General features: G+C 34.2%; 2 protein-coding genes across 10 annotated transcripts; both read right to left on the reverse strand.

Moving 5' to 3' along the window:
• Positions 1-5,349: 5,349 nt before the first annotated feature.
• LOC127789781 (uncharacterized) lies at positions 5,350-28,809 on the reverse strand. 9 transcript variants are annotated; one of them, XR_008020656.1, is made up of 8 exons: positions 28,628-28,809; positions 28,470-28,520; positions 28,102-28,153; positions 26,734-26,792; positions 13,190-13,235; positions 10,245-12,141; positions 6,302-6,352; positions 5,381-5,906 (listed from the first exon to the last, which is right to left on the reverse strand). XR_008020656.1 is itself a non-coding variant. In XM_052318769.1 (6 exons), the coding sequence occupies exons 1-6, from the start codon at positions 28,703-28,705 to the stop codon at positions 12,011-12,013; spliced, it is 417 nt and encodes a 138-aa protein (XP_052174729.1). In that variant the 5' UTR covers positions 28,706-28,809; the 3' UTR covers positions 5,350-12,010. The 9 variants fall into 9 exon arrangements, 2 of the variants coding, with proteins under 2 accessions (XP_052174729.1, XP_052174730.1); XR_008020651.1 differs by having other exon boundaries at positions 5,381-6,162; XR_008020652.1 differs by having other exon boundaries at positions 5,381-6,165.
• A 944-nt stretch (positions 28,810-29,753) lies between these two features.
• Positions 29,754-42,058, reverse strand: LOC127790284 (conserved oligomeric Golgi complex subunit 1). Its single transcript, XM_052319694.1, is given in 7 exon segments — positions 29,754-30,422; positions 31,996-32,173; positions 32,438-32,617; positions 33,714-33,994; positions 35,445-35,639; positions 39,488-41,421; positions 41,424-42,058. Coding segments are annotated over 7 exon segments (3,261 nt in total). The 5' UTR covers positions 41,743-42,058; the 3' UTR covers positions 29,754-30,248.
• Between the last annotated feature and the right edge of the window lie 13,140 nt (positions 42,059-55,198).

Consider the following 55,198-nt stretch of genomic DNA (forward strand, 5'->3'; position numbering starts at 1 on the left):
GGAAGACAAGCTACTGATCGACAACTCGCTTCCTATGTCATCGGCCCAGATTTGCTCGCCTACTCTAAGCTGCTGTTATCGACGGCCTCCTGACCCCAATCAATGTCATAGCTAACTACCAGCATGAAGAAGGCAACTACCGACTGGCCTCTCGCCTTATACGCTGTTTGCGACCACTGACAGAGAGCGAGAGAAATGCAGCAACCATCGATGGAGGAAGAGAAAACTAGGGGTTGGTCGACGACCAAAAAAAAAAGACTAAGGTCGATCAGTGGCGAAGAAGACGAAATGTCATGCGGATGGCGAGAAGTCATCAATAACAAGGAGGACTGGGAATAAGGAAGAAAAAAATTATGGTGTTGCACGCACCTCAATCGAGTGTGTAACTCACGCGTTGACCCATATGTCTAATATAGGTTCAAAATTAAAAGTTGATGGGGCCAATAGGTCTCCCTCAAGTTTAAGGGGCAAAATGGTTAAACGGGGAAAGTTGAGGGGGTTGGGTGTGACTTTATCCACTATTATATGATTTATATCCCATGTCATGGATCCACATATTTTATTATCCCTTCTCATATCTTTCTCACAAATGAGAATTTCGCTACCACATAGCCTTCTTTGAACTATTTTTATAAAAGTATATATAGAAATAAAATTATACATACACACACATGTAAAACATGAATCAATTACTAACATTGCAAGATGACGACGTTGAGGCTATTTTGTATCAAGTAGGTATCACTGTATCAACCTGCTACAAAAATTTTGAAAAAATTAGTCTCGGACAAGTACACAAACAGAATAGAAAAAACCATATCAAAAGTCAAAATAATTGAAAAATTAAAACCTTAACCTAATTGAAACTCACTTCTGTAGGTTGCTAAAGGGTTGGTCCAGAGTCACAGGTCAGAGAAGGGAAAGACAATCAATGAGGCGAAGGCCAACACTGAAAGAAACGAAAAGGATGAAATATGAGATGGGGACAACGATTGGTTGTCGAAGGAACAAGGAAGAAACAAGGATGGTCAACTGGCATAAAAGAGGCCAAAAGCCTAAAGGTGACTAGCAAAAGAGGATGACAACCATCGGTCGACAATGAAAGGGACAAGAACAAATGAGACGAAGACCAACGATGAAGGGGACGAAGGGTTGACGAGGACGATGACTAGTCTTTGAAGGAACAAAGGAAGTTGAGTGGCGTGGAAATGGCTGAACAGAAAAGGCCCGTACGCAACGAGCAAAATAAAGCAATGGTTGTTAGTTGACAGCAAAAGGGAAGGCAAACGGTTAAAGCCGACGACAAAGGCGATTTTCGACAGTTAAGGTTTCGATTCAAGCTTATAGGTTTCGAACTCTCTTAGTCTCTCTAGTCTCTTCTTCTTTCTTCCTTTCTTCCTTTCTTCTTTTTTTCTTTTTTTCTTCTGCATTTGCATGCGACCAGTCAAAAAACAATGTTATTTTATAACCATAAAAATGACGTCATTTTAAAGTTTGGTCAGTTCGGTTAATTTGGTTATTCCGACCAAAAAAATCGAACACTCAAATTTCTTGAAAAAATTAACTAAACCAAACCAACGGAAAAATTTTTTTATCTAAATTGACAAGTTCGGTCGATTCAGTTCGATTAATTCAGGTAAACAAAATTTTTGTTCTCTCCTAATCACATCAGCGAGGGCACACATGCTTGGACAAAATAGTAATAATTAAAATCAATCTTAAAGTATTAGACATAAATTAAAATAATTCTCAAGATATGATAAAAGAAAAATGTTATTGGTGCATCATTGTGTATATCTTGGACTACACAATGATGTACCAATGTTTAAAATACCCTCACCCAAGGTAGTGAAGCGCAATGAGATGAGCGATATTTATGTTATTTATGTATCTTATATAGCTTAAAATATATATAAATGATGTACAAATAACATAACTCATGATAAAATTAAAAAATAGCCCAACATTAAGAATAAATCAACCTATTCACCCTTTCTTTTGTTAAGATTGTCTGCACGTGCGCATGTTTCTTTTTTTAAGTTGTTGTATGTCTTGGTATAATTTATTGATTAAAAAATAGCTCCAAATTTAATTAAAAAATATTTTATACTGCTTTAAAATTTATTTAGTATTTTGGGTATTTTCTCATTAAATTTAAATTTAGTATTAAGAATATGTATATTTTAAAACATAAGAAATACTATACATTTTATTCCATAACTAAATAATGTTAATTAATATTATATCTATTATGCAAACATCAGATTTGATGTTACAATCAGTTAAATTTTTTATTTTATTTGAAAAAACAGAACCAAGAAAGCTGTTTGTAAATTGTAACAGTGAAGCCACGAACATGTGAGTGGGGCAATTTACCCCTCAATTTTATAGAAATTACACAGATGGTATGGCATTTGATTTTGTTTTTCAAGATTGCCCATTCTCAAATACATACATAATATGTGGGTCAATTTTTGAAAAGAAAAAAATAAAATCATAAATAACTAAGAGAAGAAAAATAGTACATTATTATGTAATATTTAAATATTTAGTAAAAATGGAATGCATTCTGTAATTATTAAAAAATAAAAGATATAAATAGATGTTTTTAGTAATTTTTAAAATCTTGTTCAATTAAATTTTCTTTTAGTTGATCTAAGTACTGCAAAAATGTGGTTTTTGTGAGCTATTCTGCTTAGAGCTACCAGAAGAAGACAAATATGAGAAGAATAGTGATTAAAAATTACTCAACAATTGTGTGGCAACTTTATTTCTATTAGATAGCAAAGAAAAAACTCTACCTTTAGTCATTTTTATATTATAATTAACCTTTATTTTTTTAAATTAATAATTTATATTAGTTATAATTCATTGTTAATTGGTTGGTCTTTGAATTACTCTAACAAATGCATAATGTACCAATATACCATGTTAAAAGGATTATTGCTCACACTAAATCTCAAGTCCAGATCGCCACACCTTTAGGACATAAGTCAGCAATTGAATGAGCAATGTAGTGGCATCAATCCAATGAGTTACAAATTCGATCATCGTCATGTATAAGGATCAAAAGCCTAATCTATAATTTACTTTCTCTAACGTAATCAAGAACACGAGTATCGAAAATTGTGTAAAACCGATTATCCCAAGTCCCAAATTGGCACAAGTTGTTGTTTCTACACTTGTGATTTCTATCAGGCATCAATGGCAACATCATTTATTACTCCTCAAATCCAAAAAATAATGGTGATGGGTTACCCTAACTTCTTCAATGGAGACAACATTATTAAGGTTAGAAAACTCAAATCCAAGATCTCCTCCCCTCACTAAGGGCACTTTCAGCCACTGGACCACCACCTCAGTGGTGCCTGACCAAGCTATTACATTAATTGTACCTAATTTTTTTATTTGTATTTTAATAAAATGTAACTAAAAAGTATTATTATCAAAAAAAATTATAAATGAATTATAATTAATGTCAAACATGACCGTGCTATTTGATGATTTATAAATTTTTATTTTTAAATGAACTTTGAAAATCTACAACTATGTGTATCATTAATGATCCATTATCATTTAAGGAACTTTAAATAAATTCGTTTAAAAGAGTAGTATCGTTGGTTCAAATAAAGAGTGCGTGGTCATTTAATTCTTCTTTTTGCATCCATGGACAAAGGGCAAGCACAGAAAACAAAAGAAAAGAAAAGAAAACTATTCATTTGATTTCATCGACCAATATCAAACCATAGGTGATTTGCTTGCATGCATGCATCCATTCCGGGAGCTTATAATGTATCTAAAATCAGTATCCCAGTAAGTTACATGACGTGACTCATGACCAGCTCGGCCTCAGCTGGACATTCATGTGCAGTGACGATCATTATTCATGGCTGGCTCAATCTGAGTGGATACACGCGCGCTCACATATATATATATATATATATATGATAAAAATAGAAAAAAAAAAAGATATAATAGATTATATTAATTTAGTGCAACTTAATTATGATGGTGACTCTTCTGCTGCTAGTCCTGGTTGTATTAAGCTGTAAAGATGGTGTGCATGCTAGGGCTAATCAAGGATCGTTGTATTTGGTTAGGTGGACACTGTACAGCGTACACAGCTAAGCTAAGCTAAGATTAGGATTGGAGGGGAAAGAGAATATAATAATAATAGAACATATACCAAAACGACACGTCCAACTCTCTTTTATCATTCATTATTGTATATATTCAAAATCCTCACGCTGCCTCTCCCTCTCCCCTGTTTCTTCCACTCAGCTCCCTAAGAAACAAAAGTTTATCCATCCAACACCATTTCTCTGAAAACATCCATTCTCTTTTGAGCAAAATTGGACCTAATTGCAATTTGGCTGCTGTGCTGTGCTTGTCCCTCCCACTTCTAAACAGTGTTCACGGCTTAGGTGGCGAATGGTCCACTGCCCACGCCACCTTCTATGGCGGCAGCGACGCTTCTGCTACAATGGGTGGGTAAGAAAGTCTCCTTGTTAGCAACAATAATGATTGTTTTTTTCTTCTAAAATTAGGGGGCGAATCCTTCCGCATGCCGACGAGTTGCGAGAATGACCATTTTGCCTCCTGCATGCGGGGTTCCACCCCTTTCTCCGAAAACTATTATCACCGTCCTATTACCAATTCATTGTTCATCCAAATAAATGGATTACTGCCGCCGCTGCTGCTGTAGGAGGAGCTTGTGGGTATGGATACCCGTACAGGCAAAGCTATGGAACAAGCACAGATGCATTGAGCACCGCTCTATTCAAAAATGGCCTCAGCTGCGGGGCTTGCTTCGAAATCAAATGCGTCAACGATGCCAAATGGTGTGAGAATGGAGGATCATCAATCATCGTCACTGCCACAAACTTCTGCCCCCCCGAATAATGGACTCCCCGCCAACGCTGGAGGGTGGTGCAACCCTCCCTTGAGGCACTTCGATCTTTCTCAGCCAGCTTTCCAACGCATTGCTCACTACAAAGCAGGGATTGTTCCTGTTCAGTACAGAAGGTAGATACTTAATTCAACCTAATTGTTTGTTATCCAACTTAAAACATCTAGATTAACTTCGCATCCTAAGGAGGAAACCAAAAGCCACACTTGTCCCTGTTCCTTCTATGTGATAAGCCCCTTTTTTCCCTTCTAAGCGATGTACTATCAATGAGAAACCACGACCATATTACCCTTTTGTGCACGCATTGGAGACCTGTAAATAGACTACAAGTCCCATGTACCGAGTACACATGGTATACAGAAATGCCAGTTAGCCCCAAGGAAATTTGAACCAGGGAAGAATAAAACCATATTTCAAGAAAAAAAAATAGACTAATCAAATGCAGATAAATTTAACTGGATATGACTATGGTAGCCTCAGAAAATCATCTCCCCTTGGGCTGCCTAAATTCTCAGTATAGTAGCAGCATTGTCGTCATTCAGGGTAATAACACGAAAAGCAAAGAGAAACTAAAAATTGTGTTTGGGATGTGTTTTTCAGGGTTACATGCAGGAGGAGGAGGGATCAGATTTACAATTAATGGGCATTCGTATTTCAACCTAGTGCTGATAACCAATCTTCGTGGGGCTGGAGACGTGGTTTCTGCCTCCGTCAAAGGCTCTAAAACAACCGGCTGGCAACCAATGTCCCGCAACTGGGGCCAAAACTGGCAGAGCAACTCTTACCTAAACGGCCAAGCCCTCTCTTTCCGGGTCACCACCAGTGACGGTCGCTCTCTCACCTCCCATCAACGTTGCTCCTCTGAACTGGGCTTTTGGCCAAACCTTCACTGGCAGCCAGTTCTGATTCCCTCTTAACTCTTAACCATCACTTGATTCATTCTCCCCATCCCAGTTCAGCTTCAGTAGGTAGCAGCACTTGTCATGACGTTTTAGAACTGCAGTATAGCAATGATCTCATCAAGATGGGCCTTTTTATCCACATAGACCTGATTGACTGGTTTGTACTTTAAATAGCATTGTCATTCGGCTCTGTATTAACAGCCACCTTTGCTCACACCTCACGCCATCAAATGGTTGCTGGTGTGGAGGTCTCGGCCAGAGCTCTAGCAAACTTGGGCAATAATCCAGTATTGTTTGCCATGTGTCGTTTCTCAGGGAGATTGTTAAGGAAGCTTCAGCATTGTAAACTTTCTTCTAATTTACAACAAAAGATTATGTCTCAACTTGCTAAAATGCATATAATAGAAATAAGTCGTCAAAATAACTTAGTCATATAACAATTTAAGATTGAAAGAAAAGCTTCAATATCTCAACAGTCAGGAAGGCTTACAGAAAAATGATCCAGCTTTGGTAAGAGAGATTCAGTCATTCCACGCACAAACTACAGATTCATGAGCAAGGAACGAATTCAATAAATTTCCAAAATCTCATCGCCATCAGTTAATAATCCAATAGAATAACACTACAGCTCTTTGGACCAATACAAAGAAATGCGGGTAGCTCAAGGTAGAATTTGGTATCTGAAACTCAGACGAAGTGAAATTAAAGATAAGATGGATCTACCTGTTAAAAAATCCAGTTTCTACTTGAAAGTTTGACAGGGCTGATTCCTTATGATGTCAAGCTCACCCTAATTTGGGGGCAGTCACTCAATTCAGTCATTGTCAAGCATAGCATTAGAATTAACACCTAACACCACCTGACAATTGCATTTTGAGCCATCCTATCAACTTAGAAATGTTATTTAGATAATGTTTTATATTTTTATATTTTAGGCAAGACAACCTTTCCATTTTTATTTTGGTTAGATGATCATTGTTATTACAAGATCATAATCATGTTATAGTTATGATAAGACTCGTACATAGGCACATTATATATTCAGAAAATTCACATTTCTGATTATTGAATACAAATGATATTTCTTTCCTGATTATTCTCTCTGTGGGCTTTGCTTCTCAAGCTTCTCCTTCTCTTTCTTCCCTACTTTCTTCTCTTTCTTCTTCAAATTCTAGTATTGTTCCACATCAAATTTAATAATGGAAAAAAAAAAAATTGAATACTTCATATCAAATTGGTATTAGAGCAAAATTTAATTCTGAGTTTTCTATCAACCCCAGCATCCATAAGTTCTCACATTTTGAGGCACTCTTACAGCAAATTCAGTTCATATTGGGTTTTTGTGGATTGCAAAAATTGATCCATAGTAAACCTTATCACAACATTCATCTTTGTCATCATCCTCAATATGACATGATAAGGTTTATCATGAATTTGCAGTAACAGGTAAAAACTAATGGATGGTCTGGATGATGAAAGAACTCACAATTGAATTTTTCCTCGATACCAATTTGATGTGGAACAATCAAAAAGATTACTCTAATATTAAATCTAATGTGAAATAAGTAGAGAGATTTGAAGAAAGTAGGAGAGGAAGAAGAGAAGGAGAAGCATGAGAAAAAGAAGAAAAAGTAAAGCAGAGAGAGAGAGACAGTATCACATATATTCAATCATCAAAGCATGTATTTTCTAAATACATCATGAGCCTATTCATAGGCAAAATCTAATCCTAACTATAAAATGATTAAAAAATCCTATCAAAACTATAATCATCTAATGAAAATAAAAATGGAAACATAAACTTGCCCACAAAATATAAATGATAAGATAACAAGATAAAATCTATTCTAAATGTAATCTCTAAAATCAAACTGAAACTCTCAGTCAGAACAGGTCTCATTTTTTAACTCAACCCCTAATGTGGTCTAGAGATGGTGAATATTCCACACCTTAAAGCAAAATCACAACAGTTTATACGGTTTAGGCATAAACACTGCCAAGCTGATGTTTGGATTAAAGCAGAAATTGCCTTTGTAGTTTCTTTTTAAAACCACATTAGCAATTATGTCCCTTTTGACTAAAACCATATCTTTCTAACATTTTATTGCTGTTTTAAAGAATGGAACGTGATTGATATGATGGAGCTATGTTTGATAATAACTTTGGTCACAATTGTAATTTGCAATTTTTTTTGTAAATAAGCCTAAAATTTGAAAAAACTACCTGTCTGGTACAATTGAGTTGATATTCCATTATCACTTGAAACTGAAAATCTTTGATAAACCATCAAAGCATCCACCTTCATCTATTCTAAGCATAGTTTCTTAAAGTTCCCAATTTACTCAGCTGTAATTTACAGACGTTGAAATAGTTCAACCAGCAATTCTCTGTAACCATTGGTTCAAAAAGAAATTTTGCATTCAACAGTAACACTTAAAAAATTCTAAATGTTCCCTACAAACACTCCATTTATAAATCCAACACTTGGAATTTTTTAAATGACAAGTACTTAAATTCTTAAATGAGTACAATTTAAGAAGGTCCTTCTTATTTATAGGCATTAGCCCCTTGTTAAAGCTTATAAAACTTTGGTGTGGGAGAAATTGCAAGTGGCTTTCAAAAAGGTCAAGATTTGTCCCATGAAAAAATTTTGCTAGCATTTACAATAGGCCAATGCCTATGAATAAAAAACCCACATCCCAATTGTATTTATTCAAAAATTTAAACAATTGTTACCTAACAAATTTTAAGTGCTACATTTTGCAAGTAACTTAAGAGTGTAACACCTTTTAACTGTTGAGTGTTAGATGCTTAGAATTTTGCAACTCCCCAACACAAAACTTGTGGCTTTGTAGAACTATTGGTTAACAGCTCATCCAAGGTTTCCAAAGTCAACATAGAACAAGCAATTCTATGTTGAATCTAGCCTCACTGGAAGGTAGCAAGGTGTTAGATAAATAAATGACAATGATATTTATCATGTAAAGGCAAGTCAAATTCATTGGTTGAGTGGTCAAAACTGCCTAAAATACCCCTACTTTGATTTTAACAATCAATGTAATCGTTAAAACCAAAACAGGGCTATTTTAGAGAATTTGCCCAGTCAACCTATGAAATTAGATTGCCATTTTGTTAAAAATATCATTATTCATCAATAAATATCTTTGTTATAATAATAATTTCATAGGTGAAATAGGCCGCAAATGAGTTGGATGAGACATTGAAAAGTTTCCCTTACCCATGCATGGAATTCTAAGCCATGCCAATCCCATGCATGGCTCAAAATCCAATGCATGGACAAAAGAGATTCTAATGCCTCAACCCACTAATTCAATCTCCCATTTCAATAAAAGTATCATTGTTCTTTTAGTTTGGATAATATTTTAGTACTTATTTGAGTTTTCACATCAAATGCCCTTAGGGCACAAGAGATTTTTCTATATTGTGCCCTAAGAGCATAGGGTAAGGTGCATCTATTATGATAAATAAATACAGCTTATCTTGAGAGCAACTCCAAGGGGGAGAGTAATCCAGGGTGTCAACTCCATAACTGCCGAAATGGTACCCCAAATTCAAAATTTTTCACTCCAATGAGAGTGGCATCTAGGGTTGCAAAATGGCATCTAGGGTTGCAAAAAGTTCTATAAATATAACTTTTTGGTTGAAATAGAGCCGTTGAATTGTAACCGTTGAAATAGTAGAATCAAAAAAATGACAAAACAGTTCAATGGCACCTCTCCCTTTTCTCTCTCCAGAGTTAGAAAAATTGGCACCCCAAGAACATTGCTTCCATTTTGTAACCCTGGATGCCACCTCCGTTGGAGTCAAAAATTTTAAATTTAGGGTGTTATTTCAGCAGTTATCGATAGTTATGGAGCTAGCACCCCAAATGACACTCCCCCTTGGAGTTGCTCTAATAAATATACCTTATCATGTACCCCTAAGCAACATGATAGAAAGCCGACTGTTTAGCAAATAATACTGTTTTCAGTATTAAAAAAAAAAAAAAAAAGCCATAGCCTCATACCAAGGTTGTTAAAAGTTGGCTAGGCTCTTCTAGTGGGTAACCATCAAGACATTTTGTTAAAGACAGAAGTTCTCAAACTATCACTTTACTAACAAGAAGAAAGATGCTTACAAGGGAGGAGAGGGTTTTAATCCACCTCCTCAACTAACAACCGAGATCAAAACGATCCAACAACGTACAAAACATGACTCTTAGTCCTTCATATACTTGATTCTTTGTACTATAAGAACTTTTGCATTGTCAAACCCTAGAGTCCAAATTATGGATTTCAACTCTATCCTGATTGAATATTACACTAACTGTGGTTCCTACAAAATATGGCAGATGCAAGTATTACAACATTTCACATATCCAATATAAAGGCAATAGTAATGAGGATTCGTAGAAGTCAATGTGAGAGTCTGACCTCAGCTCAACGCATAGCTCAATCAACTCATTGCGGGATTTGCCAAATTGAACTAGCACCTGATTCCGGCAAAATGGTTACTGACTCAAAAAAATGTAGCGATTCACCATTACGCAGAAGATAGGAGCGTACTGTGGTTCAGAGTTCAGGCAGCAAAGATTCATACTTTCAGTTTAAATCATTGAGCATAAACACATTCACAAGTGATAACTAAGAATATTAGTTAAACAATAATTAAAAAAGTTAATATAGGATAAAAAAGAAAAAAAAAAAAAAAAGCTATCAGAACGATGAAATAAACAATATAATAAACATGAATATAATCTGAATAGACTGAATTGTTTGGGAAGCCCGCGCGGCCATCATCGTCCCCTTGGCTAAAAGATAACAAGGCGTGGACTCCGACAGCGGGCTGTCTTCATCGCATTGCTTTTCTGCGAGATCGGGTCGGGTTAGAGTTGGGGGGGTGAAGAGGCAGGCAGCAGAGCGCCGCCAGCGGCCCGTAAGGCCGGGTAACTGCTCCGCCGCCGCTCCTCGGCCACCGCCGCGGACCCTTCTTCCCCGAAACCCCAGAAAAGCGACGCTCTGATAAGATCAAGTAATGTGTGCCCTAAACCTATTCTTCCCTCGCCTTTTATAGCGAAACAACAGCTCGGTTTGTTTGGTTATAGGGTTGTGTTTTCCTTTATGTTGTTCTAAAATCTAAATTTACGGAAAGAAATATGTTTATAATTTTTTAAATTGAGACAAAATATTATTTTGTTGTTCTTAAAACTGATATTCTCCAACACTTAAATATGCTGTTCTTATCTTTAAACTGATTTACTGAAATAATTAAAAAAAAAAGAAAGAAAATTCCAAAACTAGTACCACAAATGCAGCTCTTAAGTGAATATTTTTAATTGCCACATATTCTATGCAAAAAAAAAATATCATTTTACATCCTTAAACCATTTGACAAATTCCTTTCAATCATTCAACATTTACAATCAATTAAATTACTCTCTTAAAATTATCACTCTTACGTAATTCTTCACCGTTCATGTTCTCAATTTCAATAGAAGAGATAAATTACAAAAGTGCATTTGACCCTTGTCTAAGTCAAGTATTGAATTGGTGACTTACTAATACTAACTCAATATATAACTTATCTGCCAATTAACCTATGCCTGTGAGTCAGTTAAATCACTGTCTTAGTTATTATAAAGGAGTTTTTCTTTATATTTCAAATGATATTTGCAAGAACATTTTCAAGGTATTTTACAAAATTCTTAAATATATCCCTCAAAACAATTATTTTGCAAAAATTCAAGACACCGCGCGCGGCGTTGAGCCAAATTGGTGAGGAGAATGGGACATGTGAGTATTAGTACAGAGGTAGGGCAAGGGTAGGAGGTAGTTTTAGAATGGACTTATCACTGATTTTCTCCTCCTGTCCGGCCCTAACAACGGTCTAACTGAATAGAACTTCATCGGATCGGGAAGGTGGAAGTCAAAATAGAGAAATGATCAAAATTTCTGCATCAAAAAAGAATAAACAATGTTCATCAACAAGATATATACGTGTACGTGTGGGTGTGGGTGTCTATATGTAGCATTCGAAAGAAGAATTCCCCACTCCGTGGCCTACAATAAAAGCCTTGCCTCTGAAGCCAGCAAAGCCATGCATTTCTAAGGCAACTTCTGGAAGCAATCAACACACGCACACAACCACAACCACAACCATAGTAACATTGCCAAAAAGTGCTCTTGCTGAGAGCAAGAAATTACAGTGCTGAGGAAGTTCTGGACTCGTGAATTTGGTCATCCTGCGAGGATGGTGATGGCAATGATTGACGTGAAGCTGCCGCATGATACGATGAAGAAGCAAGTTGAGCAAGCGCTGGAACAGCACCACCTGACACATCCCAAATCCATGTACAGGCGCGTTAGGCTCGGCAAATTTTACCTCATGAAAGAATGAGAATCATTCCTACATAATATACCGAGTTGTGAACAGAGTCGATTTAAAGATATATCATGTGTTAAAAATCATTCCTAACCGCAGCAGATAATTCCATGATGAACCAATAAGAATTAAGAATGTGAGCCGTTAAAATCAACAAGAATTTTCTGTATCCCCCATAGCTTTTGCCCCATAAAGTCCACGGTGAACTTTCATAGATTCTTCCTTTCTTTTTAAATCTGAATTTTGTTTTTACTATTAACTTTTATTTTTAATCTTTATTTATTATACATATATAAGGGGGAACTTCACTACATACATCCTAAAAACATTTTAGAAGCAGCTCTAACGGTATCAACTATCAACCATATGTACATTAGAGCAGAAACCAAAAAGGGAAAAACAAGCCATTAATGTGCATTTACAACATACATGAAATTAATATTTGCCTGAGTCCATGAAGGAGATAAATCACAGCCAGTTTACTATTTCTCAGTGGCATCTCATTTTCTAGGAAATCATTGTTGTCTATCAACAAATATAATAAAGAAAAATCAAACTGTTATTCACATCTATGCATACAGAGCAAGAGACAAATATTGTTGGACTGGAATATATGTGACACTTCCTCTGCCTACATATAAACATATATGTTACAGGAGAGTATATCATATACATCTTACAAATGCAACTGAGATGCAGATTCTAACAAGCTCGAGGAAACAAATGATGCTGCAGTAAAGTTTATTATCTTGATGCTCGGAAATAGATAGTTTTGCCATTATGAGATGTAACTAGCTATGGGTTTAAACCGTGAGAACTTCATCGAGCTCGTTCTGACTAATGTAATTGTAATTCAGGTGGCACTCATTTCTACATGGGTTCTCCAACAATATTAAATGTAAGAAAAGACTTATCAAAAATGTAAATGGAAGAAAATAGTTCAAGCAACTGCACAGATATACAAGTGAAGACATTTGCCTGAATAGAATATTCTAACCTGCCAAGCCTGCACAAGCTGAAGAGAAGACTATTACAGGTGGAGTCTGCAACCAGACACAGTATTCGGTTATTATTTATTAAAGTCGACAAGAAGAAAAAGAAAGTAAAAAATAAATAAATATTTAGTAGTGGCACAAAATTCCTGAATCCACAGCTACAGTGGCTCTACCCAAATAGTCTCCTTCATGCATTACAAGACACATAAAAATGAGATGGAGAGCTTTGAACATAGCCATCTAGGTTTCTAGCATTTTCCAATGAGGAAGGAAACTGGTTCCATGTATTCATGAAACATTGCCACATAATGCAAATAACATATGAACCTAAACAAACTTATACCTTAAAAGCAAGAAAGAAGTAAGAGCTTAAGAAACTTCAGATATAGGTTTCATTGATGGCTAAATACCACACTTGTGTGATTGGACTCGTGTATTTAGAGAGTTTGCAAACGGCGACAACTTTCTTGTGTATGATGGCAGGACCAATCAACAACAACAACAACAATCCCAAGCCTTAATCTAACTAGGTTGGGTTGGCTATGTTGATGGCAGGAGCAATCAATGTGCGAAATTTTGGCACCGTTGGAGTGAGGGGGAAAGATTGCAGTTAACAGGATCCTACTAGCAAAGTTAGGTTGGTGGTGAGGAGCTAGAAAGAAGGTGGCTCATGTGGCCACAAGCTCCAGTGGTTCTTGGAGAAATTGCATCAAAATTGAAACCCCCCCACAAAAAAAGTAGAGCTTTTAGATGAAGCCTTAGGAACACAATTTTGTGGAAGGAGTGTTGGTGTCTGTCCAATAGAAGGAGCTGTTTCGCTGAACCAAGGAGAGACATGGGAGCTCCCTGTGTTGCGATGATTCCAGTAAGCATCTTTCTGCTGTGTATGATGAGTCACCAAAACCACCTTAAGAGTACCTTGAGAGTCATTTAATAATACAGTGATCCCCAACAGCCCATTTCTGCAGGAAGCTGGTTTTGATTATTGGCCATAGAGTGTGGTGAAACCCCTTCCATATGACAGGCAGGTTGTTTAATTTCACCTTTCATCCTGTGGCAACCAATGGTTTTTTTCTTTTTTTTTCAGGTGCCTGGTCACTCAGCAGTAGGACTTCTAATTTCTTCCAGAAGCAGCAATAGTGCATGTTTGGCCAATTGTATGTGAAAAAGGGCCAATGGAGTGTAGATCCACAACTTGTATGGCATGAATTCTCTTTGCAGTTTCCACTGAAAGAAGAAGCCAACAGCATCAAGTCAAAGCAATTGAAATTTGATGTCACTTTTGGCTGCCAATGGCTCAACATAACGTCCCTGATGTCAGGCTGGTGGATATCCGAGTCAAAGTTGTTGCTATGGCTTTAACCGTGTGGCTTGTAGCTACATATACAGAGATATCATTCTTGGTGACTTTCTTCAGGTAGATTATGATGGGGTTGCGAGAAATAAACTTTGATGAGCTTGTATACAAATTTAAGATGATAGATCTTCTGCCCCAACAAATCTCTTTCTCTAGGTTGGATAAACGAACTTCAATTTTCCATAACGGCCAGGAGGGCTCAAGTGCTCAATTCAAGGCATCACAAGCCAATCTTTTAGTGAAAAAAAAGCAACAAATTGTAGACATGTGATGTCCTCATGGGTCATGACATCAGAAGTATGGAGTGGGGGGGCTCAAAAGTGCATAGCAACTTTCCATGTGCATTTTCAAAATATGAATCCAGCAATGTTCTAGTGGGGCTACAAGTTTTATGGCTTGCAAGCAGCCAGTGGCTGGCAGCTCAATCTTTTAGTAGGTATCAGCATGGATCACTACAAACAGAAAAACTCCCACTCAACCTAGACCCAGGATGAGTCGTTTTTCTTTCCCTATGAGCCCTTGGCATCTTCAAACTCAAAATCTCTTCTAGGGTTTCAGCCAGGTTTGCTCCTTTTTCAATTGAGCATCTCAATAAGCCCATTCCTTTTTTGATTGGATCAAACGTTAGGATGCAGGGTGGTCTCAGGGCACATTCATTTCTTTCCTTGGCAAAGAAGCCTTGCCTCAACAAGCACAGAGAGAGAGAGAGACTTTACAGTAAGAGAACACCACATGTGGACCATATGAACACTCAAAGCTTGATTCATGACATGCTCAAATAACACTCTTACAACGAGATTTTAACTCTCTATTTTGTCTAAAGGAAATGAGTCACGTCCCCTGTGATGCAATCATTCCATGAAACCCTTTTGGTGCCAAAAAGACCCTATAAAACCTCTTCCATTGGGGTAAAAACAAATAAGATTCTCCTTCCATACTACTGAGGGTTGAACGAAATGCAATGCTAGGAGGTTGTGTCGAAAGATTGAAGTATAGGACACTTGCTTCTTTTCTTTGTGATAGGAAGATCGTGAGTTTGAGTTGTGGAACCAGTTTTGTTGCACACAAAAAAAAAGGGAAGTTTATGTACAAATACAACCCTTTCCCAATCCTCGTAAAGCAAGATACCTCATGCAATAGGGATGCTCTTTTATAGGAGTCTGTGAAATCCTAAAAAAGAAAGGCATCCACCTTATTCTAGAAAGTTGGGGGTAAGGAAGTGAAACAGCAACCTTGTTTCTCATAGAACGATAAATTTCTAAATTTCTCATAACATAATCGGGATTTTTTATTTTTTTTTGTGGTGTTGTGTGTGTGTGTGTTTTTTTTTTTTTGGGGGGGGGGGGGGGGGGGTTGGGTTTGATTTCTCATATCAATTCTTTCTAAATTAGACTGATGATGCACAAACACTTCTGAAAGGTGGTGTCCATGTCACACTGCAATCAATGACCAACACTACTCCACTTGAGATTGAATAACAAGATACAATATAGACCTCCAAAGCACAAAACATCAAAATTTATTCATAAACAAAGCTATCTGGAATTTTTTTTTTTTTTAACTAATACTTCTTTTCCAGTTTAAAGATATGGCTAAGAGGAGAGTTAGAATCCATGTAGGTGACCAGGTGACCATGCCTAGTGGGATTAAAGCTTGTGAACACAAAAACTCCTTTTCTACTTCGATGGGTGCAGAATCATTTTTTATTGTTAAGAACATTTTAAAGAGCTTCCAAGCATTATAACATATAAAAGATTGAATTTAGCATATCATGCATGAATTCAAATATTTGTGCTATTGCAATACCCTATTTTTTTAATTTTGTCCCACATGACAAATAAGTTATTAGAGCTTGATTCATCACTTTTTGGTGCTTTTGATCAAGGAACGGGATAACCAAGCGAAGAGATAGAAAAAGGAAAAGAGTCAGTTTGTATGCGAACCTATAAACCATTTAGGAATGTCCCAAACACATCTTAAATTCCTAGCATTTTTTAGTGACTACCTATCATCTCATCCAAAATCAACTGAAACGGGATTTGAAGTCATCTAAGCAGGACACTTCGCTACCATGGCAAGAAGGACCTCTAAATCCAAAAATATGTATTGCACAAAACTTAGTAAGCTAATCTAACAAAAAAGAGATATGGTACAACTTGGTATCTAAATATTCACCGCGCATGTGAGTGAAACAAGAAATTTATTTGCTTATGATAACAAATAGATTTCTATTTATTAAATGGTAATAAAAAAAATTAACATTCTAAAGTTTATATAACAAGAAAGTTATAATAGAAAGTTTCAATGTGAAAGGCATGTTCAGACAGACTTTCGAGTGTAATGCGGTCACCAATCAAGACTCAGCTCAAAGCCGACCCGACTATGCCAAAATAATATTTTAATAGTTCTTAAAATTTAGAATTCTACTTGATTTAGGATTCAACTTCAAGTTTCTACTTGATTTAGGATTCTACTTCATGTTGGATTAGGATTTTATTTACAAACATTAGATGGATTTGGATTAGCCAAATACGATAAATATGCCTAGAATCTAGAGTTTGTAATCAAGTTTTCCTCAATCAAATTTCAACAACCTATTTGGATTTTCTTAGCAAAACAGTTTTGTTTTTGCGTCTTCTTGAAAGCCAAGTTTCGGCCATTGAAGTTTGTTCTTTCAAGAGTTTATTTTGGTGTATTTTTTTCACACACACACTATGTCAGGTGGTATCAAAGCGGTTAATCAACCAATCAGATGGCTAATCTTGAAGGTAACGATAGCAACCAGCCTTGTGACGGTGATCAGGGGTTGTCCGCAATTTGGAGAGCAATCGAAGAACAGCGGGAAGTAACTCGTACTATCCAGCAGCGATTGGAGCAACTTAGCAACCAATTGGGCACCTTACTACGAGTTGATGATGACAGGAACCTGAATAATAGGGTGAATCAAGCCGGAGCAGAAAGACCACCCATTAATCATGTCCTTGTTAATCCTAGAAGACCAGTGATTGAAGATAGCGATGAAGATGATGATTTTGGTCGAGCAATAGCTAACCCTGGTGGTAGAGGGGTTAGGAGGAATGCGCATCAGCACAACCACTGGGGCAACGATGAGTATAAACTAAAAGCTGATATTCCTACCTTTAGTGGAGATCTTGATATTGAGGGGTTCCTGGGTTGGATCACAGATGTTGACCGTTTTTTCGAATACATAGAGATCCCAGATGAACGACAAGTAAAGTTAGTAGCTTACAGATTGAAAGGCGATACATCTATTTGGTGGGAGCGATTAAGAGAGACGAGATTGAGAGAAGGCCGACAGCCAGTTCAGACATGGAGATGAATGAAGCAGCTGTTAAGAGGTAGGTTTTTACCCCCTGACTATGAACAATATATGTTTGAAGCTTATCAAAGATGTGCACAGGGAATGAAGAGTGTGAATGAATATACCTCTGAGTTTCTGCGATTGACATAGAGAAACCAATTGTTAGAAAGTGACAATCAACAAGCAACTCGTTACTTGAATGGATTGAAGCCTGCTATTCCTGATAAAATTGGGGTTCAGATAGTTCTAAGTGTGCAAAAAGCAAGGAACTTAGCTTTAAAGGCTGAGTTAATGTTAAGTGAGAGAGTTCGTAATGACAACTATCGTAGGTATAGTGGGAATAAAATAAACAAGCAACTTTTGATAAAGGCAAGTCAGTTCAGGGAGCGCAACCCTCCAATCCACCCCATACAGTCAACCCTAATAAGGCTACAATGGGGGGAAACATTTGAGGTACTACTTCTAATCCTCCAAAATCCCCTAATCCTTATGCAAAGCCTATTCTTTTAAAATGTTTCAAGTGCAATGATATTGGGCATTGATCTAGTGATTGCCCAAGGAGGAAAACAGTTAACATTGTAGAAAGGGAAGAGGAAGATGTTGCTAAAGGGGAAGTGTATTGCGGGCCTGATGAGGAGGATGACAAAGAAGATTATGGACATGGGGAATATACCTGTGTAGTGAAGAAGTTAATGCTATCTCAAAAGAATGAAAATACTACTCAACGGCATAAGCTTTTTCGCACGAGGTGTACGATAAAAGGATAAATCTTTGAATTGATTATTGATAGTGAAAGTCAAGAGAACATCATAGGAAGAGACACGGTGGCAAAGATGCAGTTAACTCCCAAAAAACATCCAAGCCCTTACATGATTGGATGGATCAAAGAAGTTGGTGGTATACATGTGGATGAATGCTGCAAGATGCCTTTCTCTATTGGTAAGTACTCCAACGAAATCTATTTTGATATTGTTGATATGGATGCTTGCCATATTTTATTTGGGAGGCCTTGGCAATTTGATGTGGATGCTAAGCACTCAAGTAGGAAGAACACATATCAGCTTGAGAAAGAAGGTGTGCATTATACTTTGTTACCCATAGTGGAAAAGAACCAAACCAAAGCTTCTAAAGTAGCGGGGCGAAATTTTCTTGCTATTACACATAAGCACACTGAGTTTGGGAGGGAGTGTAAGGATACTCGAGAGGTTCACTTATTGGTTATCAAGGGAGAGAGCGTGAGTGAGCCACTGAAGGTGAATCAAATTCCAGTGGAGAGATCCAGGGATTGTTGGAGGAATTTCATGATGTAATTCCTGAGGAGTTGCCTAATGAACTACCTCCTATGAGGGATATTCAACACCACATTGGCTTGGTTCTTAGTGCTAGCTTGCCTAACCTACCACACTACAGGATGAGTCCTAGGGAGAATGAGATTTTGCGTGAGCAGGTAGAGAAATTGTTGAGAAAATGGCACATTCAAACTAGCATGAGTCCATGTGCAGTGCCAGCATTATTGACACCAAAGAAAGATGGGAGTTGGAGGATGTGTGTTGACAATAGAACCATCAACAAAATTACTATTGGGTACAAATTTCTAATTCCTAGGCTAGACGACATGCTCGATCAACTTGATGGGGCTGTGATTTTTACCAAAATTGATCTTAGAAGTGGTTATCATCAAATCAGAATTCGACCTGGAAATGAGTGGAAGACAGCTTTCAAGACAAGAGATGGGTTGTTTGAGTGGTTAGTCATGCCCTTTGGACTAACCAATGCACCAAGCACTTTCATGAGACTAATGAATCAAGTATTACGCCCTTTCATTGGTAAATTTGTTATGGTGTATTTTGATGATATTTTGATATACAGTAAGTCTATTAATGAGCATGAGGGGCATATTCGGGATGTGTTGAGTGTGTTGAGAGAAAACAAACTTTATGCTAATTTGAAGAAGTGTACTTTTATAAGTGAGAGCTTGTTGTTCTTGGGCTTTGTTATAAGCAAAGAGGGCATACAGGTAGATGAAGAAAAAGTACGAGCTATTAGAAAGTGGTCAACCCCTAAAAATATCAGTGATGTGCCAAGTTTCCATGGGTTAGCAACTTTCTATAGGCGGTTTATCAAACACTTCAGTAGTACTGTGGCTCCAATTACTAAGTGTTTAAAAAAAGGAAAGTTCCATTGGGGTGAAGAACAAGAGCGAAGTTTCGCCTTGAGAAAAGAGAAATTATGTACCACTCCTGTCTTAGCTTTGCCAAGCTTTGACAAATTGTTTGAGGTTGAGTGTGATGCGAGTGGAGTGGGTATAGGTGTTGTGTTGTCCTAAGAGAAGAGACTAATTGCATTTTTCAGTGAGAAGTTGTATGAAACCAAAAGAAAGTGCTCTACTTATGATAAGGAGTTTTATGCAGTGGTGAGGGCTCTTAAGACATGGGAACATTACTTGATTGCCAAAGAATTTGTTCTTTACATCACCAAGCTCTTAAGTACTGGAGTAGCCAAAGGCAATTGAGGAGTGATATGCATGCTAGATGGTCTGCTTTTATTGATAAATTTCTATATAAAATTGTGCATAAGTCAGGACAACATAATTGAGTGGCGGACGCTTTGAATAGGCGTGTGGATTTGATCAAGACCCTTAGTGTTGAGATTGTTGGGTTTGAGTGCTTGAAAGAATTATATGCGACAGACGAGAATTTCAAACATGTGTAGAAACAATGCATGTCTCAACAACCATCAGGAGATTTCTATGTGCATAATGGGTTTCTCGTGAAGGGAAAACAGTTGTGCATCCCTTGCACATCCCTTCGTGAGAAAATTATTCGAGATTTGCATGGTGGTGGCTTAGTAGGGCATCTTGGCAGAGACAAGACTATTTAAGATGTTATGGGAAGGTATTATTAGCCAAGAGCAAGGAGAGATGTTTCTATTATTGTGGCGAGGTGTTATATATGTCAAACAGCTAAGAGGCACTCTTCTAAAGCCAGTCTCTACATGCCATTGCCTATTCCCAATGTTATCTGGGAAGATTTGTCTATGGACTTCGTGTTGGGTCTACTGCGAACCCAACGAGATATGGATTCTGTTTTTGTAGTGGTTAACAGGTTTCCCAAGATGGCGCACTTTCTTCAATGCAAGAAGATGGCAGATGCAGTAACTACAGCCAAACTGTTTTTCAAGGAGATTGTTAGACTACATGGAGTCCCTAAAACTATTACTTTGGATCGTGATATAAGATTTTTGAGTCACTTTTGGATTACCTTGTGGAGAATGTTCGATTTATCTTTGAATTTTAGCAACACAGCACAAATTATGAAAAATCGTTTGGGCGTGGGCGTAACCCTTCATAGCGACGCGCTACACTACCCCCGTGTAGTGACAAGTAAGCTAGGGCCGCTGCATCGACGCCCGGATGTAGTGATAAATGAGCAAGGGTTCCCGCATTTGCTTGGACGGATGTGGGTAAAGAAGCTAGTCCAAAATCAAAATCAAAATCAAAACCAAAACCAAAACCAAAATCAAAATCAAAACCAAAACCAAAACCAAAATCAAAATCAAAACCAAAACCAAAATCAAAATCAAAAACAAAATCAAATCCAAAGTCAAGGCCAAAAACAAAATCATAGATTAAGAATTGGGTCATGGAACATAGGAACATTAATAGGCAAAGCTATGGAAGTGGTGGATGTGATGATTAAGAGAAAAATTAATATTATGTGCCTTCAAGAGACGAGATGGGTAGGGAAAAAAGCAAAAACTTTATCAGAAGCTGGATATAAAATATGGTACACAGGAACTGATCGAGCGAAAAATGGAGTGGGGATTATTATGGATAAAAGCTTAATAGATGAGGTAGTGGATGTCAAGAGAATAGGGGATAGGATTATTATGGTGAAGATTAGTCTAGGAAGAATGACTATGAATATCTTTAGTACATATGCACCACAAGCGGGGTTAGGTGATGAGATAAAAGTAAAATTCTGGGAGGACCTAGAGGGACTCATACAAATGATACCAAGAGTAGAGAAAGTGATTATAGGAGGTGACTTAAATGGGCACGTGGGTAGAGACGAAAACGGATATAGAGAGGTACATGGAGGGTATGGATTCGGGGAAATTAATAATGAGGGTAAATCTATTCTAGATTTTGCTATGGCATATGGGCTCATTATAACCAATACTAGGTTCAAAAAATGGGACGAACACTTAATCACATATAAAAATATCACCTCAAGCACCCAAATAGATTACTTCCTCATGAGACAAGAGGATCGGTTATGTTGTAGGGATTGTAAGGTGATACCGGGAGAGTGTTTGACTACTCAACATAGACTTCTAGTACTTGACGTCCAAGTAAGAAATTGGAAGAAAAAAAATCACATAAAACAAAATCCAAGAATCAGGTGGTGGAATTTAAAAGGGGAGAAACAACTTATCTTCAAAGAAAAATTAAGGGGTAGAAGGGAATGGAATGGAGAAAGACAGACAAACCAAATGTGGAAAGAAATGGCTAATGCTCTGAGAAGCACGGCAAAGGTAGTCCTTGGAGAGACAAATGGTAGAGCCCCTAACCTTAAGGAGTCTTGGTGGTGGAATGAAGAGGTACAATTGAAAATTAAAAATAAGAAAACTTGCTATAAGGTGGTATATCAATGCAACAATGAAGAAAATCAAAAAAATTATAAAAAAACAAAAAAGGCAGCAAAAAGAGCTGTTAGTGAAGCAAGGTCAAAAGCATATGAGAATCTATATAAACGACTTGATACAAAAGATGGAGAAAGGGATATATATAAATTAGCTAAAGCAAGAGAAAGAAAAACACGGGATTTAAATCAAGTGAAATGCATAAAAGATGACAATCAAAATGTTTTAGTAAATGAGGGAGCGATTAAAGAGAGATGGAATGAGTATTTCACAAAATTATTCAATGATGGTGGTGACACAAGAGTTAGGTTGGGACATCTTAGTAACTCCGAAGGGAATGTGAGCTACACATTCTATCGACGCATAAGTTCAAATGAAATAAGGCAAGCATTAAAAAAGATGAAAAATCATAAGGCAGTGGGACCAGATAATATACCAATAGAAGCATGGAAATGCATGGGAGAAGAGGGCATCTCCTACCTAACGCAACTATTTAACGCCATCCTTAAATCAAAAAAGATGCCAGATGAGTGGAGGAAGAGTACTTTGGTTCCTATATACAAGAACAAAGGAGATGTTCAAAACTGTGAAAATTATAGAGGAATTAAGTTAATGAGTCATACCATGAAACTCTGGGAGAGAGTAATAGAGCAGAGGCTCAGAAAGGAAACAAAAGTGTCAGAAAATCAGTTTGGTTTCATGCCTGGTAGGTCAACAATGGAAGCTATATATTTACTGAGGCGTCTAATGGAAAGGTATCGAGATCATCAGAAGGACCTACATATGGTGTTTATAGATCTAGAAAAGGCTTATGATAGGGTCCCTAGAGAAGTATTATGGAGGGTTTTAGAGAAGAAAGGAGTCAAAATAGCCTATATACAAGCCCTTAAGGACATGTATCATAGTGTAGAGACAAGGGTCAGAACATGCGGAGGGGATACTGAACCATTTACAACTACAATAGGACTGCATCAAGGTTCTGCACTAAGTCCATACTTATTTGCCCTAGTAATGGATGAACTCACTAAAGATATTCAGACAGATGTGCCATGGTGTATGCTATTTGCAGACGACATAGTGTTGGTGGATGAAACAAAAGAAGGAGTGAACACTAAACTTGAGTTGTGGAGAAACAATTTAGAATCTAAGGAATTTAAATTAAGTAGAAAGAAAACAGAATATATGGAATGCAAATTTAGTAAAAATGCAAGAGTGGATGATGTTATAATAAAATTAGAAGACCAAATCTTACAAAGAAAAGACCATTTTCGATATCTGGGATCAGTGATTCAAAAAGATGGAGAAATCCACGAGGATGTCGCACATAGAATTAAGGCAGGTTGGCTAAAATGGAGAAATGCATCGGGGGTGTTATGTGATGGTAAAATCCCATTAAAATTGAAAGGAAAATTTTATAGGACAGCTATAAGACCAATCTTGCTGTATGGCTCAGAATGTTAGGCAGTCAAATACCAGCATGAGCAAAAGACGAGTGTAGCGGAGATGGGGATGTTAAGATGGATGTGCGGACATACAAGAAAGGATAAAATTAGAAATGAAGTTATTCGTAATAAGGTAGGAGTAATGCCAATCGAGGAGAAGATGAGAGAGACTAGACTAAGATGGTTTGGTCATGTGAGAAGGAGACTAAGAGACGCTCCTGTGAGGAGAGTTAATGAAATGGAACAATTAGTCACAAAAAGAGGTAGAGGTAGACCCAAGAAGACTTTGGGAGAGACATTAAAATTTGATATGAAATATATGGATCTAAATGAGGATATGACAAAAGACAGAAATACATGGAAGTCTAGAATTCATGTAGGCGACCCCACATAGTGGGATAAAGGCTGGATATGTTGTTGTTGTTGTTGTAGCACATCCCCAGACTGATGGACAGACAGAGGTGGTGAATCGTACCTTAGGAAATCTGATTCGCAGTGTTTGCAAAGACAAGCCAAGACAATGGGACCTAATCATAGCTCAAGCGGAATTTGCCTACAACAACGCCGTGCATAGCTCAACAGGAAGATCACAATTCTCTATCGTATACATGAAAGTTCCTAATCATGCATTTGATTTGGTAAAATTGCCAAAGGTACCAGGTTTCAGTGTTGCAGCTAGTGACTTAGCCGAGCACGTTCAAGCAGTTCAGGAAGATGTCAAGCAAAAGTTGCATGAGGCGAATAAGAAGTACAAGATAGCAGCTGACAAGCATAAGAAGCACAACGTATTTGCGGTTGGAGATGAAGTCATGATATTCTTAAAGAAGGAACAGATTCCAGTAGGACAGCAGAACAAACTCAAGCCAAAGAAGTATGGTCCTTACAAGATTACAAAGAAGATCAATGATAATGCTTATGTTGTGGATTTGCCAAATCATATAGGTATTTTCAAAACACTCAATGTTGCTGATCCTTCTTTGTATTTGCTGGACGTTGAGTTGTCATACCCAGATCATAATTCAAGGACGAATTCTTCTCACGTGAAGGTGAATAATGCAGTCACCAATCAAGACCTAGCTCAAAGCCGACCCGACCATGCCGGAACAATATTTTAATAGTTCTTAAAATTTAGAATTCTACTTGATTTAGAATTCAACTTCATGTTTCTACTTGATTTAGGATTCTACTTCATGTTGGATTAGGATTTTATTTACAAACATTAGATGGATTTGAATTAGCCAAATACTATAAATATGCCTAGGATCTAGAGTTTGTAATTAAGTTTTTCTCAATCAAATTTCAGCAACCTATTTAGGTTTTCTTAGCAAAACAGTCTTGTTTTTGCGTCTTCTTGAAAGCCAAACTTCAGCCATTGAAGTTTGTTCTTTCAAAAGTTTATTTTGGTGTGTTTTTTTCACACACGCGCTACACACTGCGTCAGAGTGTTAAAACCCTAAACTCTAAAGGAGGTAAACTATTTGATAGAAATTTTGAATTATTTAATTTTTATATTACAATTTAGATTTTCTTTAAATCTAGTGATTTATATTCAAAAGTTTTTATTTTTTTTAGTAGATTTGTTTGGATATTGTAAATTTGAAATTTTATCTTGTGTGGTTGGATTTTACCCCTTGTTCGGACGGTGGGGATGTGGGAGGGTAAAACCTTACCTTTGTCTAGGAAAGGAATTTGTGAAGGAAGGGAAGGGAACATACCCTCTCTCTTTCCACTTCTTTTTTTCTTAATCCTCAATTTGAGGTGTAGACAAGAAGAAGGAGAATCATTCATTAAAAACTGTTATTACTATTTTGTCCTTATTATTTTTGTAAAAAACCAACATTATCTTGTGTAAAGACTCAAATAATAATAATAAATATAAGTGTAATACAACCATGCTGTATAAAACCCATCCAATGGAAAGGAGTATAAGTGTATGAAATGTGAATGTCCCCTTTCACTTGTAGAAATATTTAATTTTTTACTCTTTTATTTAAATGCTAATATCTATTTAAATTACTGAGGTTTTAAATTCTTTTTTCTTTTGTTTTTTACAACTAGATAACAAGCTACAATGTGTTGTAATTAAATTTATAACTTTTGCACCTCATAATTTATTTTGTACATGAAAGGTATAATTATTATTATTTAGTTTTATTATTTTACCATTCTCTATCCAAATAAAATGAGGCTACATTACTCTCCTTTACATTCCACACTTCCCATACAAGGGGAGAATAACAAGAAAACGAGGCTACGTATACGTTAGTCTTCTTCCCCTCCACAGATTTCTTGTCTCCACTCTCCCCGATCTCTCTCAGATTTTCCCGTCTCTTCTATGCTCCGCACTATGCAATTCTCTTGCCTGTCCCATATCACTATCACTATTACTACGAACAATTTTTTATTTAAAACTTTAACTTCATTTTAACTTTTTCAATGGTATGCCACAATCTTAAAAGCCGCTCATGTGACTGCACAATGTTTGATAAATGATAGCTGAACATTAAATAGGAACTTTCAAAATTAAATGATAAGACAGTTGTACAGTGCTGAGAACATATTGATGCTTGTAACTGTCGGTGCTCAACATTTGCTGGAGGTGTTCGACCCTCCCAAATAAAATTACCAGTGTTTTATATTCACAAATCTAACCAAAAATAAATACTTTAATGCAAGCTAGGTGTCCTGTTTAAGCCATCCAAGGATCAAAATTTAATGAAGATAAAGATTCAATTTCAGGAAAAAGGAGAATCAACACAAAAAGAGTTCTTAGACACTTACACCAATGAGAAAATGCAACCACATAGGTCCTTTGACCCACCTCTGGACAATTGGCATCACTGTACAGGTTAAGTTTTTTTTCTTGTAAGTATCACCATAAGGTTAATTTGATGAAATAAATAACAAAAGGCAAGGAGGGGAAACAACAAACTATGAAGTTGCGGAAGAACTTCATGAACTTGTCAAAAGCTATTTCCTAAGAATTCAATATTACAGAAAATTAACACATGGCACTTCTCGATAAATAACTCCTAGAATATATCAATATATGAAAATAAGAACGGGGGGATAGAGTTACTTCGTAGAAGCGAAAAGCAAAGGATTTTGCTATAACAGCATGTATTGCCACAGTTTCTCTAGTCTGGCAATTATATATGATTAAAAGAAAATGTAACTGTCATCATGTCACGCCATATTAATTTGCTGCCGATATATAATGCCAAGCTCAGATCTTTTCCTTAAACTGAGGATCATTATCACAGAAATTTTGTGGCTACTTTATTGTAATTTAAACCAAGAAGCATAAGGTAAAATATTAAAATTTACATTCCAGAGAAAAAAAAAAAGATACTACAAGTTCCAACTATGCAACTTTGACAAATGGGTCTTTCTTGCAAAGAATTAAGGTCAAATTTTACACATTAAAATTGTGAATACAAAAACACAGATGCTAAATCATCTAATAGATAAACATAGTCAGTTCCAGTCATGGCAAGCCACTGCTTCCAGAGTTTTTTTTTTTTTTTTTTTTTTTTTTGGCACTAAAGAAAAGGCAGAGGTGGGGCAACCAGTATAGCAACCTCCTGGGTGACCATAAGGGCCCTTTGCTGCTAGAAATGTCCAGTTTCAGCCATTGCTCCTGCCAAGAAGGCAGGCCCGTCACCCTAGCCCCACCAATGTGCACAGTGGTGGGCCCCGCACCCCACACTGCGATCAAGGTCTACTTCCCACAAGCATGTTTCATGTTTGAGAATCGATCCCCTGATGAAGACAGCGAGAGAGACCTCCATACCAACTGGGCTACCACCTTGGTGGTCACTACTTCCACAGTTAACCATGCCCTATTCTCAATGAGAAATGAAAAATCGGTCTTTTCAAGATCTTGAATTTCATGGTTCTACCAAATGAAAGCATGCTAAAACCAATGGATTATAAGTATATAACACAAGCAGGGAGTTTCAGGCCATAGTGAGAGAATAATATATGTGTTAAAGAATAAAGAGCATGTCAAGTAACAGCAGTGGAACACAAAGAAATATAAGATGTAGTTCGTGCACAAGTATCCTGACCTAACTGAACATCAAGCTGGGTATCCAAGGGTACGGAACACCAAGAAGAACAGAGATTAAAAATGCCAAAGCTACATACCATGGTTAAATCCATAGAACGCACTAGTTGTTCCACCAACAGCAGACCCAATCTAGCAAAAAGAGAACACGACATTTAGCAGGGCCGCCAGGGGGGAAGGGGGGGGGGGGGAGAGAGAGAGAGAGAGAACGACAATGTAAAATTTCAAGGAAAAAGATAACTAAAGAAAGAACCAGATCCCATGTACAATGACGAAGACAGGAAAGAACATCATAAAAGACTAATTGAATCTCGTGTCAATTACCCAAACAAACAAATCAAACCTAAATTCAAAGAATTTTATCCAGGCAGGCTTCTAATCATACTGAAATTTCATATGCATGATGTAAGAAAAGAGAGAAGGAGTCAATGAGATAAAAACAGCTTACCATAGAAAAGCTATCCCTGATGAGCGGAGGAACCGTCCAATCGCTGGTTTCCTGCGATCAATCAAACAAATACGCCGCAAAATTTCCAAGTTATTTATCTGTGGGAATGAAGAGAAAACAAAGAGTGCGTGCTAAAACTCAGTTAGTAGAGAAATTACAGTCTCCTTTGATAGAGGGCCCGCACAGTGCGGACATCTCAGGTTTCTTCTTCCACTTCTAGGGTTTAGATCGCCCATCACTGCAACCCCCAGGAGACACCAAGCTCACGCACTCAAAATCTCAAATCTATCTCCAGCATACATCTACATGAGATGAAAGAAGAAAATTCAGCTGAAGCTAAATTACGTCGAAACTGATCATGGCTACTTCTTTTTATAAAATTTATTTCTTAAATTTCTTTTATTTTTTATAAAAAAAACACTATCATATAAACATAGTTTTATATCATTATATTTATATGTTACTAAAAATATATAGAAGAGGTTTGTTATCTATTGAAGAATGCTTTTAAAATGTCTCCCAATATTACTAAACATGCATTTAACTTTGAATATTACAAGGAAGTATGAATTTAAGATCCTAGTTCTTGTTTGGTGTTATTAAAAATATTGTTTGAGATATTTTATAAATTAATACTTAATTTTTTTTGGACTTGATTAAAATTTATTTGAATAAATTTTATATCTGAAAATAATATCATATAAAATAAAATATAATGATACATTTGAATTATATTGCTTAAATTATAACAATTTACCTTACTGTTATTTTTTAGTTGATATAAATTTATTATCATTGTTGATATCAAAAGCCATGAAATATATAACTTCTTATAAGAGATTACTTTTAAAGATAAAATGAAATTTAACCCAAAAATATTAATAAAAAAAAACGGAACTTAACCAAAAGTAATTAAGCGTCATTATACGTAATACAAATATATTGAAGATAATAATATTATAATAAATGTTCGACAATATATAAAAACATAAGATAAAAAAATAAGATTACATGAATTAAAATTAAAACGCCACTCACCAAAATAGTAAGATGCAAAATTTACGATTAAGATAGCTTAAGATGTGAGAAAAAAATGAAATAAAACAAATTATAACCAAAACCAAAGAAAAAATTATTGCCACGAATAGATTTACAAAAAAGATCTAAAACTTATGAAATCAACTCTTATCTAATAAAATTAAAAGTTGCAATTGTTGCAACAAACATGTAAAACACGTCGTTTTAACAAAACAAGTGCAGTAGTAATTATAATTGCAGCGAAGATCAGAAGAAAGACTGATATATTTATAATAATGTATGATTGACAAACTTAATACTGGACTCTGCATGCAAAGTGCACACAGACCCTCAAGTTGCTATGACCAGACTAAACATTCCTTGAATTGGCTTTAGTGCCCATTTTTGCATTTGCATTACAGACAAGCTGGGGAAGTTGTGATCGCATGTAATAGCAGTACTCCCCATAAGATACAGACCCACAAAAACGTTGTATTGTTGATTTTGCAGCATCTCTTTTTACATTTTTCCTTGCTGTGACTTTACAGCTGAATTGTTGGAACAAGAAACAAGAACTCCTACCAGCTGAGAACAACAACCTTACTTGCAGACATCTTCAAAACTCAACTCAACCTACCATTTGACTACTTGGAACTTCCCGGCCGCTATATTAATCAGATTAATAATTTTTTGGCTTCAGTTATGGTAGGTACCATGGACCAAGTCTCTTTGAAGAGAGAAAGAAATGCATCCGAGTGGCGATCAAGATTCTGATCTAGATGCTGTGAAGGAAGAAAGGAGGCCTGCAGCTTGAACGGGTAGAATGTCGCCAAATGTTGACATGGCAGCTGCTGAATTGGCCTTGAATCTGCCAACTTGCCCGTCTGTTAGTATGGATCCCAGCTTCAATGTGCTTTCTCCAAATCGGGTGCCAACCTGGCCACATTACAATGGGATCACTTCATTAAATACCAACGGCAGAGAAATAATCATTTAAAAAAAATAAATGCATGCTGATCAATACTGCTTTTCAAGAACGCCCGACAAGCAATGGAGAAAAGGGGCGAGTAGAGGAGAATCCAGACCTTAGTCATCTAAGAAGATAAGAGTAATATAGATACATCTACGAAACATCTAAACCCCTTAAGGTCAGAATATTGAGATAAACATGAGCATAATTATCTCCCCATTTCTCTTGATGCCATTTCTTTTTTTCAAAGCCCAATTAGCAGGGGGGGAAAAAAAAAAACAAGACAAAAGGAAAATAAATACTCTGGTATTTATCGCAATACTCCAATCTTGAGGGAGACGTATACTTTTTTTCTATTTTACATACACACACTTGCAAACATCCCTTCAGTAATCCCAGTGTAACAGAAGGGCTCAAGATAATAACAGCACTACAACCAAAATCAAGGTAGATTATTTAAATTCTAAAACTACTGAAAGCATCCCCAATGTCATGTGATATTCCATCAGTGCAGCACTGATGGAAAAGAGGAGGAATATGGTTGAAAAGCCTGCTGAACTAAGGCAAGAGGAGCAGAAAAAGGTTTAAGGAAGTCACATGGAGAAAAAATGGCAGGAAGATCAGATTGCCTAAGAGATACTTGGAATAGCAAGTTATCCAACCAAAACTAGAATTGCACAAGGATAGAAGATAGCAGTCAACAAGAGCTTAGAGGAAGTAGAGTGGAGCTTCCAGTTTGATTGGTGACTTTCAGAGTCAACTAAGAGCAAGATTCACAGTATGAATAAAAGTGCAAGCCTTGTAATGCTGAGGAAGAGAGCTATGCTTCAGTAGGGTTGTATCTTAGTTGTCAGGCAACAGTTAAGCAAGTTGTTTGAGTGACTCAGTTTTGGAGAGCTATTTTGAACTGTATAAAAAGCCATCAATGTATGGAAATGGATTATGAGAAATTACAATTTCCTCCTCCCTAATTCTTCTCTCATCTAGTCTCTGCTTAATCCTTCCATTCTTTGATAGTCAAGAATCTAAACAAGATCACTGGAGTTGATCACTAAATTTGAAAGTGAGAATGCAGATATCATCATGCTTCAAGTTAGCAGCTTTAATCCATCTCCATATCAGCTAATCCGTCAACAATAAGATGGACGGCTTGTTTCAGTCACAACCTACATAAAGGGTAAATTACAAGTTTACAACCAGACCCCTTATGATTTAGGTCAATTTTATGAACACCCTTTGTAGTTTATTTTTATTTTTTTCAAGTCCTTATGTCAATTTTATGGGAACTTTTTTTTTTTTTTTTTTTTTGGTGGCAAAAGTTCTCACCATTTTTTTAAGACTATGCTACACTCTTTCCAATGTACCCAAAAATGAGAATACATTGCTCTCATCCCTGACAGGTAAAACTACCTGGATTGCAACAATTCTTATTTCAGATAACATTAGCCATACCTAAACTAAAAGATCCGAATGTTCAAGTGCAACTGTAAGACAAGAAAACAGTCCCAAGGAGGTAATAGTCCAGGAAGGAAACTTTACCTGCATGAAAGACTTTAAGAAAGGTGCAGCCACCCCAAAACTTGAGTCATCGTCAATATCAATACTTCGAGAGAGTTCTTCATTTATATGACGTTTCCAGGAGCTTCTTGATGACACGTCATCCATGGAAGTTGAAATAGATGGCTTAGTTGTTCCTCTTGAAGACAATGCGGGAGCACTGGTAACCAATATGACAGTTAATTATACACAAACACACATATATCTCTATATAAAAACTGGGAAGTACATCCATGCATAGAAATTTAGTGAAAGAAAAAATAAAGAAACTGATGTCTTTATCATGTTGAAGAAGTCGCCAAATGTATAATTTGCTCATTCAAGAAGTATGGTGGTCGGTGAGGACAATCAGTGATAAAAAAATGTAAGAACTGTACGAGGATATGGGAAAAGAAAGCCAACTAAAAAGGTATTAAATGTTCACCTGATAGGAAGGTACTTAAAACGAGGAACAGTGGAGCATCGCATTATGTTTGATTCTGAGTTAGCGTGTAACTTCTGTGCAGTATCCGTGTACATTCGATTAAGTTGCACAAAGAACCCAAAGAGGACAGCATGCCGAAGGTACGACTGCCTCTCATTCTCCCACAGATATGGCTGGTACCTGAAGTGTGCATCAATAAAATAAGTAACAAGTCAAATAAAGAAAATATGTTCTATCAGTAAAGAAGTTAAGAGAAAAAAGTCAAGCAGAAATCCCTAAACTAGAGATGACAGGCGTCTAACAGCAAAATATACTCAGCTAAACCACATGGCGGACCTGTTTCAGCTCTAAAAACAAGATTACTTAAGACTTAACAGCTCAATTTTCCATTTCTTCAGATGGGCTTAACATCTGGCTTCCCAACTTAGCATCAAATACACTGAAAATGACTTTAAAAGACACCTATTTGGCTCTTTCTTCTGAAGGGCATAACAAAATTGGCCCTCATTGTCTGGGAAACAGATGAGAGCCACGCAGCTCAATACAAGATTTCATGATTTTAAAATCTTTTTAGATGTTTTCTTGCAAATGGCAAGAAGCTTTAAAACTGAAAAGGAAAAACCTTGAGAATAATTCCAGAACTTCATATTCTTTCCAAATGCAAGTAGGAAATCTAAACTCAGGCCAACTAAAGTCATCAATGATAAAACATGAATATTACTTTACAACTCCACAGATTGAATTTCATCAGGAGAGAGAGAGATTCTATACCGTACATGGATCAAGATGTGGATGGTTCGGTAAGATCTGCTGATCAGTTGAGTTTCTTTATGGTGTAAAGTTCACAATTCACAATCTTATGCAAGTGATTACAACATCTTCTGATCAGTTGAGTTTCTTAATAGTGTAAAGATCACAATTCACAATCTTATGCAAGTGGTTACAACAAAAATCACAAGTCTTAACCCCACTAGGTGGGGTCAATCTTATGTATATGACTAATTGCACAAAATAAAAATAAGAGAACTCAGAATTCCTTCGGGTACATACTGAAAAATAGGAAATTGATACATTCATAACCATGAAATGTATGCAGTTCAGAACCAAAAATATTATCAGAGTGTAAAGGTGATAATTTAAACTTCTATTCAAAGCCAGACATGTTAGCTTTTGTCACTCTGAGAATTGGCACATTTGCTGCTTGCTCAACACAATTAGTTTTAGCCAATGAATAATACAGCATTCTAAGCATATAAGAATGACTAGGAAAGCTTACGTGAGCCAATCAATGGGATCCAGCCTCTGGGAAAGACGATTTACCAAGCCATCAACCTGCCCTCTGATCACTGACTTGGACTGGTTTGCATCCTGCTTTCTTCTGAAAGAAAACTTTGATCTTGCATTTTTGGATGGTTCCTCTATTGTAATGGAATCACCCCCAGAAAGAATGTCTGCCACAAATCTTAAGTCTAATAGAACTTGCAAAACACCTTTATCTGACATTTGAGAATCTTGTGCTTCTGCAGTTGAAAGGAAGTCTGTATATGTACCTATGACCTAGAGGAATAAAACAAAATGCGCAAGCAAGAAGAGTTATGAAAGCTATTAAACCAAAGAAGCATGAAGCTAATTTAATTAAACACAGAGAATAAATAAACAAAAAGAAAACACATGAATAATTAATTAATGACATAAAATGTACTAAAGTAGGCATACCAATAAAATATAGACTGAGGCACTGTATAATAGCTTTCACTTGATTAATTAATTAGTTACGCATGTGTACTTTGTATCATTTTGTCTCTTTAAAACTCATTATGGTTCGGGAACCATCAGTTGCAATAATGAAAACATGATAGAAGTCTTGAAAAGTAGTACAAGCTAGCTTAACAGTCTACGGTATTATCATTTTGAACATAGCTTCAAGGCAAAAACACCAATGCTGATGATATATATATATATATAGAGAGAGAGAGAGAGAGATCTGCCTAAAAATCTTAATGCAAAATCTAATCTTGATGTGTCTCGAGTAAAACTGAAATGAGCAATCATGTGGATTTGATGATATCTATTGCACGATTCATTTGTGGAAAACCATTTTTAAGCATTCTCATAAATGATGTTGGTAATGGTGGTATGCTATGGTCATTCTTCTTTGGAGTTGGCAATACTTGAGAAGCAAATGGGGTAATACAAACTTTCTTTGGAAATTGCTCTACCTATTTATGCAATTCAACATGATCCATATTCTCCATCAATGCTGTTGATACAGATGCAATATCTTTATTTAGTCACCATTGGCAGCAAGCCACCTTTGGAGAGCTAGTGCATCTTTTATCCAACCAATTCATCTAAAATCTCTCCACACTGCATCCTATACAACCATAGCTTCATGGAATTTCACGGCAAAGATAAAGCAAGGGAAGAGAACCTATCCAACATACCAAGTAATACATCCACATCTAGCACTTATCCAACATCAATGGGTATTTGACAGTTTTCACACTTCAAAAAGACCACAGTTGAATTAGGAAACTTGAGATGTCCCATAGGTGAGGAACCAAATATAGGTTTTCAAGCATATCAACACTGCTGGGGATTTCATGTCATACCTGAAACTGAAAAATATACCCAACATTCACCCGTACGCTCTGGAAGAAAATCTTCTTTTATTCCTAAATTGTATCATGCAGTTACAGGTGTTTTAAATGATAACAATGGCAAAAGGACATAAAGCCATCCAATAGGTATGAGCGACTATGAGTCATTTCTCATACTTGAAAACAGTAAAAATGTAAGAACTCATCAATCATATCGAAAATGCACCATATTACATAATTTACATTAATCAAATGGAACCAATGTAACAGTTAGAGGTTTTGATTTTCCCTGAAGATCAAGCTTCCAGTAAGATACTGATACTATTAACAACAATATTTTACAAAAATATCTACACTCATTGAAGATAAAAGTAGAAGGCAGGTACACAGGAAAGTAGCATGCATACCTTGTCCAGTAGTCTCAATGCAAACTTTTGCAAAATGGACTTATCAAGCACATGACCTCCAATCCGATGAATTTCTTTGGAAGCTCGGAATAGAAAGGAGATAATATAAAGAGAAGGCATGGATGGAAGTGATATTTTCATCTCTGATTGGCTCTCATCAGATTGCTCTTGTTTGACTACAGTGTCCTCCCATCCCTGTGTGATGCTTAAAATATGAATATGCTTTGTGTAAATAAACTAAAAAAAACAAATATCTAATGCCCCAGCAGATGTAACACAATAGTTTAGATGTAATTCTATCCATGTAACATGGCAGGAATACAAAAACACATAGAGAAATATATAGACAAGACTGGAGATAGAAATACTCAGTCACCCTACAACTTCCCAGCCCTCTATTATAGACATCATTCTTTTTTCCTATATATATTTCCCATCTCCCTATTGCATATCTCTCAGCAACCTGTAACCTCCTATAAAATGCCTAAGATATGACATTTGATAAACAAGATTCAAGTGTTACACCTTGGTCAGCATCCCAGTCAGAAAAAAGACACAAACTTAACCAAAATATTGGAGCATCGTGCCTCAAAATTTAGAACAAACAGATTACGGATACCTCATTAGCACAATCACTTCCCAAACATGTAAGAGAAAGCCAACGGTGAAAGCTAAAAGTCATGTAGGCCTTTTTGCGCATATGGAGAATTAAAACACTGATGTAAGCAACAGAAAAAATGTAGTGCCACACTATAGTAATATTTCCCCTAAAAAGATTTTGTTCTCCCCTTATGAATTCATTGTAAGAGTTCTTTTATATTTTTACAAGGACTGCAAGCAGTAAAATGCCAACCAGTTGGCATTGCATGTAAGGGAATGATAGACATTTGGTATTTCTCCTCCAGCCAGATAAAAAGCCCATCAAAGCAGCTAATTCCATGCAATTATGAGGGAAATGTTGACATCTAATCACAACAAAATTCTACCTAGTTATAAGGATAAATTCAAGATATCTACAAGGATGGTGCCAATGGTGATTATAAAATAGTAAGGGAGTTGGAGAAAGCTGTGATGTTCCCAGGGTTTTCCAAGATGTAGAATGGAATTATGGAAAAATTTGGGAGTGAGAGAATAGAAAGGAAGGGAGAAAACAGAAGGAGGAGGAGGAATTCAAAAGAATGGCGGGAGAATTAGAAGAATTAAAAGAGAGAGAGAAATAGAAGTCAAATTCATTCAAAAGCCACAATTATCTACTTCTTTGGCCTATTTATAGGCTGTTACATCCCTTCAATTAGTAACTAACTGTAGGTACAACACTATAACAGCCTAAGGTAAAACAATGAAAAATACATGCAATAGAAGAATTACTCCTATGCCCTTGGGGTCGTGACATTTCCCCCCTTCTTGAGAGGTTTCTTGTCCCCAAGAAACTTATTACAACTGCTCCTTCTTCATCACCCAATTCCCGTTGGTTCTTCTTCTTCGTTTTCATCCTTTACTCCTTCCATGTTTAATAATTGTCTTTGGCATCAGTGGTTGGGTCTGAATTTATCTCCCACACTTATAGCATAATCCTAACTTCCTTCTTTGCTCCATAGTAGATGATTTAGCTGCATCAAGGTTTGGATAAACCTTAGAATTCACATTTACTTGATTCCCTTCCAATGGTTGATAGAACAAAGGCTGAATTTCCATTGCGATCATGTACTTACTGAAAATCACGTCCAATGTAAGCTCCTATAGCTTTGCCTTCTGACTTCACAAGCCGGAATTTGCCTTCAAATTCCAAACCTAACTGCTATGAGTTTGTCGGAGTCACAACCAAGGATTAATCAACTCTGATATCAAATGTGGCATTCCTATGGTTTTCCAAGGATGTAGAATGGAATTATGGAAGAATTTGGGAGCGATAGAATAGAAAGGGAGGGAGAAAACAAAAGGAGGGGGGGAATTTAGAAGAATGGAGGGAGAACTAGAAGAAACAAGAGAGAGATACAGAATTCAAATTTAACTGTAGATACAACACTATAACATCCTAAGGTACAACAAAGAAAAATACATGCAATAGGAGAATTACTCCTATGTCCTTGGGGTCATGAAAAAAGCTTGCAAACATCGTTTTAGTTTTAATAAATAAAAGGATGTTTGGAAAAAATGAAATTTAACTCCCAAAAAAACCAAAACATGAAATTTAGTCATGTCAATGGACTTGAGAATTTGATAAATCTAGCACTAATACAATAGTCACGCTCAACATCTATACAACAACAACATATCCAGCCTTTATCCTACTATGTAGGTCGGCTACATGAATTCTAGACTTCCATGTATTTCTGTCTTTTGTCATATCTTCATTTAGATCCATACACTCCATATCAAACTTTAATGTCTCTTTCAAAGTCTTCTTGGGTCTGCCTCTACCTCTTTTTTTGACTAATTGTTCCATTTCATCAGCTCTTCTCACAGGAGCGTCTCTTGATCTCTTTCTCATATGACCAAACCATCTTAGTCTAGTCTCTCTCATCTTCTCCTCGATTGGCACTACTCCTACCTTATTACGAATAACTTCATTTCTAATTTTATCTTTTCTTGTATGGCTCAGAATGTTGGGCAGTCAAATACCAGCATGAGCAAAAGACGAGAGCCGAATCAATTTTAAGTTGGCAGCTATATTGTGGAACAATAGATGTAGAACTAACAGTGCAACAGTGAAGGGGTAAATTTGTGACATAAGGATCATTTGGCACATGATAACACCCATGGTCGTGAAGAGGACAGCAAGTGCCATGGCTATCCATAAATTATAAGCTTCCCAAGCTTTAACTTTACCATTCCAACTAAAAGAAATTATGTGTCGGAACTGTTTGATTTTGACCTTTCGCTTTCAGCTTCTTTGCAAAGCTTAATTTTAAATTGGGTAAATTACAAAAAAATATATATATATATTGAACTTTTAGGTTTGTTATAATTTAAAGATGAACTTTTAATTTTTACAATTCACTCACAGAACTCGTAAGTTTGTTACAATCAATAGAATGCCATAAGGAACTATTAGCCTCTACCATTAAATGATGACTTGATTGGTGAATTGGACATAGAAAAATGTGATATGGCTTTTAATTGCCACGTCATATCTGCAACAAAATTCTAATTTTTAGGGAAAAAAGCAAAAAGCAAACAAAACTAAAGAAAAAGCCACATCAACATCCACATCACATTTTTCTATCCAACTGTTTCACCAGGTAATCATTTAACAGTAAAATCTAACAATTCTTAACAGCATTCTATGATTGTAACAAACTTACAAGTTTGATGAGTGAACTGTAAAAATTAAAAGTTCATTCTAAAATTGAAAGAAACCTAAAAGTTCAGTATTTGTTTTGTAATTTACCCTTTTAAGTTATACCTTTTTGAGAGTCCATGCCTTCTAATGTGTAACTTCAATTAATAAAATTTTTGATAGCACAAAAAAACTTCAAGCCAACTTCCTGAAAGTCAGGAAAATTAATGTGCGGCTGCAAAGAAGAATGAGGCATAAATGTGCCTTGGACATTGTGTATTAGGATTTTTAGACAGATTTATTGCAACTTTCTCAAACTTTAATAGTAATAGTATTTTATTAATTTTTAGTCATGCAAGCATTCTCTTGAGATTCCATACCAACTTAAGCCTACAATTCAACAATTTCAAACCTAAACCCTTCCTCGGTCTTGATTTCACCTTTTCAATCAAAAACCCTAATCAATAAACCCTACCACACCAAATTTGATTAGTTGGGCTTTCATTGAAAACCAATATTTTTAGGATGATTCTTAAATTTATTAGCTGGGGTTAAGATCTCAACATAAAAGTATTAGGGTAAAGAAAGAATGACATTATCAAATAAAGTACCTTAAAATTTTATCAAATGAACAAATTAAAATGCACCAAACATTAAAGAACAAGTTGACATGAGCAAAAGTAAAGATGGCTTTAGGCTAGAAAACAGATCTATAGTAAAGGAAAAATTGATTATGGTAATTTTCCAAGCTAAGGCCACTTACTTTCAGGGGACTTCTTGTTGATAATCCATCATCTTGTCTAAGATCACTATGAAGTATTACTGAAAGCTCATCAGCAACCCATGACATCCACAAGTTGTGAGATTTCATGCTAAGATCTAGTGCCATGCTATTGAGCTCCTCAAGCTGTGGACTTGAACTATCATTCACTCCCATCATAGCTGCAGTATGCAGAGAGGACTGCCTTCTAGGGGAATCAAAGCTTTGTCTTCCAGGGCTGTTAGACAAAGGAGAATCAATGGTGGCACTAGAATGCCTCAACAAGGACACTGGCTTACCAAAAACAGCACCCAAAGTTTCATTCAACCACAACCTTGGTGAACCAAGGATCACTGGTATATGTCTTGAGTGTTTCTGAAAAGCAAACAATATTCGCCCAATAAATAGAGATCTCTCAACAATTGTAGCCCGTGATGACACAGACTGACCTTCCCGGTTTCCACTTTCTAGGGCAGCAGACAAGCGTTCAAGCTCAGCCTTGAGTTCCATCAATATGGCTGAAACACTCTGATAACACTTACTTTGTAGGTAAGGTGCTAGATCCTTTAACCTGACAGATGCCTTTGGGGACTCTAGGAAGCTCAAAAGGTCCTCAAGAACACTCTCGCAACAACTGTCAACTGCATCTCTAATCCTGCTGACTTCAGCTCCAAAATAAGCATTGAGACAGCTGACTAGATCATTCTCCTCAGTCGATGTTCTGGAACTATTCAAGGGAGCAGCCTTCTTATTGCTTTGGTCCGTGAACCAAACACTGCCACCCAAATAAGATTGGTTTAAGTTGGCCTGGAAATCAAACTGGCCGGGGGGAGCCTCAGCAATGGCATGAACTGATTCTGTGACATTAACAACTCTGATCAAGTCATCATATCCCAACTCTATGATTGCTTTCATCCTCTCAACAAAAGTATCCTCAAATATCTCATCCCAGAGATCTGCATCATCTTCCAAAACAAGTTCACGAATCCTATTCCAGGGCAATTCAACTTCAGAGCCAAAAACACTCTTCAGCCACTCCAAACTACCCTCCAGTACTTGCTTACTGTCCATTGTCTCCCTTATCAATCTCTCTGCTGAGGCAAGCTCCCGACCACTGCTGATGGAATCAATTAAGTACCTTCCATTAATCTTGTTAACAATCTCTTTAGCACAATTCTTCAACCAATCAGAGCAGGCTTTAGCAATCAAATCCCGATCAAGCATTACCATTACAGACTCTAGCTTGTCCCTGAACAATTTCCACAGCCTGACTTCTTCGTCGGGATTTGGTATACTGCCAAATAGTTGAGAAGCAGGAGGGGTTCCTAAAATGACTTTATAAAACATTGGCATATCATTCAATACTTGCAAGAACAATTCCCCTATTTGGCCTACACTAACCTGAATTATCTTCATCACTTCACAAAATGCAGAGATCACCTCAGAACTAGTAGCATTGACAGAGGAACAATTGACTAATATCTGGGAAATGCAAGACCTTCTGGATTCAAGGAACAAGGACAAAACCTGCTGGGGCACAAGCTCATCAACGATGGCAACCGCTGCGAGTGCATCAGCATAGGCGGAAATGCTGAGGCCAACAGCCTGATCCAGCAGCAATCTCTCACGGCTCCTCTGGGAGATCTGCACCTTAAAGCTCTCGACAATCTGCCATTGATGCTGAAGCAAAGGGAAATTGGACAGTATTCTGCTCTTATTGTCATTGTTATTCTCGAAAAGATTGTGGTGAACCTGCTTGGCACGGATGTATCGAGCTGCGGCCTCGAGGAACATGGACTCGTCAAGACATCCCCAGATGTTCTCCGGGGTGTCGACCAGGTACTTGACCCGACAGGCGATGCCATAGATCCTGGCTCTGGCAGGGTTAGGGCTCGGAGCAGCCAACAATTTGGGGGAAGGCGCTGTTGATTCGGAGAGAGGGAATGGAGGATGCCGTGGTGAACGGCGGATATGTTAGCAGAAATGGACTCGCAGGAGGACTTCATGAGGACGATGGAATCGGCGGAGTCGATGAGATCCCGGTAACGATTGCCGACCAGTTGCCGGAGCTCCTCGCTCTTGTCCTGGATCTGCTTCCTGGTGGCCGCCTCCACATTGCGGATCTCCGATATTGGCTTCGTCCTGAAAAGAGACTCCGCGTCTTTGTCTCTGTATACTCCCCCTCCCCCTCCACCGCCATTACGACGTTGATCGGCGGAGGACGGAGATCCCCTCGGCGACGGCACTACCAGGCGCATTCTGCGACGCTTTGTATGTAGCTGACTGCAGGTGTCAAAATCAATCAATCAATATATATATGCATGTACATAGAGAGATCTGGCATGTTTCATCTTCTTCTTCCTCCTTCGTCGCCGGACGAGAAGTAGTAGAAGGGCGTAACCGCTGGTTTTATTCTACAATATTCCGTCAATTACACGCTTGCTTAGGGCCCTCTTCAATCTTCATGTGCCCGGTGGTGTCCCCGACTCTGCGATATCTTCTTCGAATTACGCTTCTTCTTGTGCCTTGGCCTTATCAGAAATTACATCCACTTGGCCCGGAACCGCTGTGCTTGATTCATCGAACTCACCGTTCAACTCATCAAAATAATTCTAGAAATTTAGATTTAAATTGGGTAATTTTAGAATATATTTGGAATTTTAACAATTCATTAATTTAATTTATTAATTTGTTACAATTATATAATAATATTATTATAAACTATTAGACTTTGAGGATTTAGCATTTAGTTGATGGCTTGAGAAAAAAAATAGAAATACTGTTACTCGACCATGAATTTAAAATGAGTAAATATGTGATAATTAAAAATCATTACTCAAGTCATTTCTCTTTATTGTTTAATGATAAATACTAATTTTCTAACAACGTTTTATGATTATAATAAATTGATGAGGTTGATTAGTGTCAATATTCGGAATTGGTCGACCGTAATTCGTAGGCCCGCAACGAGAAAATAAGCACAAATGTAAAGAGGATGAACAAATAAAAACAAATAACAAGTCGTACATAGGGAAGTTTTTACGTGGTTCAATCAAAATAATACCTAGTCCACAATTGTTCTCTGATTGTTCTGACAAAATAACAATATATCATTATTGTTCATCCCCTTACAATGATATTTTTTACCCATATTTATAGTGTGGGGTATTTACAATTGTCGACGTTTAGAATCAGCCGACCATAATTCGTAAGCCCTCAATGAGTAAATAAGCTCAAATGCAATGAGGATGAATAGAATAGAACGTATGCAAAAGATTTTTACGTAGGTCAGCCATAATGATGCCTACTCCATGATTATTCTCTAGATATTCTGACAAAGTAACAGTATGTTATTATAGTCGTTATCTCCCTTATAATGGTATTCTTAATCTCTATTTATAGTGAAGGGTATTACAATTGCATAAAATACAAAAGTGTAGAGATAATATCACGGGGACAATATGTCATTATAATCTCTATAAAATTGGGAGTGGGGCTCCGTATTACCAGGGATCTAGTTTGCATCAGATAAAGTAGGTGGGTCTCTGCCTCCGGTTCTTCAACAATAATGTTGTTATGTGAGCTGAATAGCTTGACCAACGAGCTGAATTATTGGCCAACGAGTTATAAACATTGTGGGCAGCTCATTGGGTATATCGCTGAGAGCTCGTTGGAAGTCTTACTAGGAGCTTGCTGAGAGATCGCTTGGTTCCGTGATTTAAACTCAAATTTCAGTGATATATGAGCTTGTTTGACGAGCTCAGTTGGGCTTTAGGTGATTGAGCCGGCCTATTAGACTGAGTCTAGCCCATAAGAAGTGGTGCATGAAATATGTATAACAACAATTTTCACAAAATCCATAAATAGAAAGATAATGTCATGGAACACAAACTGTTCTTATCAATTCCATAAAATCGGGAGTGGATTCCCTATCATCAGGGATCTAGTTTGCCTTAGGTAAAGTATGTGGGTCTCACCTCCATTTATTTAGCGACTTTATTATTATGCGAGCTGAATAGTTAAGGCAGCGAGCTGGAAGTATTGTTGAGAACTCGCTTGGTTAGGTCAGCAAGCTCGAAGTATCGATGTGAGCTCATTTGGTTCCGTGGTCTGAGCTCAAGTCTCAGTGACATGTGACCATGTGATCTTGTTCTGACAAACTCGACTTTGGGCTTATTGGGTTTCAGGAGATTGGATCGATTTGCTGGGTCGAGTCTAGCCCATAAGAAATAGTTCAAGAAATACTCGTAACAATTAGCAAATTGGTAAAATTAAATATTCACTTGAAAATTATATCTAAAAGATTACTGTATTTGTAATTTAGCCTTTTAAATTTGATATCCCATTTTAAACCTTATGGGTAAATTAAAGAAAAAATATTAAATTTCTGTTTTAACTACAAAAATATTTTAAAACAATCAAAAAATAACAACAAAAATGTATATACATATATAAAAATGCATTAAAATTAAAAATTATATGCACAAAACATAAATAATATATTTATATATTTAAAATATACATTTAAAAAAAAATATTTTTGAGAATTAAGAATGAACTCTAAAAAAAATACAGTTAAGTAGGAGGTGAATCATAACTTTAGCCTAAATCTATTGTTGGTGTTGGAGTGGTCATATGTTGAGATGATAGAGGTTCAATATAAGAAAGAGATAAAAGAGAGAGATTATTATTTCTCTTGTACAAATTTGTTGGAATTTTAAAAATTTTCACATCTAATGTATAAAGTGAAAAAAAAAAAAAAACACAAAACTCATATAAAGCTTAGGTGTATTAGTAATGTGCAATAACTATGCAACAAAATTGAACTCTTCGATAAATGTTACCTCTTTGAAGAACCAAGAACTAGTGTTCAAAGTAGAAGACGCCTAATAAGCTAACATTTTCCTCTTGAATTGTGGAGGACTTAATTTGTTTACACCAAGCAAGTTTCCAAAACTTTTGAAGCTTCTTTAGAGCTACTTGAAGACTACAAATGAATGTGTGGTCTTGAATATGTTATTGTTTTCAAAAAACAAAACTCATCACGCGAGTAAATTGAGATAAGGGAAAAAAAAAAAAGAATTATTGAGATAGCGATAACCAAAAATTATTTTCTTATTTTTCAATAATCTCACTATTTATATGAAAAAGTGAAAAGGATTAATGGATTTATGGTGCAACACAAGAGCATGAAAAAGTGGCATGGGAGTTGGTGGAGTTTCGACTAAATCCTAAACATTACACATACAATCAATCAAAAAAATCTATTAAGAGTTTTTATTAAGCAACTAATAATTTTTCAACTTTTGAAAAACAATCGATAGTTTAGTGTTTACTCTCAGAGACTCTTACTCAATCGCATATAAGTTTGTCACTAACTTTTAATGACAATTAGACCTCCATTAACTCTTAATAGCTTTCCATTACCTCTTGATAACATAAATAACACAACACGAGTGCCACAGTTCTTATTTTTAGGTTTATCATCAAATAACAATAAAAAAATATCAAACTTTTTTTATATCAATCGAGCTTTTCAATCTATTTGAAAATCTCTTCACATTCTCAAGATACCTTGACGATCTTGAGTGATGTTTAGCAACATATCAACATAATACAAATGGCAATAAAGTCAATTTAGAGTGAACATATTTTGTTGATGATTAACGTATAATTCATTCACTTTAGTAAAATGTCCCGAGTAAATGAGGGTAATGAGCGGATTAAACTCACTAACGTGATATTATGTGATATATCTTAGTTAGTGTGATGGAATGACATATTGAAAACTCTTTTTCAATCAATCATATATCAACCAATGACTTTTCATATCATAGACTAACAGAATATCGCATAGGACGTTTGCTTCACCTCTATGTGGCAAACACTTGTCTTTATATACTAACTGAACGATACCACACAGTAAACATTCTCAATTCACATTTAGGTGAATCCGTATTATCAATAAATCGCACACACCAATACATAAGACATCTGTGTTGTTTCAAGTTAGATGATTAGTTACACAATAACAACTAATAAGAAATCATTAATCCCTTTCGCCATATGATTCGTAATTAATGTCATGTTTAGTGTGTTGTTCAACCAACAACCACCCACATATTTACTACGAGTATCTCGTGTTTGTGACATACGCCTCACCACAATTTATCATTAATATCCCAGACTAATCAAAGTAATAATCACTTATATTAGTCCATACTTGCTTGATTAAAGTCTTTAGTTAAGGAAGGTAAGGACTATAAACAATTTAAGACTTCTTGTACTAAAGAATCTCGTCCACATATTCTTAACAATTTCAGAATAAAATATTTAACAAAAAATCTAGAACTCATTTATGAAAAATTAGAGACTTATGAATGAAGATAACATGTCATCTTAAGAATATTATGTGTAATAATCCATCAAGATTCCTTCTAAATATCGTATAGATCTAGTATTATAGCATATCTCTAACATTGAAGACAAGATATTTTCCTACTCTTGTGATTAATGGCCTCAAACAATCGATAATGAGATATTTCTTCACTAGGGTCGTGGTTCTTCTACACATGGCAATGGACTCAAGCAGCAAAACTTCTTCATATTTTCCAACCATATTACTAGAATTTGAATGAGAAAGAGAAATAGAGATAAAAGATTGACATAGAGATTAGAGTATTTTAGTAATTTTAAAAAGTTTAATTAAGGTTAACTTAATAATAAGGGCTTTAGTGCAACGAGATTTGCAAAGTCAATTAGTGTTATTGTCAAAATTTTAATAGCACTATTCACAACGAAATTATTATATTGTCCACGTCGGATAGTGTAACGTTTGTTCAATATGGGCAAAATTAGAGAGGGTGTGGGCCCCACCCCCTCCCGCACCCGTCTCCTACATGCTCGTGTCGGATAAACTCAATCTGGATAAGAGAACATTCCTCCTGCTTACAATTATTTCAAACATTAAGAGTATAAAGTTTAATTTTTTTTTTCAAAAATATATAAAATAGTTCAGTTTCATTTCTATAATATAGTAACCCTTTGTCTTCTTGTGTTGTTGAACAATAAGGTGGATGATGACATTGATCAGATTAATGTTTAAATGGACATTTTGTTGGAAAAATTATATTTTATATATGTGTTGCATATATTTTATTTGATCGATTTTGACCTTTAATTAAACACCCATTGTGGCTTCTTTTTTTTACCGTAATGGTCTATAAATTTTCTTTAGTACTAAGACATTAATTCGTTAAATTTGAATACAAAACAACATTAATTAAAATTAAATTATGTCAAAATCAAACAACCTTCAATCTATCTATCTAATTAAAAATACTAGAGAATAAAAAAAAAGTTAAAAACATAACCTTTGTTATGTTATTCAACCAAAGTTGTTAGTAGCAACCCCACGAAGAAAAGTGTCATGACTAATAATTGTTGCAAGGGAAAAAAAAATTCATTGGTGATAGAGATTTACCACTATGAGGTGGTTATGAAAAAAAGATCATTATTGCCACCATGTAGTCATTATCTCTTGTTTCTTTTGCCTCCCTCTCATTTTCTCACTAACATTACAATAAAAATATTCTAAAACCCTATTAGTTTGGTCGAATAGCAAAATAGAGGTTTTTTTTTTTAGCTTTTATTTTTTATTTTTTTCTTTTATTTCTTCATTAGATAGAGAGATTAAGAACAAGTTGGTTGATTTACCTTAATTTGTTTTTAATTAATATCGTTTGTACTAAAATGTAAGGATGGGGTCTTTGCAGTAAAAGAAATACACATATGTCTCTATGATAAAAAACAAATAATGGGGGATGTTTGGACAAATGACCAAATTAGATAGCGATGACAATTTTCTCGTAACTAAAATTTGCCTTATTTTACATGTCATCATGGGCAGATTCAAGAGGGGCTACAGACTTCGACCTATGCTAGCCTCAACCTAATTAAAATTCAGTACCCACCTATTCTCTGAACCTATCTTTTTTAGTTCATTTTTTCTAACTTTTTATCTTCTATCCACTCCACGCAGTTCACTGTCCACCTATTTCTTAAATTTACCCAGCATGTCATGTTGTATTATTATTTAAAATTAGCATCCATAATATTTTTATTATACTGTTAGATTATTTACCTTCGTGTGCCAATTCTTTATTGAATTTGCTTTGACATCCTAATAACTACAAATTCCTTATCTTAATATGGGTTCTAGATACATCCAAAGTGTATATATATAGTATGTGTAAGGGTTGATAAAATTTCATTTTTGAGAAGACCCAAACAAATCTGATTGTAGTGCATAGTTTTTGAAATTCTTCGAATTGGAACTGAACTATGTATATTAACCAAACTGGAAGCCAATACCAAAGGCAGAGAGTGAGAAGTATTGTTGCTGGGGTCCAAAAGGTTAACATACAAGTATTATTATCTACATTCATATATATTAGTATAGGCCTAATAAAAATATAATACTTAAACATAAAAAATATATGTATGTATCTCTTTATCTTTACAAAACTATTATATTTATTTTTTCTTTAGTGTAAGATATTGGGAATCATATTTATAAAATATATAAATAAATTTTAAAAGTCACTTGAGAAACCATAATGCATACGAAAAAGACTTGAAAAGTATAGTGTAGTAAATGAAAAATCTTCAAAGTTAAAGAAGGTAAATGAAAAAAAATAAAATTGAAAGGTATATAAGTAAATGAAGAAATCTTAAAAGTTAAGGGAGATAAAAACAAAATACTAAAAGTCGTATCCCCTCGTCCCAACGAGACTTCACATTTGTCCAAGACATTAGTTTGGATTTGTTAGGTTCAAGTTTCAACTAGTGCATGTTATTGTTCATTTTATTCTCAACACAACATTTTACTTCTATAAATGTATATTTTCACAAAGTCTAGTTAAATTGTCAAAACTAAGAACAAAAAGTAAAGAGTGGGTTGATTTGTATAAGATTACATATTCATATATATATGTGTGTGTGTTTGTGCTTGGGCCTAATATTATATATAATCACAATGTGAAGTAGATAAATGAATAAGGAAAAATTACAAAGGGACAAATAGATCAAATTATGGTTAAGCACTTTGCATGAATACTCCAATAATGCATAAATGAAATGTACTACATGGTGAAACGCCTTCGGATTTTGAATAATTAACTTAAAATATTACCAAAAAAAAATGATGAGATTGCTCTAGCATTGACCAGTAAAGTTATTATAATATTAAAATTAAATGTAGAATAATAATATAAAAATTAAAGGACTAGAGATTGTAACTGAAAATACTTATTTCAATATACGAAATATTCTTTTATTGGGTCAAATCGAACCCAAGTAAAACTTCAAGACAAAAAGTGCCATGATGAAAAAAACCAAAACCGAATATGACTTGGTGAGGTTGATCAAAGGTGAAAATATCTTGACAAATACTTTGCTTGTGTAATTTTATGATACATCATGTATTTATTTATTAAATTATCTTAGCGTATAATATTATAATATATATTTTAAGACAATTTGATTGTCAAGGTACGTTGGGCCTCACATCAAAATAATGAGAAGCTTTAATTGCGTTCTCTTTACTTTTTAATTTTTAATTTTGAGTTTTAAATTTTATTTTCAGTTTTTTGTTTTGATAGTTTGTTTTTAGAAAATTGAAAACGTGTTCTCTTTATGATTTTGAAAAACTATTTCTCAAAACAGAAAATTAGAAAACGCGTTCTCTTTGAAATTTTGAAAATAAATTTTTAATAATATTTTATTCAATAAATTTGAGTATTCAGTAAATTAGAAATATTTAATGTTAATATATTATTAAAAATATATATACATTTGAAAATTAATGAATTTTGTAATATTTTTTCTCATTATAATAATAAAATATGAATAAATAAATAAATAAATGTGTTTTGAGTTTAGAGTTTGTTTTGCATGAAAACACTCAAAACAACTTTTTGTTGTTTTGAGTTTTCTTTACATTTTTTTTTTTTGTTTTCAAATATGCATTTTTAAAAATAATAAAGAGAACGCGTTTTCATTATTTTAGAAAATCGAAAACTAAAAATGACTTAAAAACAACAAAGAGAACGCAACCTTTGTTTTTGTAAGTTGTTATACTTGCAATGGAGTGAAAAGTACTCAAATACTAATGTGAAAAATTATTTTTTTTTTCTTGGTCTGGTTTCTTAGATAAGTTTTGATTCTTTGATTCAATTTTTAACACTATTATATTAGATGAATCAAACCATTTAGGTTTTCATTCCCTTTTATTTTATAAGCACTTCATTTCCCTCACTTCCAAAATTAAAGTTTTAATTTTTATCTCAAAACCAAAAATAAGTTACCAACAATTTTTTAGATGAAACTTACCAAAATTTTCTGATACATTATTTTTAAATTTTCACCCCTTACCGCTTTTATCATTTATTATTCAAAGACCATAAAAAGTAGGGTAATAGAATATTTGAAGGGATAAATTACATCGAGTACCATTGAGATTTGACAAAAAAATAAAGATAGCTTTGATATATCAAAAATAACAAATACGTTATTCAACATTATAAATTGTGTATCATTTTTCCTATAATTAAAAATAAAAACTCCCAGAATATCTTAACTCAATATATTATCTTTAATTACATGCAATAAAAAAATTTACAAAAAGAATCTGTATGTACCAATCGATCGATCAATATCAAACCTCAATGAGTTGAGAGAATGACTTGATTTGTTGAGAAATAGACATAGGAAAAAGAAAAATAGAGAGAGAGTCTATCCATATTTTCCACACATGTTAGGAATGATAATGTCTCATGTTCTTTAATACCTCATTTATTTCCTAGATCTATATATTTCTTCCATTATGATAGACTTACAACAACAATGGAGTAACTTGGTGACTCTTTACTATAACTAGTGCATCACCCGTGCGATGCACGAATATCACAAGAAAAAATATAATCGTTAAAGTAGAAGTTACATAATTCAGTAGTTATAATAAATAAAAATCATAATAAAGAAGTAGAAAATAAACAAAATAATTATGTTACAATCGTGAGAAATGAACAAACATACAACAACACATATGTGTGTATTTAACAAAAGATTGTATCCAACGTCTATAGTATTCGTGACTCGTTAGAGTAGGGTTAATATCTACCATTTCTAACACAATATTTTCACTTTGATACATGAAACACTAAAAATATGGCATGTCTTACTCTGAATTCTCAATAGTAAAGTAGTTGATTACTCAGTATAAATGATGATTTATCGATCCGTTTTATTAATTATTTGATTGAAGATGTTTTTCGTTCGTTATTATTTCAATATTATGCATGTTATTAAATTATAGCTAAATTATGATAAATTCTTTAGCAATACATTGAAAAGAATAATTTGTGCAGTGAAAAAAAAAATGCAGGTAAAAATGTACTTAGGAATGTTAGACACCCACTATAAATTAGTGGACTAAAAAAAATATACAAATAAATAGAAGTGAAAGAACATAAAAAATGAGCAAATACATAAGTGTGAATCAGTAAAAAAAAGAAAAAAATTAAATAATAAAAGAAAACAAAAAACATGTAGATCAAACAAATTGCCTAGATATAAATCCAGTAACAACCAAAATATTTAGAAATAAAAAATCAACAAATCAAGTTTACCTTGCATAAGAAATTATAACAAAAGTCAATAAATAAAATTCAGTAGCAATTAACAAAACAACCTTAAAAGTTTTATAGGAATAGGTTATAATAAAAAAAAAATATCATAATCCGAAACCAATCAAATAAACTTTTTTCAGTTATTCTCCTTCTTGATCATCGATTGAATCTTTTTAGTTGCATTAGTCAACAAATTGCCAAAGAGAGCCTTTTTGGTAAAACACCTTTCATAGTTTTTCAATGTATTTATAACTCACGACCCAACTTCAACGACATAATAACCTCATCATTAGATGAAAAAATCTAGAATATAATGTCATTAATTAGTACTTACATCATATATATTAAGAACCCCCAAACTTATTTTACAAATATAAACATTAAATTATGAAAATTGATGAAACACATTTTTCTCCTCAATTTTGATATTTTCAATATTTCAATAAAGATCATACTCTTGATATTGAGAAATATGGACATAATACGTTAGAACATATTTTAGCACCTACTCATTCTTAACACATTGCAAACCTTAAATACTATACTAACCTGATTTACTTATAGCATACACGTGCACTTAGAGATCAAATTATGGTTAATTACCAACTCCATTACACTAAAAACTTCACTACGTTTGCAAATAAAGTTAAAAAATAAAATTATAACATTTAAGTTATATATAAAATTATAACATTTAAAATTATAAAAAATAAATTTAAATTAATTAAGCTATATATAAAATAAAGATAATTTAAATAATCAATTAATTATATAAATGATAATAATCAAATTTTCAAAGTTGATTATCCATATATAACTTCACATATTTCTCATGTCAATCAATTACCACATTCAAGATAGATCAAAATTTTAAGAAAACAATAAAAAAATAATGTTAGAAAATAAAATTATAACATTTAGTTATATATAAAATTATAACATTTAAAATTATAAAAAAATAAATTTAAATTAATTAAACTATATATAAAATAAAGATAATTTAAATAAATAATTAATTACATAAATGATAATAATGAAATTTTCAAAATTGATTATCCATACATGACTTCACATATTCCTCCTCATAATCAATTACCACATTCAAAACATGTCAAATTTTAAAAAATCAACAAAAAAAAGTTAAAAAATAAAATTATAACATTTAAGTTATATATAAAATTATAAAAAATAAATTTAAATTAATTAAATTATATATATAAAATAAAGATAATTTAAATAATCAATTAATTATATAAATTATAATAATCAAATTTTCAAAATTGATTCTCTATACATGATTTCACATCTTCTTCCTAACAATTAATTACCACATTCAAGATATGTCAAAAATTTTAGAAAGTAATAAAAAAAAGGTTAAAAAATAACTATTAATTAAAAACTTAATGTTAGGACGATTTCTAAAAAATTAAGTTGTTAGACAAAATCTGTTCACGTTGACATGACTTTAAATATTGATTATCTATACATGCTGGCAATCAATTATCACATTCAAGACAAGTCAAATTTTTAAGAAAGTAACAAAAAAAAAGTTAAAAAATAAAATTATAATATTTAAGCTATATATAAAATTATAACATTTAAACTTATAAAAAAATAAATTTAAATTAATTAAACTATATAAATAAAAAATAAAGATAATTTAAATGATCAATTAATTATATAAATGATAATAATCCAAATTTTAAAATTAATTATCCATATATGACTTCATATATTTCTCCTGCTGACAATAAAAATATAAAACATAATAAATTTTTTAAAATAAATATGACAACATATGATAAATATAAATAGTCTATACAAAATATTAATTTTGTCAAAATAACTTAAACGACTTATCTAAAAAAATAAATTTAAATTAATTAAATGATATATATAAAGTAAAAATAATTTAAATAATTAATTAATTATATAAATTATAATAATCAAATTTTAAAATTGATTATCTATACATGATTTCACATCTTCTCCCTCACAATTAATTACCACATTTAAAATAGGTCAAAATTTTTTGAAAGTAACAAAAAAAATAAAGTTAAAAAATAACTATTAACTGAAAAACTTAATACTATGACGATTTTCAAAAAATTAAGTTGTTACACAAAATCTGTTCACAACAAACCAGAAATACGATTAAAATTAATTGATTGAAAATCAAAAGCACGATTAAACTAATTAAATAAATGATAATAATCAATTAACTTATATATAAAATTATAACATTTAAAATTTTAAAAAATTAAATTAAATTAATTAAACTATAAAATTATATAAAACTATAACATTTAAAATTATAATAAAATAAATTCAAATTAATTAAATTATATATAAAATAAAGATAATTTAAATAATTAATTAATTATATAAATTATAATAATCAAATTTTTGAAATTGATTATCCATACATGACTTCACAAATTTCTCCTACCAATCAATTACCACATTCAAGACGATCAAATTTTTAAGAAAGTAAAAAAAAAAATAAAGTTAAAAAAATAAAATTATAACATTTAAAATTTAAAAAATAAATTTAAATTAATTAAACTATATATAAAATAAAAATAATTTAAATAATTAATTAATTATATAAATGACTAATAAATTTTTGAAATTAATTATCCGTACATACTTTACATATTACTGTTGACAATCAATTACCACATTCAAGACATGTCAATTTTTAAGAAAGCAATAAAAAAATAAAGTTAAAAAATAAAATTATAATATTTAAGTTATATATAAAATTTTAACATTTAAAATTATAAAAAAAATAAATTAATTAAACTATATATAAAAAATAAAAAAATTTAAATAATCAATTAATTATATAAATGATAATAATCAAAATTTCAAAATTAATTATCCATATATGACTTCACATATTTCTGCTGTCAATAATTAAAATATAAAACATAATAAATTTTTTAAAAGAAATATGACAACATATGATAAATATAAATAGCCTATACAAAATATTAATTTTGTCAAAATAACTTAAACGACTTATTTAAAATAATTAAATTTTGCCTAAATAACTAATTTAACATAACCTACTAACTAATTATTTTTTAAATTAATTAGTAACATAAACATATATAAGATTTGTATTTTTTTTGCATGATTTTAAAACTAATTAAGGGTTTCAGAGTAAGTAGTGGTGGCTTTATTGAGAGAAAATGAGAGATAAATTATGAAAAATAAAATAAAAAATTAAATTTAGTTTTAAAAAAAATTTAATTGGTAGTTGGTATTCGATGCTAATACTTGATATCTTAAAATTTCTCTCGATTTAAAAAAGTTTTATTTTTTTGTAATTTATTTTAATTAAAATTTTATTTTAATATTTAAGAATTAATAATATAGATTATATCTTGTCTCTTCATATACCATGCTTACACATTCTCCAATCACTTTTTAGCTAAAAAAATATTATCTACAGATTCCAAGAACTACATATTTTTCACAAATATAGGTTTAATTAATGATTTACAAAAATTCTATTTTAGGTAAAAAATAAATAAACAAAATATAATAAAATATTAAAATAGAAATTAAAAATGGGCGGAAAAAATGATTTAGCAACTGTTTTGTTATAATATATATAGAGATTAACAAACCAAATTGGGTGCTTACTTCAATTGATGAATCGAATGACAAATATGTGCAATAAATTCTCCTATATCTATTTTTATCTATTCTTGTCACTTTCGAATTATAAAAAACCCTCAAATCAAACCCCTAACAGATAAATCAAACATACTAGAGTTCAGTCTGCAAATGGCTGTAATCGAATAAAATAGATATTGAGGGATAGAGATGAGAAAGAAAAAAAAAAAAGGTCGTAAAAGATGCCATTCCCCATTGTCAAAGGAGATGAACAACTATTCGAGAGGCAATACAGGAGTAGGACCCAATTGTGGGATGGAGAGAAAAGACAGAGAAATGTGGATGAAATATGAGAGAGAGTAGACGATTTAAATTTGATGGTAAAATGGTCTAATTA

This window comes from Diospyros lotus, chromosome 14 (genome assembly GCF_014633365.1).
Source record: "Diospyros lotus cultivar Yz01 chromosome 14, ASM1463336v1, whole genome shotgun sequence".
Classification (NCBI taxonomy): Eukaryota; Viridiplantae; Streptophyta; class Magnoliopsida; order Ericales; family Ebenaceae; genus Diospyros; species Diospyros lotus.

Bases quoted from the DNA above. Each gene is read 5' to 3' on its own strand.
- LOC127789781 (XM_052318769.1), bottom strand. From the start codon at position 28,705: ATGGGCGATCTAAACCCTAGAAGTGGAAGAAGAAACCTGAGATGTCCG. The intron at 26,793-28,101 runs GTATGTAGCTTT...TAACCTGTACAG, and splicing joins GTTCTATGGATTTAACCATG to TGATGCCAATTGTCCAGAGG. The intron at 12,142-13,189 runs GTTAGAATATTC...GGGATGTGTCAG, and splicing joins AGCTTGTGCAGGCTTGGCAG to GTGGTGCTGTTCCAGCGCTT.